This window comes from Prionailurus bengalensis, chromosome D3, assembly GCF_016509475.1.
Source record: "Prionailurus bengalensis isolate Pbe53 chromosome D3, Fcat_Pben_1.1_paternal_pri, whole genome shotgun sequence".
Classification (NCBI taxonomy): domain Eukaryota; kingdom Metazoa; phylum Chordata; class Mammalia; order Carnivora; family Felidae; genus Prionailurus; species Prionailurus bengalensis.
Window position 1 is genome coordinate 35,322,570 of NC_057356.1, and position 70,551 is coordinate 35,393,120.

The window sequence follows — 70,551 nt, forward strand, 5'->3', positions numbered from 1 at the left end:
CCAAACTTGTAAGGTAAACGTTATTAGAATCTCCATGTAATTGATGAAGGTTTCAGATCAGATTTTAATGCTTCTTTCTCAACTGGTAGTTGGTAGAGCTGGAATTTAAAGCAGCTTTTCTGGCTCTGAAGACTGAATTCATTCTTTTTTTTTTTTTTTTTAAGTTTATTTATTTATTTTGAGAGACAGCGAGAGTGCACACGCGCCAGTGGGGGAGGGGCAGAGAGAGAGGGAAAGAGAACCCCAAGCAGGCTCCGTGCTGTCACCTTGATCCTGAAAACTGTGAGAGCATGACCTGAGCCAAAATTAAGAGTCGGACACTCAACCGAGCCACCCAGGTACCCCAAGACTGAATTCTTTCAAGTGCGAAGCCTAGATTATTTTTCCTCCAAGAATCCAAAGTCAGTCTGGGTCTTTGCATTATATCCAAATTCTTCTCTGGTGGTGATGGCCGCTCTCTTGGCTTCTCCCTTTTTATAATCAGCTCTCGAGGGACATAGTAGCCCAGATGACAAGTATGAGTCCAAATCCCTGCTCTGCCGCTTACTAGCTATGCAAAGTTAAGCAAGTTACTTCCCATCTCCGTGCCTTAGTTTGTCATCTGTGAAATGGGGATAGTAATAAATCGGGCACGTACGATTGTTTTAAGGATCAAAGGAGATGTATAGAAAGCACTCAGCGCAGAGCCTAGCACCTAGAAAACCCTCATTTAATGTCAGTTGCTGTCATTGTGCTGTATAATAAAGCATTTTTCTGCTCTTTGTCTCAGGTTCTGAACTTGGAATTTTCTGAATGCTAGGAGCATCTCTGTTATTCATGGTGGGACCCAAGGACCACACCTGAGTTAATGCTAATGAGGTGACTCAGGATGGGGCCTGTTGTGATATCAGCCTGACCTTCTCACTTCTGGGGTGGAGGACTGAAGTTTGAGTTCACTCACGTGGGCAATGATTCAATCCTGCCTATGTAATAAAATCCACCCCCCCCCCCCAAACACTGGATACCCAAAGCTGTCCCAAGGTTGATGAGCATTACTGATATACTAGGAGGGTGATGAGTCTTGATTCCCCAGGGAGAGGGCGTGGAACTCCTGGTTCAGGACCCTTCCAAACCTCCCCCTGTGGGTCTCTTCATGGGGCCATTCCTGATTTGTATCTTTTACAGTAGAACTATAATCATAAATATAGCACTTTCTGAGCTCTAGAATCATTCTAGTGAATTATTAGAGGTCATGGGAACCCCAAATTCATAGCCACTTGGTCAGAAGTGCAAGTGGCCTGAGACCCCCAAACTAGCAGCTGGTGTCTGAAGTGAGGGCGACGTTGATGGAGACTGTGCCCTTTACCTTTGGGGTCTGTGCTAACTCGGGACAGTTAGTGGCAGGAGTGAATTGCAGGGCTGCACGCTGTTACCCTTGGATCAGGCATCGTCTGTCACAGAAGATGAAACGCCTCCCAGAAGGCCAGGTTCTAGGTCACGGGGGCAAGAAAAATAGGCTACGTTCATTCAGAAATCAAATTCCTCAGCACGTAGGTCTTCTTTGGACTATGAAAGAGGGTCTCTTTGTGAACATTTCCATGAATGGAGGCGGGGCTATGGGGGCAGAGAAGGGGTGAGGAACAATAGATTTAGAATCCTATACCGGGGCTCCTGGGTGTCTCAGTCAGTAGAGCATCCGACTTCGGCTCAGGTTCATCTCATGGTTCATGAGTTTGAGCCCCGGGTCAGGCTCTGTGCTGACAGCTCAGAACCTGAAAACTGCTTTCGATTCTGTGTCTCCCTTTCTCTTTGCCCCTCCACTGCTTGTGCTCTCTCTCTCTCAAAAATAGATAAATAAACTTAAGAAAAAAAAAAAAGAATCCTATCCCAATTTTTTGTAAGCAAAAAATTACTTACTTATTCCGAGGACACATTAATTCTTTCTGGAATTAAACTACTACTACCACTATTAAACATTCCAGGTAATTCCCAAAGTGGCTTATTGCAAATGGACTGTTTGAAACCATCCTTATTTTCCCTGGACATTTGGGGCCCTTCTGAGCCCTCTCATCTCAAAAGCAGATTCTTTTCCTGATAGCGATCTCCACCTCCTGGACGCCTTCCAAATACTCCTGGGTGTGTGGATTCTGTGGTCACGGCTCCTTTTAGAGGCCTGGCTCCTGACCTTCCAGTCTGCAGGACCCTGTCTGTGTCAGCACAGGGCGACACTGGATGCCTGCCTTGCTCCCCATGGTGGGTATTCTTTCCTCTCACTCTTTCTTTTCAGAGTTTCAGATGTGCCTCTGTGTAAAAGCCTTCTGCTGCTTCTTGCCAAGATTGTTTTTTTCCTTTCCTCTAAATTCTGCCTTAAGACATAGATCATGTCTGAAGTCTTTTATGGAGCTATTTTGCACCACGGTGTTCCTATGATTTGTAGCAACCGAACAGTTGTCTCCTCTTCTAGATTTGTCTTGGAGGACAGGAAACAGCAGATGAGTAGAAGAAGAAATCAAGTGCACTTACTTCTGTGTGTGTGTGTATGTGTGTGTGTGTGTGTGTGTGTGTGTGTGTGGTTTTTTTTTTTTTTAATAAAAATGAGGTTTTCCTTAAAAACGATGATACTGTTAGGGAGCCTGGGTCGTTCAGTCGATTGAGCGTCCGACTCTTGATTTCCGCTCAGGTCACGATCGAGCCCCGTGTCAGGCTCTGTGCTGACAGCTTGGAGCCTGCTTGGGATTCTCTCTCTTTCTCCTCTCTCTCTGATCCTCCCTGCTCACGTGCGCTCTGTCTCTCCTCTCAAAATAAACATTAAAGAAGAACCCACAAAAAACAATGATACTGTTAAAAACTGACAAATTGTACATTCTTTTTTTTAATTAATTAATTAATTAATTAATTATTTTTTATATATATATGAAATTTATTGACAAATTGGTTTCCATACAACACCTAGTGCTCATCCCAAAAGGTGCCCTCCTCAATACCCATCACCCACCCTCCCCTCCCTCCCACCCCCCATCAACCCTCAGTTTGTTCTCAGTTTTTAACAGTCTCTTATGCTTTGGCTCTCTCCCACTCTAACCTCTTTATTTTTTTTTTTTAATTTTTTTTTTAACATTTATTTATTTTTGAGACAGAGAGAGACAGAGCATGAATGGGGGAGGGTCAGGGAGAGAGGGAGACACAGACTCCGAAACAGGCTCCAGGCTCCGAGCTGTCAGCACAGAGCCCGACGCGGGGCTCGGACTCACGGACCGCGAGATCATGACCTGAGCCGAAGTCAGACGCTCAACCGACTGAGCCACCCAGGCGCCCCCAAATTGTGCATTCTAAACGCAGTCCAAATTCTCTGACATGTTTAGCTGGGAGCGGCTGGGAGCTGGCGGGAAGGCAGCTGATACTGAACAAAGGTGGTCAGATATGGGGATGTCTGGAGACAGACACCTCAGTTCTGTAGAGAAGGATGTCCCCAATTCTCAGGTGCCTACAAACTCACCGGCCGCGACCTGAGCCTGCTCAGTCTTAATTGCACAACCCATTTGGACCTGTTGGACAACAGCACTTTTGTTCTCAAAACCAGAGCGATGAACAGTTCCAAATGTTTCACGATTTTCTCCTCTGACAATCAAATGACACCCTTCAGAATCCCACCTCCTCAGCGCCAAAGCCTTTTCTTTTGTACCCTCATCCAGGCTTTCCCTTTTAACTTAGAGGGAGTCACTGAACACACCTTTGGGTGAGCCAAGCAGCTTTCCCCTGTCTGGCAAGCAACGAACTTAGCTTTGTTTTTCTGGCTCTGGTTACCTTTGTTCAGTTTAAAAGCTGTCTCTGCTATTTAAGAAGAGAGGCGACCTTAGGTAACCTTACTGAACCTCAGTCCTCCCAGATGAGGACCATAATAGTGCCATCCTCAGAGAATTATTTGAGGATTAAATCTGATTATCCACATAAGCACTTGATATTGTACCTGGCACATGGTAAGCATTTTGTAATTATTAGGGGAAGATAAAATGGCTGTTAAATAGGCAGAAATCCCTAGAGTACTAATTGACTCCTACACCTTGTTAACCCTGACATTGGCAAGTACCTGAGGCTCAGTGGCGATCTTAGCCACTGTGTCATTTGATTCTGGTAGCACCTTTCAGGAAATTCAGACGGGGCATTACTACTATCATCTCACAGGTGGGGAAACAAAGGCATTGAGACTCCATAGGTCTTAACCTGAGGTCGCCAACGGGTTAGCGACATGAAGCCTCCTGACTAGTGTCGCCCACGCCAGACCATGGTACTTCCCTCTCAGAACAAAATGCGTGGATGAACAGTACGAGGTTGACCCAGTAGCCTTGGGTTGTCTAAACTCTGCACGTTCCAGAGAAAGGTCTAGCCCTTGACTGGTTCCTGAGAGATAACTCTAAGCCCATGGACTATCCTGCCTGACGAGCGTCAGGGTTTATTCCCCTGGGTTGTCTGTGCTCACAGTGTGATTTATGGTGGGGGCCTTGGCCATGCTGCATCAGCTTGGAAAGGCTGGAATCTGAATAGCTAATGTCAGTCATGAGGGTACCCCATGCCTATATGACCAACCCCAACAAAATCCCTGGACCCCAAGGCTCATGTAAATGTCCCTGATTGACAGTATTTGGTATATATTATCACATCTTGTTCCTGGAAGAATAAAATCCTGTCTGTAGGGCTCTACTGGGGACAGACAGTGAGAACCTTACTCCTGGAACTCTCCTGGGCCACTGAGGCTTTTTCCTTTGCTGACTGTCACCTGTATCCTTTCACTATAATAAGACATAACCATGAGTAGACCAACTTTTCTGATTTCTTTGAATCCTTCCATTGAATCACCCTCAGGGGTGGTCTTGGGGACCCCTGACATAGTAGGGAACCAGGGACCTGCTATCTCATGATGGGGGGGGGAAGACCTGGCACCTGGGATGCTGCCTTTCTGCTTAGAACCGTGTGCATCCTTTCTGCAGCCTCCCCCTCACCCCCCACCCCGGGCCCAGGTCACCACCAGTGTCCCCAGGTCAGGCTGGAAGCAGCAAGTCTTGAGATCAGCCCTGTTAGGATGGTTTTCCTAAGAATGATCATCTTTGCGAAAGATGCTGTACTGGGTTGGAAAGACAGGAAGCCTGCTTTTTTCCCCAGGACATTGGGTTTCCCTTAAGGAAATGGACTAATCTGGAGGACACATAGTTTGAAAGTTAGTTAGTTAGTTAGATGCTGACCCAGGGTCTCCCACATGGTGTAGCCTTGCTGGGATGGGACACTGGGCTCTGACTGCATACAGAGATGATTCAGAGGCTCTTGTACACCACTGACATTTTGGTCACCCGTACCAACATGATGTGGGAAACTGTGACTCCAGTCTGCAGGATTTCTATCCCATGACTGCCCTCACTCCTGGGTAAGGTCTGCAAAGACAAGTGAAGGTATCTGTGTGATTGGGACCCCACCCTGCGATTTCCCAGGCAGTGAGGAGGACTGGGAGTAGGAAAGATGGCCAGGAGGGATGAGGAGGAAGTTGTGAATCACCCCACAGGTTGGGAAAGTCGCTTGTCCACCATTTTATTGACTTCGATTCACTATTACAGACGCTTGATAAAGTGCTACATTCTTGGTTTAGAACAAGTTCATCCTTTGGGACCACATCTTTTGCCCTTTGGTTCCCATTTCCTTTTTTTTTTTTTTTAATTTTTTTTTTTTCAAAGTTCATTTATTTTTGGGACAGAGAGAGACAGAGCATGAACGGGGGAGGGGCAGAGAGAGAGGGAGACACAGAATCGGAAACAGGCTCCAGGCTCTGAGCCATCAGCCCAGAGCCTGACGCGGGGCTCGAACTCGCAGACCACGAGATCATGACCTGGCTGAAGTCGGACGCTTAACCGACTGCGCCACCCAGGCACCCCTCCCATTTCCTTTTAAAAATGCAAGCTTTCTCAGACAGTGTCTGTTTCTTCCTGTGGTTCTGACACTTCGTGGAACTTTCTCCACACTCCGTGTGGCCACCGTGCGCCATCCCTGGGGCCTCATCGTTCAATGCCATTTCCTCCTGGAAACCTCCCCCAGCCGCCAGTCCGAGGGAGGTCGCCATCTGTCGTGGCTTTCAAATCTGTCAGCTTGACAAGAGGCACTGCGTCTCCCGGAACTCCCTTCCCTGTAAGTGTCCAGTCATGATGAGCCACAGAAGAGGCTCTTGTAGGAGGTGAGGAGGGTGGAGACGAAACCACAGCCCTTCTGGGGCCGACACACACATGGTCTCACGCCTGCCAGCGCCACCTCTTCGACCGGAGGCAGGGGCTGGCCTGAGTCCCTCTCAGCTCCTCCCACTCCTGGGCCAGATGCATATTTTTGTCCATGACAAAGGGGGTTGGCTTGTGCCTGACTCCTACACCGAGGACAGGGGCACCAACGAGCCTTCTTTACCTCCCCCGCTTCAGGTCCCTCTCCAGCTGCTCCAACCTCGGATGTGAAAACAACACCATGACAGAAGCTGCTTAGATGCTTAGCCAGCTCCCACAATTGCATGAGGACAGAGAAACGTATTCTCATGGTTCTGGAGACTGGCAAGTCCAAGACCAAGGCTCTGGCAGATTTGGTGTCTGCTGAGAGCCCTGCTCCTCAGTGATGACCATCTTCTCACGGTGGCCTCACCGGGCGGACAGGAGAGGGAGTGATCTCGGGTCTCTTGTATAAGGGCACTAGTCCCATTCATGAAGGCTCCCTCTCATGACCGCACCACCTCCCAAAGCTCCCATCTCCTGATATCATCACACTGGGGGTAGGTTTCAGTGTATGAATTTAGAGGGGACACGAATATTCAGCCCATAACACCACCCGTGTCTTTGTTTCTTAGCGGCTCTGCTTCTCTGAACCCTGATAGACCATCCTAACAGCTCCTCAGCTATCCAGACTTCTGATCGTAGCCTTTACGACGCTCGGCAGTAATTTTGTGTAATTTCCCAAGCAATCACTTAACTGTTCAAGCTTTCCTTAGTGTGACATCCCATGTATTTGTTTGAGAGCAGCACTTCACGAGGGTGGGGACTCAGCATGGCTTGTCCTCAGCTGTATTCCCTGGGATAACATAGTCTCTGGCATCAACTAGGTGCCCAGCAAATATTTGCTGCATGAAAACCAGAGTGAGTTTTATTTCCATTGAATTTTTGTTTCCCTTGTTTAGCAGGAATTTGTTTTGACGCTTTAGAGCTAGGACATGGTCTCACTTCTTGTAAACACACACAGGGATGAAAAAGGTCAATGTGTAGTAATTGTGGGAAGAAATAAACGTCTGGTTCTAGAATCTTCCAGAAAAATAAACTGGTTTAAAGCATTTAATTGTACTAGAATCTCATGTCTCAGCCATTTCCATGCTTCTACCTTCGGACCAGTGAAGGTGCACATGGGCACGCCATTGCATCTGTTTCTTTCTCTCCGTTTCTTCAGTTTGCTCTAGAGGATAGAGCCCAGTGGGACAGCTAAGGCTTTAGGTACCCTGGGCCACCCGAAGGCTGACTTCCCTTGTTGTGCGGCCTCAGGCAAGTTGTTTCAGCGTTCAGTTTCCCCTTCTGCAAAACTAGTTGGTAAGACCAGTTGATTTCCCTAATGGCTAAAACTGCCTGGTTCCACCATCAGAAACTGTATTTACTTCCCCGGACTGGCTTCTTTTACCAGCTGACATTGTGAATTCGTGACCCCATAGCAGAATGCAGGGAAAGTGCTTTGAGCTCATGAATAAAAGAGGATATTTAAGGTCCAAGTCTACGTTGCTGTCCTTGTGAGGTTTTCGAAAATTGTGGCAGAATACATATACCATAGAAGTTTCCATTTTAACCATCTTTAAGCGCAAAGCACAGTGGCATTAAGCATATTCACAATGCCATGCAACCATCACCACCTTCCATCCACGGGACTTTGTCATCATCCCAAACTGAAACTTGGTAACCATTAAATAACTCCCCATTCTCTCCTCCCCACAGCCCCTGGCGGCCACCATTTTATTTTCTGCCTCTATGCATTTAACTACTCAAAGTACCTCAAGTAAGTGGAATCATACGGTATTTGTCCTTTTTGTCCTTTTTTGACTGGGCTCTTTCACTTAGCACAACAGCCTTGAGGTTCACCCATGTGTCAAAATTTCCTTTTTTAAAGGCTGAATGATATTCCATTGTACAGATGTAACAATTTTCGTCTTTCTTTCTTTCTTTCTTTCTTTCTTTCTTTCTTTCTTTTTCTCAGAGAGAGAGAGAGAGAGAGAGAGAGAGAGAATCTCAAGCAGGCTCCGTGCTCAGTGAGGAGCTTGACACAGGACTTGATCCCACGACCCTAGGATCACAACCTGAACCAAAATCAAGAGTCGGACGCTCAACTGACCAAGCCACACAGGCGCCCTTCCGTTCATCCTTTAAAGGGCACTTGGGTTTGTTTCTACTTTTGGCCATTGTGAATAATCCTGATATGAGCATTGGTGTACTCAAACATCTGTTTGAGTCTTTGCTTTCAATTCTTTTAGGTATATATCTAGAAATAGACTTACTGGATCATAAGATATGCTATGTTTAATTTTTCGAGAAATTGCCGGACTGTTTTCCTATCTCCTAATTTTGAAGTCTACCATCTCAGAGCCTGGACCAACAAGGTTTGGTCATTGGGTTCTTAGGTTGCTATTAGAATTGATTTTGGGGGGCGCCTGGGTGACTCAGTAGGTTAAGCATATGACTTCAGCTCAGGTCATGATCTCACAGTTCGTGGGTTCGACTGCATCGGGCTCTGTGCTGGCAGCTCAGAGCCTGGAGCCTGCTTCAGAGTCTGTCTCTCTCTCTCTCTCTCTCTCTGACCCTCCCCCACTTGCACTCGGTCTCTCAAAAATAAATAAAAATTTTTTTTAAAAAGTAAGAAAAGAATTGACTTTTGTCTATCAACGAGGAAGAGGGTCCTCACCAGACACTGACTCAGCTGGCACTTTAATCCTGGATTTCTTAGCCTCTGGAACTATAAAAAACGAATGTCTATTGTTTTAAAATAATTGGTTTGGAGGCCCGGGCCAATTTAGAGAGTGGGACAGTAAGTCCTTTAGAAGGAGTCTGAGGTTCATGTCATGGCTTTGTCACAACCCAGCTGTGTGATCCTGGGGAAATCATCAACCACCTTGACTGGTGTTTTGCCCGTCTGTGAACTGAGCATATGCTTTACTGCTCAGGATCAATGAGGGAATTAAACACACAGAGAACGTTGTGTGGAGTGCCTGGCATAGAACAAAGGCTCAACAAAAATCAACCCCATTAATCCTTTGCATTTCACGGCCACACCCTCTTCAGTTGGGTTCTTCTTCTGCACCAGGCAAAGTCTGTCCTTCTACACTCTTCTTAGAACACCGTCTGCCGCGGGGCGCCTGGGTGGCGCAGTCGGTTAAGCGTCCGACTTCAGCCAGGTCACGATCTCGCGGTCCGTGAGTTGGAGCCCCGCGTCAGGCTCCGGGCTGATGGCTCGGAGCCTGGAGCCTGTTTCCCATTCTGTGTCTCCCTCTCTCTCTGCCCCTCCCCCGTTCATGCTCTGTCTCTCTCTGTCCCAAAAATAAATAAAAACGTTGAAAAAAAAATAAAAAAAAAAAGAACACCGTCTGCCTTGGCCCATCCCCATTCTCTCAGTGAGGTCACGTTCCGAAATGAACATTCCAGATTAAGGCAATTTGAGATATATCAAATTTCTGCCCCCGGGCAGAAATAAACCTCATCCTCCTACGGTTTGTTGGTGTACGAAGGTGAAGTAAGTGGATTAGTTTCAACCCCAAACTGAGGCACAGGCTCTTGAAATTAATTTTTGTATTGTGTCCTAGTCCAGGAAGTTGTCTGATGCATGTAGTTTGTATACTAAAATATTGGGATTTCTGGGGCATTTTGATGGATTGTGAAGACAAGGAGAATATTCAGAAGAGAGATGGTTTTAGAAATGCTAGAACATATGGTACCCATCCTAGAGAAATTCACTGCCAACACAGGAACCAGAAACAATAGGAATTTTTGGTGAGGTAAATTTGAAGACACTGCCAAAAAGTGTCCTGTCCCTGTCCCTACTGCCTGTCGTCTCTGGCCAAATGCTGTCCGTGGCTGAAAAACAAGGTATCCCAGGAGGTTGCTAAGTAGATGATGCCATGCGGCAGGGCTGGGTTTGCCCCACTGAGCATACCGCAGACTTGACAAGGCACATATGGTGCTCATTCTTACAAATGTCACCTCCTCATTTCAAAACCTAAAAATGAAACAAAGTGCATTTTAAACATTTATGCACAGATCAATCGAGAATATGGTTCCAAGGATGTGAGTTTGATGCGTGAAATTGTTTTCACGCTGTGTCTTGCGTATCCCCCTGGTAATGTGCCTTGTTCTGACCTGCAGTGCAGCAGGGGAACCAATTCACTGTAACTGAAGGGCATCACGCCTTTCTGCTCTCAAACCAGTGAAACTGCAGATTGAGTAGCCCTCCTCCAGTGGTGCTTAACCTTTAGGTCCTGCCTGACAAACAAGACTAATGTCATAACAGCAGCCAAACTCGGGGTAAGAAAATCTCCTTAGGAGCATTTATGAACTTGACAACATATGCAGCCTCTTTGCCTTCCTCTTTAAGTGGTCATTGGCTGTATTAGTCAGGATAGGCTAGGTTATGCTGCAGAACAAAAATCCTTCAACAAAGGTATATTTCTTGTTCGTGTAATATATCCAGCACAGGTCAGCGGGGGCAGAGGGGTGATCTGTTTCACATAGTGACCCAGGAACTCAGTCTCACAGAGCCTTTGCCATCTATAATGTGGCTGGTGGCGTAGGAGAGAGATCCTGCCCGGAGAGCACACATCCGTGGTTCAGATCAGAAGTGACATACATCCCTTGTACTTGTAGTCACACGGTCCCATTTGACGGCAGGGAGGCTTGACCTGTCATGTGCCTGAGGGAGAGGAGACTTGGAAATGAGTACTAGTAATATCTATCAGATTTTAGAATTTCCTTCACTCATTCACTCACTCATTCATTCATCTAATGAGGCTGTGCTAAATGCAATGCTAGGCCCTGGTGGGGGGTGTAGGCACATATTAAGTACGCTTGCCTTCAAAATTAGGAGACGTCTTGTCTCAGGCTGGGAAAGGTGAGGTTTGAGACTTTGGCCACCCACACTTAAATGGTGGCATCATTTGGAATATCTCTTTCCTAAAAGATGGAGAAGGATCGCCCAGAGGAAGGGCGGTTCTGGCAGCACCTGACATACAAATGCAGGAGTTACAAATGACCCCGACCATAAGGTCTTAGCAGCCAACCACCCTCTCGCTATCTTTTCCAGAGCGTACTCCTGGGCCCTGGCAACCAAAACTGGGAGCAAGACGTTGTGTTCACAAGAACGGTAGAAGATGTGAAAAGGGGGCGCCTGGGTGGCTCAGTCGGTTAAGCGTGCGACTTCAGCTCAGGTCATGACCTCGCGTTTGTGAGTTCGAGTCCCGCGTTGGGCTCTGTGCTGACAGCTCAGAGCCTGGAGCCTCCTTCGGATTCTGTGTCTCCCTCTCCCTCTGCACCCCCCCCCCACACCCCCGCTCATGCTCTGTGTCTCTCAATAATAAATGAACATTTTAAAAAAAAGGAAAAAAAAGAAGATGTGAAAAGCATGAATATCCTCACTGATAATTTATAGTAGGCTCTGAGGCAGGGCTGTATCTGCCAGTCCTGATGGCTCCTCTGAATATTGTCTCAGAACTTCTTTCGATTTTGGTATCATGCCTGATACTCAGTGGATTCGAGATTCACTTTGGTTATTGAGCAGCTGCTTTCGAAAATACACCTACTTCCCAGAGGATTGTGAAGCTGATGGCTTTTGATTGTGAACCCATTTGATCAGATAATTTTTCCTTTCTAAGATCCAGCTGAACCCGGGGAGACGGATTTTACTGAGGGTCAGGGGTAGCAGGGCTAATTGGGGTGAAGGGCTTGGGGCGCCAGCAGTAAAATGGGGGCTTGGGGGAAGAAACACACTAATCCAGGGAAAGACGTGGTGTTCAGACCTTTGGGGGTGACGGTACGTCAGACGGTGGGGAGGTTAGGGAGAATAGTTTGCTGAGTACCTGTTCAGGGCCACACATCTGGAAGCTTCTCATACATTCAGCTCATTTTATCCTCCCAGCAGCCCTGTGGGTTAGTTGTTATCACCACTTTAATGGAAAGCAACTAAGGTTCAAAGATGGGAAGGAATTTGTTCAAAGGGCCAGAGATGTCTTGCCTTCAAGACTAATTGACTAATTGAAAGCTCCGTGCTCTTTCCCTGATGCCACTTTCCTTCCGGTCACTGACCTCTCCCTCATTCCTGCAGTGGTGACCTTCTGGTGTCTGGCAGGGCTCAGGTCAGGCCTGGAAGGACCAGAGTTCTCTGATCTTGTAGTCAAATAGGCCTTGATGACCAGCTCAGAGGTCTCCCTTCTGCAGTCGATACTTCTCCTCTGGCAAAAGGCACACCGAGCTCCGAGTTGCTTGCTTACAAATGCACTAGGGAAAAAACAAAGAAACAACGGATCGTGGAGACCTGCTCGTATAATTAATCCCCTTAAAAACAGCCAAGGAGGCTTAAAGTGTTACTTTAATAGTTCTGGGATGGAGGACTGTCAAAATATGACTATCCTGAACCGACTTCTTGGGGTGAAAAATTTGGAGTCTGACTCAATGAGTGTTCCAACCCTCACCTTTCATGTGTTTATCCTTCTGTATGATTGATTTCACTAGTCCCAGTCTTCGGCCTGTTATCTGTTGAAATCAGCTGGGAGTGGGTCACGGTTTCCGGGATGAAATGTCTTCATCCTAGGTTCTGAAATGATCAGAGGATTAAAATGAATAAGGATCGCTTTTGCTTGTTAATTTGCAGGTGACCCTGGGTCACCTGGGTTCCTTCTAGAACTGGATCTGCCACTAGTTAGCGATTAATTGATGTGGGTATCATTTAACCTGTCTGAGTCTCAGGCAGTCTGAATCTCAGCCTGAAAAATGAGTGTCATGAACTGTAGGGTTTCTAAGTTGGCTCAGCCCCCTTGGGATTCTGGGATCTGTGAACACTGGGAGTGCTGAGAAGACCAGTTCAGGATTAATGTGAACTTTTGGGTCTTTTAAATTAGGAGATGCCCTGTTCTGGCTAACTTCCTGCTGCCTGGGTGGACATCTGGCGTGTTATTGTCCATTTGGCACCTGTTCCGGTATGTGATCAAATATTCTAGACAGAATAATTTTTCAGAGCAGCAGACAGGTTGCCTTTGGTTCTCCGGGGACTTGGAAAGTAACAAAAACAGGTGCAGGAAACAAACAAACCATTTAATGTTGTCATGGGACAACCCGGACGAGATGGGACCAAAGGGGGTGCTTGCCTTCTTCCAACTTCAGGCAAGAATTAACGGAGGGTGTGAGCAGACAGGAGTGCATGGTGATGAGGCACACGTGTGGCTCTGCTTCAACAGAGACTGAGACAACTGTGAATGACGCTTCTCATTACAAATGTGCCCTTCGAATGGCAAAAGGAGCTTGCTCTTTTGTCACTTTTCTTTGACTGATTCACAATGCGATGGACTATAGGCAAAGCTCTCTGTCAGCAGGTGTGGGCACAGAGTCCTAGGAGGCGGAATTCCAGTGCTCAAACAGTAGATGAGGAAGGAACCTGAATACCTATTGAATCTGTGTGTGTGTGTGTGTGTGTGTGTGTGTGTGTGAGAAGGACTATATTACCCTGTTACTGGTTATAAAGAAAGCCCACCGGAATCCAGTGGTGGGAGGGGAGGAGCTGGGACTGAAGGAGGGAAGCTATTGATGGACAGAGATAGAGCAGACTAAACATAACCACGCAGTGTTCAGAGTTGGGAAACATGAGGATCAGTCAATTCTCCCTGAACACATTTAAACAGCTTTTAAGGCATGTTTACATGACCACTCTTGGGGCACCTGGGTGGCTCAGTCAGTTAAGTATCCGACTTCGGCTCGGGTCATGATCTCAGGGTTCGTGGGTTCAAGCCCCGCGTCGGGCTCTGTGCTGACAGCTCAGAGCCTGGAGCCTGTTTCAGATTCTGTGTCTCCCTCTCTCTCTGCCCCTCTCCCTGTTTGTGCTCTATCTCTCACTCTGTCTCTCTCAATAAGTGAATAAACATTAAAATAAAAATTTTTAAAAAAGGAAGAAATGATTACTATTAAAATCATCATACAAATATTTGTGACTTTGAGCCCCAAGTCAGGCTCTGTGCTGACAGCACTGAGCCTGCTTGGAATTCTCTCTCTCTCTCTGCCCCTCCCTCACGTGTGTGCATTCGCGCACACACACTCTCTCTCTCTCTCTCTTTCAAACGACACTTAAAAAAAAGAGATTTTTTCTCTCTCTCCCTCTACTCCTCTCCTCCATTCGTGTGCATGTGCGCACTCTCTCTCTAAAATACAAAAAGTAGGGGCGCCTGGGTGGCTCAGTTGGTTAAGCGTTCAACTTCGTCTCAGGTCATGATCTCAAAGTTTGTGAGTTCGAGCCCCGCATCGGGCACTGTGCTGACAGCTTAGAGCCTGGAGCCTGCTTTGAATTCTGTGTCTCCCTCTCTGTCTGTTCCTCCCCCACTCATGCTCTGTCTCTCTCTCTCCTTCAAAAGGAAATAAATAAAATAAAATAAAATAAAATAAAATAAAATAGGTAAAAGTTAAAAAAAGATGTTAACAGAAAGAGTAAGAAAGTAGAAGGGTGAGACAAATAGACAAAGAGGTCTCAAGTGTGATGCCTTTTTATGTTAATTATCCCACCCCTTCCCTAAGATGACCTCACTTCCGGTTGCTTCCTCCTAAACATTGTCCCTTGGCTGAACTTCTGGGCTCCTGAAATGGTGAAAGAAATGAGCAAAGGCCTGAGGGCAGAAAAATGTTGGATATGCAGGGAATGGTGACTAGGTCAGTTTGCCTGAGGATTCTGGGTGGTGGAAGAGGATTGTAGCACATAAAGCTGGAAGAATTAAAAGGGATCTGATTTTAGAAAACCTGAAACTTCAGCCTGAGGACTCTGCACTTTTATCAGTAGGCAGCGAAACGTTTTGATCAGGGGAGTGATACAATCAAAATAATGCTTTAAGAGTAGGAAAACCCTGATTATATTTAGGAATTTATTTGCAGATTAACTTGGCAGAAAATCTTGGCTCAGCAGGGATGAGGCAGATATTCAAAACTAGAGGGTTAGCAATCACCTCTACGACCTTACGATGGACCTCTCATTTGGCATTGATCACCTACTGTTTGGAACTGTAATTACCATTCCTTGTGTGCTGAGCTATGACCAGGGAACTAGATCACAAATTCACGGGAAGCATCAGTGAATAGTGCACAGTTACTGCTCGGGACATGTTTCTTATTAGAAACGATGATGAGACAGGAAATTATAATGGAAACCAATGGGAAAAGAACCACATTCGTGAACTCTTGATTTCTACTCAACCTTAAGGGAGGATCTGTTGCTCAGGGAATAGAGTTTGTGCAGAACCTGTATTTGACACATAAGCAATCTGTGTGAAAAGTTACGCGTGTTTCTTTTAACACCCATTACATTATGAATACATTTTTAAACCCATAAAAATGTTAAAAATATGATCACGAATAGCAACCACAAATACATAAATCTTCTGATAGGTTTACCTCCTTTATTTGCTGGAGTAATCACAGTGGTCCTCAGATGACCAACTTGGACAATGAAGGCCCCTTTTAAGAGGCCAGAGTCTGAATCCATTAAAAGGGCCATTCCTATCAAAATGTGATCTTTCCTCTAAAGGCCCAAATAGCCTACGTGTACTAGATCCTGTTCTTCACATCTCCAGTGCACACATTATAGCCTTGGCAACTATTTCAGAACTGGGAAAGGCCAGCCAAAAGTTAACCATTCGCTAACCAAGACAAATCTTCTTCAACAGAGTACACACAGACAAAGTATGTAACTTTCTAAGTAAGATAAAGAGGGTAGGGTCATCAAGGAACTCTGACAAGAGTAAGAAAGTCATTGATAACAGTGGTTATTTTCCTCCCTCAGGTGAGGCCACAAGCGTTCTCTTGAATGCCAAATACGGAGTGTACTCATTGATATATTTCCTGATTCGCTTCTTTTTTTTTTTAATTTTTTTTCAACGTTTTTTATTTATTTTTGGGACAGAGAGAGACAGAGCATGAACGGGGGAGGGGCGGAGAGAGAGGGAGACACAGAATCGGAAACAGGCTCCAGGCTCCGAGCCGTCAGCCCAGAGCCCGACGCGGGGCTCGAACTCCCGGACCGCGAGATCGTGACCTGAGCTGAGGTCGGACGCTTAACCGACTGCGCCACCCGGGCGCCCCTCCTGATTCGCTTCTTAAATGTTCCCTACGTTTTCTCTGTTGAGAGGAGGGGTGCATTGGAACTGATGCAGGTCGACACCTCATAAGTGAATACAGTTAAAAGAAAAAGAAGAAAACAGGCCAGCGCTGAAGTGAGAAGAGTTGAATGTGTTGAATTTATTCTGTATTACTATTAGCCATGTCTATTGTGTGTATATGGTGATCTACCAGAAGCACTCGTTGATCAAGCAAAGCTGATCATGTTAGATCTATAGCAGGGTGGGAGAATATCACATTGCCAGTTTTAGAGTGCCCTGACACAGGGAAATTGGGGGAAAGCATAGAGAGGGTATTACAGTCTGGACTGAGTGACTTTAAGGTGTGTTTTGCAAGGCAAGGAACGGAATCAGATTGGGCAGTTTAAGACATCATAGCTTTGAATTGGTGAGCATGGGAAGCAGGGGTCTTGAGGTAAATCTTGACGGGCAAGTTGTTAGTTTTGATACGCAAGCTACCTGAATTGGTTCAGTTTTTCTCTTCCAGGAGGAGCATTTCATAGAACAAATATAAAGATCTTTTTGCTTGCTTCCAGTACTGTTGAACCCAGGGGCAGTTCTCGCTTTCGTTCTCCATTTCTCCATCTTCTTTTCCATCAGTTAATACACATCCTGCCCAAATCTGGGAGAAAAGGTGGGGCATCCCCTCAGGGGGGTACTTGTTGTCTTATGGGGAGAGGCCTCCATAGAATGTGTCAGCACAGCAAAAGTATTGGACCTCACTAGGAAAGGGAGGGTCCTGGGGCCACCGTCAAATCCACGTCCTCAGGCCATCATTCTAGATGTCTCTCTCCCACTTTTCAAAATCCCGGGTTTTCCCCTCCAAGGCCCTGGCCTTTGCATAATAGAGCTGCGTTGGCTGAGCATTGGGACGCTCTATGAACAATGCTCTGTGAGATCCATGATGCTCACAATAAGGTCTTCAGCCTGCATCTCGGCTGTGTCTGTCATTCCTCCACAGGAGATAAAGGCCCCTTTGTAAGTTCTCACAGAGACCCTATGTTAATGGGCCTCAGTCACTCATTCTTCTGCTGGGCATCAAAGCAGCTAGCTGAGGGGCATGCAGCCCCCGCTGCTGTTTCTGCAGACATAGGCCACCTGTGTTTTTAAATGCCTGCGTCGAGGCACCTGTTACAGCATTCTCCTCACCAGAACATTCTCCGGGTCACCACTGGTGAAATCTTGAGCAACTGACCCAATTCCTTACACCAGAGGCTCTCAGTGCCCCGTCTGCCAACGAGAAGGGCAAGCTCTTCGCCTGCTGGGAGGTGTGGAGCCTGGTTCCACGTCCCCGTCGAACTGTCTGTCTTCTCAGACCACTCCTTACCCCACTTGTGTTATTCTGGGTCCTCCAAGCAGCAGATGCCATGACAGGACTCATTGTGCAAGAAATTTGTTAGTGGGCAGGGCTGCAAGAGAAAATGGGGACGGGCCGGGGGACAACAGCAGAACAGCCAGATGGCAGCACAGTGAAGGAAGGAAGAAGGGAAGGAAGTCTAGATGGGAGCTTCCAGACTGCTTTGAAGTTCTCAAGGAGGTTCCCATCAGACTCCCCGGAAGGGCCTGCCTTATTATCCTGCTGCACCACATCATGGGCAGGCAGCAGATCTTGAAAATGAAGGCCTTCGTGCAAACTCAGTAATGCATTTCAGAGCCAAGCCCTTGGGTCCCTCATTACACTCCAGGTAGATGAGACACGCTTCCTACAGCTGCCATACACACGCAGGCTCACGATGGATAGATAGGTAAGAAAGTTTTCCTTCTGATTTCTTATGGTCATTTAAATGTCAATTTGAACGGAGTGAAAGCATAAGGTTTGTTTTTACGATAATGTACTCTGCGATTGCTAAGTTGGAAGTGAAATCTGATGAAATCTCCTAGTTTCAAATTCAATTTGGAAAAAAAATGTGCATGTGATTAATTTAAAATGTTAACATTTCCTTAGCTTAATGTTCAAAGGGCCCTATACTAAGTCCCAAACTCTTTGTCCCACATTTGCACTCAGGCCACAAGATCTTACTTGGAGTCACTGCCCGTGTTTTTCGCTTTATGACTCTTTGCTTTGCTTTGCTATCCCTTCTTCTCTAGTGTTCCTTTTCCTTTCATTCAGGACCCACGTGAAATACTACTCTCTTGCTCTCCTGATCCCTGAGTTGGAATGAGTCATTTATTTTTTTAACTTATTTTTAAGAGGGAGAGGGAGAGAGCATGTGTGCGGTGGTAGAGCAGAGGGGGAGAGAGAATTTTAAGCAGTCTTGACACTCACTGCAAAGCCCGATGCAGGGCTCGATCCCACGAGCCATGAGATCAGGACCTGAGCTGAAATCAAGAGTCAGACGATTAACTGACTGAGCCACCCAGGCACCCCAGGAATGAGTCACTTCTTAAGGGCTGTAAGATTCCCGGGAAAGACAGCAGGGGAAGTGTCAACTCATGCCTGGAATTGTGTTGGCCACTCGCATACAACTTGTGTTATCTTTACATCAACCCAGCAAAGCAAATGCTATAATCCTTAGGTCTACACATTGTATTTGTTTTTATGCTGCGTAACAAATTGCCGTAAACTTAGTGGCTTCACGCAACGCTCATTCATTGTCTCCATTTTTGTGGGTCAGGAGTCCCGGTACAGCTTAGTTGGGTCTTCAGCAAAACTGTGATCAGGGTCTTGACGCGGGCTGGGTTCCCATCTGGAGGCTCGAATGGAGAAGGGTCTGCTTCCAAGCACACGTAGGGTGTTGGAAGGATTCACTTCCTCGTGGATCGAGATCCCATGGTAGCTTGTTTCTTCAAACCTTTCACAGAGAGCCAGCCTCTAGAGCAAATCTGACAAGACAGAATCTTATGTAACGTTAACAGTCGTGGGAGTGACATCTCACCACCTTTGTCGCATTCTGTTGGTTAGGAGCAACTCACAGGGGTCATGGTAGTCACCTCAAGGTCAATCTGCACACAGATGTGGAAGCTCAAACACAGCCAGCTCAGGTAATATCCTAACTAGCAAGAGGCAGATGCCAGAATTCTAACCTTGCTCTGATTGAACCTAAAAGGCATTCTTGACCCTAGGCCACATTCGTTTATTGCATGATAGTTGGCTGATATGAAGGGATGGAGTTACGCTGATGCTAAGGGCGCTTCACCTTTGGGGTACCTCATTTGCGTGGCCTCTTCCAAGGCCTTGGGAGGGGCCCAGAGGTGGATCAAAGTTTTGTGAGCCCCGAAACTTATGCAGAATTGCAAAATAACCAATAATTGTCATGGACCCTTCTCAGACCCTTAGTCATGGCAGTCATTCAAAATGGTAGTCGTTCAAAAATATTGTACATCACCAAATCAGCAGAACCATCCTCTGGGCATGACTTCTCTGGCAGTTTGCTTGCTCACCTGCCCCACCACGAGGGCAAGGGCTGCGTGGGCTCGCCTGGCCTCCTCACGCGGTGGCCCCTCTGCTCCCCAGGCTTTGCCCCAGCTTGCTTTACTTGCCCTCTGACCAGCTGGGCTTTCACAGAACACACTCCCTAGCTCTCTTTTTACTTTTTGTTGAACCCATCTGGTAAAAACCCTAATCAGAGGTAAGACAAAAGTATGTATACACTTTTTCTCTGCTCTGGAGGGATTACCCACCAGACCCCTTGGTCCCCCGCCATACGATGGGAACACCATGTCCCGTGGCGCTGCCCCGTGCTCCTTCCTGTCTCCCTGGCCGCTCACTCTCTCACTCTCCAGATGATCGATTCAAGTATCACCTCTCCTCAGTCCTGGACGCCCACTCCTCCTCCTCCTGTTCAGCAGATGACTGAGCATCCCACTGTGCAGAGAAAATAGAAGCCGCCAGATGGAGATGCCCTGTCTTTCTGCCATCATCTCCGCAAACCTCCTTTAAACGTTGCTGTTCCAATCTTTCTCCAGAAAGAAACCAGCCTTCCTCCGAGCCACGGTGCTGGCCCTCCTGCCTTCTGGATGCTGCCTGCCACCCTCCCCGCCCCCCCGCCCCCCCAAGGCCTCCTGCCTTCTCAGAGACCTCCCACCCTGGACCACTCTTCTGTCTTCTTTGCATTATCCCTTTTATCTTTTATATTCAATCCTCCTTCCCAAAGGGCTCATTAATGGAGGTACTTCAATTTCCAAACCAAAACAATCCAAGTCAGCAAGGAAAAAAGGAACCCCTCCCTTCCTCCCAACCCCCCCGCCCCTGAAATTGCTGCCGCCCTATCTCTTCCCACCTCTTTGGGCTCAATTTCTCAAAAAAAAAATTTTTTTTTTTAAAGAGACAGAGACAGTGTGAGCAGGAAAGGGGCAGAGAGAGACAGAGAGAGAGAGAGAATCCCAAGCAGGCTCCGCACAGTCAGTGCAGAGCCCGAGGCGGGGCTCGAACTCATGAACCGTGAGATCACGGCCTGAGCCAAAACCTAGAGTTGGATGCGTAACTGACTTGAGCCACCCAGATGCCCCAGTTTCTCAAAATTCTTGATCACACTCGCTGGCTGCAATTCCTTCCTCTACGTTCCCTCTTCACTGCTCCAGTTCTGTGAATGCACTGGTTCAGTCTTGTTTAGGTAACCCATGATCACTGCGCTGAAGGAATGGGTGAACTTTTCACTGTGCTTGCTCTCCCTGTGTGGCTGGACACTGTTGACCTGCTGACTCCCTCTTGAAACACTGTCCTGCTTGCCTTCCGTGGAAGGTGCTGCAGGATGGCTCATTCAGCGTTCATTCCACTCCTCTCTTGGCATACCTTCTTGGTGGAGGGTAGAAAGCTAGCGACAACAGTTTCCATATTCCCTTGCCACAATTTCCAGGTGAGATTCAGAGTCCACCAATCAGACGCCCTCTCAGAGGACTGCCATTTGAAACTGAGACATATGTAGGGAGGCGGGGCTTGAGGTGTTTGTTGTGCAGGTGCGCCTTGGACAGGTGAGGCCAGTGGCCGGGAGGAAGCTTCCAGACCCACAGCTACTTGACGCTGCGGGCAGAAGCTCCTTTGGATGACCCGGATCGGCAGTGCAGTTGGCGGAGTTATTCCTGGAAGCTCAGCCCAGAGTCTGTTTCCTTGCCTTTCTTTTATTATGACTTTTAATAAATCTCTTTTATTTAAATTAGCTAGCACGGGGGCACCTGGGTGGCTCAGTCAGTTAAGCACTTGACTTCGGCCCAGGTCATGATTTCATGGTTCATGGGTTCAAGCCCCACGTCGGGCTCTCTGCTGTCAACTCAGAGCCTGGAGTCTGCTTCAGATTCTGTGTCTCCCTCTCTCCCTGCCCCTCCTCCGCTCACACGCTGTGTCTCTCCATCTCAAAAATAAATAAACATTTAAAAAAATGAAAAAATAAGATAAATTAGCTAGCATGGATTCTGTTGTCTGAGACTAAGAACATTGACCAAAATGGTGACTTTTTTTTTAACTGATGAGTCATTTATTCAGACAGAATAAAAATGTGTCCACACTGTTTCCTTTTATACAGAAACTGGAACATTTCAAATATATTAGTTTTTTCCTCTTTTTCAACAAAATTCATTTCCATCTGGTCCTAGGAACTGCCTCTCATTTTAGGATTCGTGTTTTAGTAACACACACACACACACACACACACACACACCAGTTACAGCCACAAGGACACCCTTGAATCTGGGATCGTCATTCTTTATTACGGTGACCATCCCAAACTATGGTAAAAAAAAAAAATCCTCTGACTCACCAGGCCCTTCTTTTTGAGCTGGTTCTGGCCTTCTTTGTACAAGCTCCTATCATCAACTGTGTTATTGTCTCCTTTAGACAGGATTTTGTTGCCTCTCTTTTTCGAGAATTTAGATTACTCCCTGAACTACTGGAACGTCCCGTCCTTCAACGTTAAAAAGGACTATTTCACAGGCAGCTAGCAGGGTCTTCTTGGAAAGGCGGTATGAATTCGAGGTCTGCCTATGAAAGGCTGGCTCTAAGCTGCAAGCCATCACCTCCATAATGGGTGCTCCCCGGCAGGGAGGACAGACAATCACTGTCCTCGTCTTCCCTGTGTCTTTCGGCCCTCCTCCTCCTCCTCCTCCTCTTCCCGCTTCCGACAGGTCACCACAGGGCTCTGTCCTAGGTACTGCAACTTCTTGTCCTTCCCCCTCCCTCGGCACTCATCCATGTTCACGGCTGCAGTCAGCCCCTATGTGAAATGATACCCCGGTGGTTTGTGCAGACAAACCCTTTTCTGTACATAACCAACGTACAAGTTTTTTCTTTTTTTTTTTTTTTAAATTGAAGTGTAGTCAGCACACAATAGTTTAGTAGTAGTTTCAGGTGTATACTATAGTGATTCAACAGTTATATACATTATGAGGTGGTCACCAAGATTAATCTGGCTGCCATCCGTTTCCACACAAAGTTGTTACATGCAGTTAGTTTTTTATTGCTACCATAACAAATTACTATCAGCCTAGTGGGTGAAAACAATATCCGTCTTATTATCTCACAGTTCCGTGGGTTAGAAGGGCTGGTGCAGTATGTCTCAGTGGGATCTTCGGCTTGGGATCCCACAAGACCAAAATCATGATGCAAGTGGGGTGGCATTCCCTTTGGAGGTTCTAGGGATATACCCACCTCCAGTCTCATTCATGGTGTTGGTGGAGTTCAGTTCTTTGTGCTGCCAGGGCTGAGCCCCCTGCTTCCTTGCTGGCTGTCAGCCGGGAGTCTCAGTTCAAGGCCACCTGCATTCATCACACTGCCCCTTCCGTCTTCAAACCAGCAAGGGCACATCGAGTCCTTCTCACGCTTTGAATCTCTCTGACTTCTCTTTCAGCCTCATTTTTTCTGATTGCCATTGGAGAAAAGTCTTGGCTTTTTAAGTTTTCTTTTTTTTTTTGTAATTGTTTTTAATTAAGATACAATTCACATAATATGAAATTCACCAGTTTAAAGTATATCAGGGGCACCCGGGTGGCTCAGTTGGTTAAGCAACTGACTCTTGATTTTTGCTCCTGTCATGATCTCAAGGTTGTGAGATTGAGCCCTGAGTTGGGCTCTGTGCTGGGCGGGAGCCCGCTTAAGATTCTTTCTCCCTATCCCTCTGCTCCTCCCTCACTGGGCATATTCTCTCTCTCTCTCTCTCTCTCTCTCTCTCTCTTTCAAAATAAATATATAAACTTGAAAAAAACTTGATATATAAATATCATATATTTATTCTCCTCCCTCACTGGGCATATGCTCTCTTTCTCTCTCTCTCTCTCTCAAAATATATAAACTTGAAAAAAAAAAAAAAAAGAAAACAGGGGCACCTGGGTGACTCAGTTGGTTAAATATGCAACTTCGGCTGAGGTCATGATCTCACGGTTTGTGAGCTCAAGACCCACATCTGGCTCTCTGCTATCCGCACAGAGCTGTCACGCTCTCTCTCTCTCAAAAATAAACAACATTAAAAAAAAAAAAAGAAAGAAAACAAGCAAACAAAAGTATATGATTTGGTGTTTTTTAGTATATTCCCAATTATCTGTAACCATCACCACTATCTCATTCCAGAATATTTCCGTCACCCTAAAAGAGAACCAGGTACCTGTTAGCAGTCCCTCCCCATTCTCCTCTCTCGCTGTTCCCTGGCACCCACTAATATCTTCTGACTCTATGGATTTGCCTCCTTTGGGCATGTCATGTTAACAAGCTCCTATAATATGTGAATTTTTTTATGCCTCGCTTCATTCATTCAGCATGTTTTCAAGATGCACCCGTGTTGTATCACATATCAATACGCGGTTCTTTTTGTATGGGAAAATAATATCCCACTGCGTGGGTGTACCACATTTTGTTTATACATTCATCAGTTGCTAGATATTTCAGGTTTTGCTGGCTGTTGGGAATAATGCTGCTGTAACCATGCCTGTACACGTTCTTTTTACAAACATATGTATTCATTTCTGTGGAGTATGTGCAGAGTTACTGGGTCAGAAGGTCACGCTGTGTTTAGCTTTTTGTGGAAACAGTCACACTGTTTTCCACAGGGGTTGCCCCCTAACTTCTTACATTCCTGGCAGAAGTGCACAGAGATTCCAGTTTCTCCACATCCTTGCCAACACTTGCAATTTTCCGTTCTCCCCACCTTACCACGGGTGTCCTAATGGTAGCTCACTATAGATTTAACTTGCATTTCCCTAGGGATGAATAATATTGAACGTGTTTTCAGGAGCTTATTGAATATTTTCATATCTTCTTTGGAGAAATGTCTATTAAAGTCCTTTGCCCCATTTTTCATGGGGATTTTGGCATTTTATCATTGAGTTGTGAGAGTTCTTTGTATATTCCGGGTACTAGATCCTTGTCGGACATATGATGTGCAAATATTTTCTCCCACTCTTTTCACTTTCTTGAGAGAGCCATGTGATACACAGAGGTTTTTAACTTTGAACCCATTTAACGTATTTTTTTCTTCGGTCGATTGTGTTTTGGGTGCCATATTTAGGAAAATGTCTTTGCTTTTAAGAGCTCATGTGATTATATTGGATTCATATAGATAATCCAGGAATATTCTTTACGGTTCTTAACCTCCATCACATCTACAAAGTCCCTTTTGCAACATAAGGTGACATATTCACAGGATCCAGGGATAAGGATGAGGACATCTTTGGGGGATCATTCTGCCGGTGACAGCCAGCTCCTTGACAACTGCTTCCAGGTATCTCAGTCCCTCCCAATTCAACGTGTCCACATTATGGCTCTTCTAGTGTTCTTTCTCCCAGTGAAGAAAATCATCCACCCATCTCAAAAGCCAAAGGCTTCAAAGTCACTCTTCAAATCTTTCCCCTTCTGACTTTCTACACCCTATGCATTGCCAAGTTCTCTGATTTTTACCTTCCAAATTTCACACATGTCTATCTGTCCACGTTCTCCCCTTCCACCAATCTTATCCACTTTTCACTAGTGTTTTTGACTTTTAATAAGTAACAGATGTGATTATAAGTGTAACATATCTCTAAAACATTGAGAAGTGTGCCTGACACTTAGTTAGCTTTCAGTAAGTGTTAGCTACTATATTGCTGTTGTCGTCAAGTTTCAGATAGCACAAAATTTCTTAACAATGCCCGTGAGACCCTATGTGGTTGGGTCCCTCGTTCTCTTTCAAACTTTATCTGGCAGTGGCCCCCCTTGCTCTCTCTGCTCCAGCCAAGCTCATCTTTCTCTAGATTCCTGTATTCCTCGGTTCTTCCTCCCACTCTGTTTTGTTTTTTTTTAATTGAGAGAGAGAGTGTGCATGCACATAAGCAGGAGAGGGGTAGAGAGAGAGGGAGAGAGAGAGAGAATCCCAAGCAGGCACCTCCACACTCATTGCAGAGCCTGATGCAGGGTTTGACTGTGAGATCATGACCTGAGATGAAATCAAGAGTCAGACGCTCAACTGACCAAGCCACCAAGGCGCCGCACCCCACCCCCACCCCCCTGATCTTTGTCTGGATTTTATTTCTCTTTCCTCTCCTTCACCTGGCCAGTTCTCATCCTCTTCAAATCTGAATGTAAGTGCCATTTTCTCCGAGACGCCCCACCCCCCAACTTCTTCTTAGCTCTCATAGTGTGGTGCACGGTCGCTAGTCTTTATATTTGTGTAATTATTTGATTTATGACATTCTCCCTCACTAGACGGGAAATTTATCAAATAGCTCTAACATCCAGCACAGTAGCCTGGCATGAACTAGATGCCCAGTAAATATGTGTTGACTAAATATAAATTTTTGTAGAATCCAAAAACATGGCTGAAGATCGATCATCTGGTCTCACATCCTTTTGTCACGCAGAAATAGGTGAAGACCACTAAAATGTCCTGGTCATTTTGGCCAATTATTAGAGGGATTATATTTTGGCTTCTTAGACTGTTTGCTAGAGTTAGTGGTCTGACTTCCTATAAGTCTGATTTATAGATACTATGTTGGTTTTGTAGGCTGGTCATTGTAGATAATGGGTTGTTTTTCCAGTTGCTACCGACATGGGTCAGAGCTCTATTATTGTGGGTGGTCTGGCCATTGTCCATTTGTGTATTCTGTCTCTGGCTCATGTATACAAGAAAGGGGATGTAGGAATATTAAGAGACTTGCCCAAGCCCACCCAGCTTGTAAAGAACATCTATCTAGTAATTTGTACCTTATCAACGGTGGGGGTTTTTTTTGTTTTGTTTTGTTTTTTTGGGACAGAGAGAGACAGAGCATGAACGGGGGAGGGGCAGAGAGAGAGGGAGACACAGAATCGGAAACAGTCTCCAGGCTCCGAGCCATCAGCCCAGAGCCCGACGCGGGGCTCGAACTCACGGACTGCGAGATCGTGACCTGGCTGAAGTCGGACGCTTAACCGACTGCGCCACCCAGGCGCCCCAATAATTTGTACCTTATCTACCACCTCATTGCACTCATGCAGAAGGCTGTCTCAGCCTGTGCCGGAAATGAAATTTCTGTCCTGTAATGTATGGATCAAGGGCTGAGAGTTATTTTCACTATTGTTAAGGAGACTGAGGAAACACGACAAGACAAGAAGTTTTGAGTGGAGGCTGATAATATGGCATTTAGTCCTACCGTTATAAAAATCTGCACATCTTGCCTTGACAAGTGAGTTAGCTTCCATTTTCCCTCGGTGTGGCAGGAGGGTGAAGACCAATTCATTGAAGCACAATTTTCCTTAGGCATTTAAGACTTGAGCTGGCTGACGCACTGGGCAGCGTTGAGCATATATGCCTCTGACGAAGGCAACGGTGTCAGGCATGGAAATGGAGAACTGCAATTTGTGGACCTAGAAAAGGATCATTTTTAGCTTCGGGGTATTTCTCAAGGAAGCTCTTGTCTGGAATTAGGCTGACTGAAAGCTGAGTGTATCAAAAATCTCAGTCCCTGTGATTATTATCAGAACACAAGTGGCTTCTCAGGAGCCTTGGGGAGCAGGGCCTCTCTGGGAGCTGCGTTGCTGGATGCTGGATGCATCTGTGGTCAGTGTTGTTGAGCCTGTGGAGGGCAAAGGCATGCTGGGAAGAATCCCACTGAGACCCATGGAGCTCTCTTTAAGAGCTTGCCAGAGACAGGTCAGGCCACTGACGGTAGCCTGGTCTGGCTTGTACTAAGGCTTAATGAAAATAAAATTCTTCCAAAACTTGAAGGATCTTCATTAAAAAAAAGAAAGAAAGAAAGAAATAGGGACACCTGGGTAGTTCAGTCGATTAAGCATCTGACTTTGGCTCAGGTCACGATCTCACGATCTGTGAGTTCAAGCCCTGCATCGGGCTCTGTGCTGACAGCTCAGAGCCTGGAGCCTGCTTCAGATTCTGTGTCTCCCTCTCCCTCTGCCCCTTCTCCCATCTGCTCTGCCTCTCTCTTTCTCAAAAATAAATAAACATTAAAAATATAAATAAATGTCCTTTTGAATCGTATTTTATTTATTTATTTATTTTTTTCAACGTTTATTTATTTTTGGGACAGAGAGAGACAGAGCATGAATGGGGGAGGGGCAGAGAGAGAGGGAGACACAGAATCGGAAACAGTCTCCAGGCTCTGAGCCATCAGCCCAGAGCCTGACGCGGGGCTCGAACTCACAGACCGCGAGATCATGACCTGGCTGAAGTCGGACGCTTAACCGACTGCGCCACCCAGGCGCCCCTTGAATCGTATTTTAAATTATAACCTAACTCATATACAAATAATAATATAAACACATAATATATAAAGTTATAATAAAATTTAAAAATAAATACTTTAAATAACATTATTATCAAATAAGCTATTCACAGATTTAAAGGAACTGCGTCTTTAAAAGGAGTTTTCCAGTGTAAAGAAAGAATTTGATAATATTGCAGTAGGGTTAATCTGCAGCAGTTTTGCAGGGTAACAAAGAGAACAAAGGATAAAAAGAACCAAATGCTACTTTGCATGATAATGTGCTCACAGACTCCTAGACAGGTGGGGGTAAATACTGTTTTTTTAAACCATTTATTATGGAAAATTTTCAAAAGAGTACATTCTTTGGAATATTTTATGGCAAATCTCAGAAATGGTGTCTTCTCCCTTGTAAATATTTCATCATGCTTCTTTACCAGGTGAAAACTTTGAAAACAAAAAATACCATGAGTACACTAAAAAAAAATCAACAATTCCTTAAAATCATCTAGACCTCAGTCTATGTTGAAACCTTAGATGGTCTCAAAATTGTCATTGTTTGGGTTGCTTTGTTCAAATCATGGACCAAACAGGATCTACATATCGCCTTTCGCTGACATGTCAGCAGGCCCTTTGGAATGAAAGAACACATTTTCTTAGAGTTGGTTGACAACAGGGATGGAAATCCAAATTCCTGTGAGTCAGGCAAGTAATTATAAATGAGTGAAATGGGTTTTAAAAAAACATATTCTTGGGGCGCCTGGGTGGCTCAGTCGGTTAAGCGTCCGACTTCAGCTCAGGTCATGATCTCACGGTTCGTGGGTTCGAGCCCCACGTCGGGCTCTGTGCTGACAGCTCGGAGCCTGGAGCCTGCTTTGGATTCTGTGTCTCCCTCTCTCTGCTCTTCCTCCATTCATGCTCTGTCTCTCTCTGTCTCAAAAATAAATAAAACATTAGAAAAAAAATTTTTAAAAACGTATTCTTTCATTACAGACACACTTTGCATACTGAACGTCTAGGACTGTACTTCACTTCCCAAGAACTACGAACTCCCCAGTCTGCCTCCCCATCCTGTTTGGTGATGGGGTTCAGGAATTCTACCCCCAAATAAGTTACCCTGGTACACGGAATGTTTTAAGCTGAAGGAATTTGAGAAAACAGCAAAAGCAAAGTCATTCTGACCTTCTCCTCGCTCTTCTCCCCCGAAATAGGTCCACTGTCATGTGAGAGGTGCCATCCCTATACCGGAGGAAAGGAGCATCTGATTTCTGAAGACGGAGGGACTCAAAAAGAATCCTAATGAAAAGGACTTGCTAAGTTTCCACCTGTTCCCTACACTCTCATACTCTAGAACCTACCCTATTTCTGCACGACTGCCCTCTCTTAATTAAACCTAGTTGAAAAGTACACAAATCTGTTTCTTCAGGTTCTCATTTCCTTGTAAAAGTTCTTGAGTCGTGTGAAACTTATATGAAATATACTTGTACGCTTTTTTTCTTGTCAATCTGTCTTTGCCAGTTTGATTTTCAGACCCAGCCAGGGACCCTAAGAGGAGTGAAGAAACTTCTCTTTTTCCTCCCCTACATTGGTCTGTTTTTGCTTTTGGTAGAGAGGTGGGTACAAGATTTATCTCATTCTCCTGGTAGCTCTATAAATAATTAAAAATCCACCATCAGCAGAAGATAACTGACAATTGATCTTTGCCTTGTCTGGGGACAGTATGGGTGTTTGGACCATCTGTGACAAAGGGGAGAGCAACTAAGTGGGCAGCTGTATTCATGGCCAGGGCCATGGCTATCAGTAATCCTGGCTCTGAGTGGCCTGGTCTTTCTGGACTTTCGGAGAAGCTAGAAACCCAGATATTTGGGGGAAGCCTCCTGAGTTAAAATTCTGGCCACTGATTGAAATGGAAAGCAATACAGACATGCCTGGTCATCATCTTTCGGCAGGGCTTCTCATCAGTTTCTCTGTGCCTGCTTCAGGAAAGTGAATTTTACCAGCGTAAATCCCCAAATGGATTACCGGGTTGTCTTTGAGTCGTTGCCATCAACCTAATCAGGCTGAATGAAATACCTTTCCAGTCTTTCTCAGCCCTTGCTAGAACAGTCAGTTGCTTCCTGACGAGAGTACACCCACTTACTTATTTCAGCTTAAAGAACGCAGCTACTTCTACTCTTCATGAACGTATGCAAACAAAAATGTCTTATTGCATATTTAAATCCATCAAGTTATTAATTAAAATCATATAAACTCGGTTTTTTGGTATCCTTATATTCACATTGTGAACAGACATATATTTAGACTTAGTATCCTTGCTGAAAACGCTCAGGTTGCAGAAGGCTGTCACCAATCTGACATGTATCGAAATGCCGTGAAAACCCTCAATTCCTATTTCTATGATTTGAGGTATCTTGTGATCTGAGGGGAATAAGGGAAAGTTTGTATCTGAGCTCCCTGTGGGGGAAAGGGATGATTGTGGAATAAGATGTCTCTGTAGGATAAGTTATGTTCATACATCATGGAAGCACTCTCTTGCCCAGGAGTGTGCTAACTATAAATCACTTCATGTATGCACTTAATGCAGCATTTGGCTAGCCAAGCCCAAGTTATTGTTTGTACTTGAAAATGATAACGCTTCATTTCCTTACAAAGAAAGGAAGAAAGAAAGAAGGGAGGAAGGAAGGAAGAAGGAAGGAAGGAAGGAAGGAAGGAAGGAAAGAAGGAAAGAAAAGAAAAGAAAAGAAAAAAAGGAAGAAAGAAAGAAAGAAGGAAGGGAGGAAAGAAAAGAAAAGAAAAAAGAAAGAAAGAAAGAAAGAAAGAAAGAAAGAGTATAGAGCAAACACAGACGGCACACTACTTCTCCAAAATAAAATTCACTGCAAGAAGCATGGATTCTCTGGTCTGTGTTGTTAAAAGATAAACAGAGGCATACTAAACATTTTTAGAATTTATTTGAACAGAAATGTGCTGGAATGGGGCAGGGCCAAACTGAAAGTGATTATCTGTCCCCGGAAGGAGCCAGGGGAAAGACTTCTACAGACAGAAAGTGCGCAAGCAAAGTAAGGAAATTGTCTAAACGCTCAAAGCTTGGCTGTCTGTCTGTGATTGGTTGCCTTTAGTGTTTTGATTTTGTAACCTGGCGGCCTTTACAGGCTTAGATTTTGGTTTGCTTACCGTAAGGCTACCATCATGGCATTGCAGCCACCTCAGTCAAACGGCCCCCTAGTTTAATTACTTTAACATTGTCTACTTTGCCCTTTGGGATTTGACTTCTGCTGTATCTGATAGAGGATGCAACCCCAGCCACCCATGCTGAGAGCATCTCAGCCGGCCTCAGGCTCACACCGGTGGCAGTAGCTGCCATCCCTGTTGGAGGTAGCCCCTCCGCTGCTCCCCAAACTTCCGGGAGGAGAAAAGTTGCAAGGAGAAGGTTGATGCAGAATCAGTCACCCGCATTTCTCTAGCTGAGTACTTATTGGCAGGTGGAATCTCTGGCATGCCTACCAGGTTGAAAATGGTGCTTCTGAGTGGCTCAGAGTGACATTCCTGCAGCATGGCCCTGCTCCCTTTCTGTGTATGATGTTCCCCCAGACAAGGGCCACACACCTGCTTCTTGAGGACATCAGATAGTTGTCCCAAAGCCGTGCCTGTGCCAGGTGGCTCCCTTCCCTTGGCCTGACCTCCCAACCCTCCTTCTTTTGCGTTGCAGAGGAGCAAGGCTTCCCAAGCTGGGTGCTTCCTCTCCTCTTACGCCTTTCCTTTGCCAGGACTCCCACCCCCTTCCGTGTGTGTGACAGTCTTCCCGCCTCAAGGAAAGCCCAGAAACCTGGACAGGTCCTGCCTGCATCTTGCAAATTCTGCTGCTTTAAGCGCTTGCAGGAATTTACAGGCGTGCTTCTCAGCTCAGGAGACTGGTGAGATCTGTAACCACACCTATGCGTGGAATTCGTGTGTTTGGTTTTCTCACCTTGTAATACAGAAGTTTCTTCTCTCTAACTCTTGCTCCTCAAAGTGTGTCCGTAAAGGAGCGGTACTGGCTAACCTTGGAGCTTGTTGGAAATGCCCAGTGTCAAACTCCACCCAGATCTACCCAATCAGAGCTGTCATTTCCCCAAGATCCCAGGTGGTTCAAATGCACACTGAAGTTCAAGGAACTTCACTCTAAGTAGCCAGAGGAGGCTGTGGTCCTGATGATGGGGCAGACAGACAGAACTCCCATGCCTGCAGCCTTTAAAGAAGCTGCCCTTCCTCCCCCATTGCTGAATTGCACTTCAACAAGTGCAATCTCAAGACGGCCATGGACTTCAGAGCTTAAGAATCCAGGCCCAGGTTGGGGTGTGGGCTTATTAGGTGGACAAGAACAGACTTCAGTGCTCTCATGCTGAAATTTTCCTTTGCATTAGTTCATAATCCCCAAATGACTCTAAAACTGACCTTGACCTAGCAAACATTTAATTCTGACAAGCACTCGTGTTTGGCCCTCACTTTGTCTATAGCACACCCTTCAAGCGATCTGGGTTCCATGAGAGCTGTTTTGCAATTCTGTGCAGTGTCAGTGACTGATAGAGATGCAAACTGCATCCTGCAAATTGAAGAGGTTCAATTTACCCCCACCCCCACTGTGGCAAATTAGCTTTGCCTCAATTTGCATATTAGTATCAATACACCTGATCTATAAATTCGTTCTTCAGATTCTCTTTTGAACAGCCTATAAGATTTGCCTCTCTCATGAGTTAAATAAAATCTTTAACCATGGGTTCTTTTTCTTTTACCTGTATAAGAGTCATGATTTTCTCCATTTTGAAAATTGTTTTTTAATGGCAAGTACCTTTCTTCTGTTGTTCTAGTTTATGGTGGGGTTTCTCAACCTCCGCACTATTGACAGTTTGAGCTGGATCACTCCTTGCCGATAGCAGCACCCTGGCCTCTACCCGCCAGATGCTCATAGTATCTCCCTCCCCCCCGAATCATGGAAGCTAAAACTGTCCCCTGACATTGTTAAACGTCCCCTAGGGGGCAAAACCACCCCCCTACTCACACCCCAAATTGTGAGCCGCTGGTTTACAGTGAATAAACAAGACGACATGTCGTTATCACTATTGAACGGACAGATATTCTCTCGATATTTTCCTAAGTGTAGGAGAAACAAGGAAATCTGCTGGGAATATCACGTTTCAGAAATTATGAAAGGTCATGGGAGCTTTGGGAAAAACAAACATCACTGAAATGCAAAACGGAAGCCAAGAGGTTTTTTTTTTTTTTTTTTTTTTTTTTTTTTTGGCAGAAGGCCTTTGGTTTAAGGGAGGTTTCAGCACCCTGAGGTCCTGAGGAACCAGCCGGGGGAGATCACCAGCTGCCAACAGAAGGTGAGTGTTTGCCTTGGGGTTCTGTGGAGTTAGAGACCCATTGTCTGAGGTTGGTGCCGGGTTACTGAGCTGTTCTTAGCCTAGGAGGCCCCCCTGAACCATAGGTCACTTTAACAGTCATGTTCACGCACTTGTTCATTCACTCGTTCCTTGACCCCTGTCATGGGCCAGGAGCAGTTCCTGGCTGACGGGAGGGACGTAGAGATGCCAAGATACTTCCTCACCCTCTCGGGAGCATTCGGTCTACAGGCAGAATAGCAATGTGGCCTCACAGCCACGAAAGTAGCTTCTATTTAGAGAAGGCTCTGTGCTCATTGTAGACACCCTCTTTCATAATGTTCATAATGACCTTGGAAGCACGAATGTGGTAGTACAATGCTGTCGTCAAAATCACTCGGCCATTAACGGAAGGGTTTATTTCTGGGCTCTCTGTTCTAGTCTACTGGTCTATATGGCTGTCCTTATGCCGGTGGCACAGTTTTGATTACTGTGGCTTTGTGGTAAGCTTTCAAATCAGGAGGCGTGAGTCCTCTAACTTTGTGCTTCTTTTTCAGTACTGGTTCGGCTCTTCTAGGTCCCTTGCAATTCCATAGGAATTTGATTTTATTTTAAAGTTTTCAAGTGTATTTATTTATTTTGAGAGCGAGACAGAGAGCATGCATGTATGTGGGGGAGAGGCAGAGAGAGAACCACTGATTTGCAGTGAATAAACAAGACGACGATCCCAAGCAGTGGGGTCTAAACTCACAAACTGAGATCATGACCTGAGCCAAAATCCAGAGTCAGACTCTTCACCCACTGAGCCACCCAGGCGCCCCGTCCATATGAAGTTGAGAATGAATGCCACTGCTGGATTCAACGGCACACTTCCTACAGCACTTTCTAGTGTTCAAAATGATAGCTTGTTTTCCACGCGTTGCTTTCTCTCTACTAAATCATCTGACCAACAGTCTATGTCATTGCTTTTGATTTTCCACCCTTGTGATTAACAGAGAACTTTCACATTCCCTGAAGATTATATCATACCCCTTCGATTGAGAATTACTGTCTTCTGTGTATTTCCAGAACCTAGAAGGTTGTTGTTGACTTATTTCTTTTATTCCTATCTTAACAATATTTTTTCTGATTTTAACTAAAACATCATATGATAATAATGAATATGCTTTTAAAGTGACATCCCCTTGGCCCTGACTCAGTGATACAGTAATTCTCTGGCCCTCCCCTGTTCAGAATGGCTGATCTATAGGGACAAGACAGACCCCATTGTGGACGGCGGTTCCTGTCAGAAGGTTCTTCCTGGTGCTCAGCCATCTAAGGGCTGTGCACTAGCATCAGAGTGTTTGGCTTCCTCAGATAAGAGCTACCTGTGAGGTACTTTCTAAGACACATGTTGGCTGCCCAGAGACCACTCCAAGTGGAAGGCTGTCCAGAGCCCCAACAAAGATTCCCTCTTGACAAATTCTAATCAGACTCCTCTGAGCTCTTTCTCAGCTAGGCCTCTGAGCTGACTTTTGGGCTTCTGTGTTTGTCTCCACATTATCTAGTTTTAGCAAGAATCCTTGTAAGTCTGATAAATCCAGATAAGTCCTGATAAGTTTAGGAAAATTCCCCCACCCTTGATATCTGATCACGTTTGACGTCTGACCCGATTCTTTATCCCTCGCCGGCCCCCGGGTGACGTCTGATCAGGCTGGCCTGTTTAGCTACAATCACCCCTTTACTCTGACGTTTCTTCTTCGTAATTTCCACCCACTGACCCTGCCCACCCCCTCACCCTACCCTGCTCCTTGGCTATACCCACCTTTTCCTTGTACTTAGAATTGAGCTCAACCTCCCCCCGACTACAAACCCCCACTGCAGTGGTCCTTACATCAGCATAGATCCCTGAACAAAGTCTGCCTGGCCATTCTTTTTTTTTTTTTTTTTAATTTTTTTTAATGTTTATTTATTTTTGACAGAGAGAGAGAGGCAGACACAGAATCTGAAGCAGGCTCCAGGCTCTGAGCCGTCAGCACAGAGCCTGACGCAGGGCTCGAACTCACAGACCGTGAGATCATGACCTGAGCCACAGTCAGACGCTTAACAGACTGAGCCACCCAGGCATGCCTGCCTGGCCATTCTTTAACAAGTGCCACGAATAATTTCTTAACAGCGTCTCTTCATGAGGAAGTGAGGGAGGCATTTCCCTCCGGTCTCAGCATCAGGAGAAGTTGTGCTTTTTGTGACTATCTGGTTTGCTTTAGCTTCTGGAAGAAATCGCTATCTTGCAATACAGAGATTTTTTTTCCTGCACCCGGTGTACAAAGCTAGATGGCACGCATTTCTCTGTGCTATTCCCGTCCTGGTTTTATTATTTATATGCTCAGTGCTTTTGTGACCTCACTTCCCTTAAATATTTACCTACCTTGAAATGCTATATTTTAAGATAGTCAAGTATTTTTTTTGTAAGCTGCCTCAAACTTTTATGGAACATAGTTCATGTAAATACATCTTTTTAAAAATAGATTGTAGTGTCATCCTTGATGAAACTTGCCCTCACTGTTGCCCCTCGAGCCACACCAAACCCACCCAAACCTGCATTGGTTTGAAGGGTGGCCCCACGTCAATTCTAAATTTTCTGGGATGAATCTTAGTAATAAAACTTTTAATATATAAATAAGGAAAGCTGAACTTTGAAAAATAATCTTATACTGGTCTGCTTGTCAGAAGTTGATAGACTTATTTTTTTAATTAAAAAAAAATGTTTTTAATGTTTATTTATTTTTGAAAGTGAGAGCATGAGCAGGGAGGGGCAGAGAGAGGGAGAGAGGGAGACACAGAATCAGAAGCAGGCTCCAGGCTCTGAGCTGTCAGCACAGAGCCCCATGTGGGGCTCGAACCTACGAACTGTGAGATCATGACCTAAACCGAAGTCGGTCACTCAACCAACTGAGCCACCCAGACACCCCTCGGTAGAGAGACTTATTAAGTATACTAAGTATTTCTAACCGTTTAAGTGCATAAGTGGCCTCCCCTCCCGACCCCAAACAAGTTTAAACACTGAATTAGTTAATACTACTGGGCCTGCCTTTCATTTCCACAGAATGCTGTTTGTTTGGAGAGAATCTTGGAGCATCTGAGCTCCTACAACACAAAGTGAAAACAAAGCATTCTTGAGCCCATCAGTGTTTTAAAAAAGAATAAAACAACCAAACACAATTGTGGTCTTTGGCTAACTTTCTAGAGAGAAGAAAACAAGCCATCTGCTGGTAACAGGCTGCTTTGGGGACGGCTGATCATAGGGCCGAATGAAACATTCATAGTAATTAGTGGCAGCCCGAGAATAGAAACTTCAGCAGTGTTTTTCCTGTTGCTGTGGTGACGTCCCCCACCCCCACCCGCCAGGCAGCCCACCCCTCCTCTTCCAAGGCGCTCAGCACTTTCTGTGGCCTTCCATCTGGTGTGCGTCCTTGTTGAGTGCAGTGAAATTAAATTGACTGCTCATTTGTCACCCCACAGTAGTGTGTGTGTGTGTGTGTGTGCGTGTTGGGGTGTGGGAAGGAGGAGGACGTGGATTGGCAGGAATGGGGGCAGGGAAGCCTGTCCCCTGTGCTTAGCAAGAGGGACAAGAGAGCAGCTGGCACATCAGCCCAGATCACTAGACAGGTGCTGTCATGGGGCCCAGACCTTACGGGCAGCCGACAGCCCCCCGGGGTGATGATGAACGAGAGCTGGCCTGGGGACAAGGAGGAGCGGGACTCAGACCCTTGAGTTACCAAGACGTCCTTCAGATTGGCCCTCTCTCTGCTTCTAGGTTGTTGTGTTATTTCCGGGGGTTCTTTAAGCAGTTGTGAAATGTCAGACATTCTTGTTGCCCTGCTAAAAATCTAAGCATTCGGCCAGGAAGTCTGGTTTGCCCCAGAGTATAAAGTAGATGGTGAAGTGGAAATTGGGCTGCTTATTATTTTCCTTAGGGTCTTGTTCATTTTGGAGCCAGGTGTTAAAGACATTGACGTGAGTACCAATATTGTGCGTTGATGCTGACGGCGTCATCCCTCCCCAGGCCCCCAGGGGCTACGAATCCAGGAAACTGCTTAGGATAGAGCTTCCCATCGTGGCACCAGAATCACAGCGACAGTGCCTGGTCGTGCTCGCGAGAAATGTGAGCTGAATTTGGGAGAGAGTATGGTTTCCTGTGTCCTAAGATCTACAGGTTCTGGATGTCTTATTCCCTTAAAAAATCTCCCCTATATTATGTTGCCCCTTGGACTACAGTGTCCTCGGAATGGATGGAGTTGATGCCACTTGCCTGGGCTGCTCAGTGAGGAGACTTCCCGGGATTGCTGGGGGGCGGCTGAGCCATCAGAGGGAGAGACTGCTAGCAGTTTCAAGGTGCGCCTGGCCTTCTCCATTGGAATCACAGCCTCAGGGTCTGTCTGTTAGACTACTGGTATCTTCCTTGCTGAGTTTTTGTGATGTTCACAGCCAGGTTTGGGGGTTACTGCACATGATGCGTCCATGTTTATTTTAATACTTCCGTGTTTGGGAGCCAGACGCTGCCATTCATCGTGCATACTTAGCTCTCAGGACACATTTCTACTGTGACATTTTATTTTTATTTATTTATTTATTTATCTTTTAACGTTTATTTCTTTTTGAGACAGAGAGAGACAGAGCATGAACGGGGGAGGGTCAGAGAGAGAGGGAGACACAGAATCTGAAACAGGCTCCAGGCTCTGAGCGGTCAGCACAGAGCCTGACGCGGGGCTCGAACTCACGGACCGCGAGATCATGACCTGAGCCGAAGTCAGACGCTCAACCCACTGAGCCACCCAGGCGCCCCTCTACTGCGACATTTTAGAACAGAACCTTGCTGGGGTTGATAATCTCTGCATAGGTTGGGTACAGTCCTGTCAAGGGAATCATTTGGGGCAGCAATTCTGGATCATAGACTGTTAGAGCCAGAGTCTCTTAAAGGTCAACTAATTGTACTTGGCAGAAAGGTACACTCGGGTCAGGGAGCTGCTCTTAGTGGCAGAGCTCGGATTGGGGTCTGGGTGGTACACCCCCTCCCTCTGTAGTCTGATTTTTTTTAAGTTTATTTATTTATTTTGAGAGAGAGAGAGAGAGAGAGAGAGAGAATCCCAATCAATTTGGGGTCCAAACCCACAAACTGGGAGATCATGATCTGGGCCAAAGTCAGATGCTTAACCAACTGAGCCACCCAGGTGACCCTGTAGTCTAATTTCATCAGAGATGAACAGAGATGAACTTTGCACAAGTACAAAGTTATAAAGAGAGGAAATGTAGCAATTTCTGGTCTAGTCAGAAAGATGAGACACAGGATTATGTCCCAACTGGGGATGTTCTAGGGCTGTGGGAGGCATGTGCGAGATCATGTGGTGCCCCCTGGACCTGTCTGGACCCTATTCTATGCCCACCTTTGCTAGCTTTGTTTCTGGAAAAATTATTGGAGCTCTCGGACTTTCATTTTCCCAGCTGTAAATTGGGATTAAGAACACCTTCTTTGGAGGGTTGTTGTCGACATTTGGAGAGATAATGCAGAGAAGGTCTGGGCACACTGCCCAGAGCAGAGTAAAGGCACATTTTTATTAGTTATTCTCATGAGTCAAGCTAATCCCCGTAGCTCCTTCCTGCCTGGCTCTTCACTCGCTCATTTCTCAGACCTTACGCTTCTCCTTCAGGCTTTTGGTAAATAGACGGTACATCTCTCCCTGCCAGGCAGCTGTTCAGGTTCCAATGGCAGATGGCCAGCGTCTCATGCCATTAACATCTGACAATCTTTGTGAATAGAAGTGGCTTAGGTCTGTCTGGACCGGCATGACCCAGAGCACCAGACTCATGGTTTCTGTTGGCAGTTCCTGGCTCCACAGGGGCGGGTCCAGCCTCACTCCCCGGGGACGGAGGCAGGCTCAAGAAGGCAGGGAGCCAACACGAGTCCCTGGAGCCTGGTTCTCTAAACTGCCTGCCAGTCTTTCTGGAGACCTTAAGCCTGCTTGTCTTTATCTTTCAGGATAAATTCATCCAACAAATGTTCTTAGGACTATGCTCAGTGCCAAAGACACAAAAGTGAGTAAGACAGAGTTTTTATCTTTCAGTTGCCCGTGGACTAATGAGCTGGATGCCCAGACAGCATGACAGGGGGGGGCGAACAATCAGCCTTGGAAATTTAGTGGTGTTATCGTAGAGAGAAAGGTAGCACCTGACACCTTTTCAGGGCTAACTCCTGTTCTAGCAACTGTTCCTAGAAGGTCTAGGTTCTTGAGTCTTCACTAACATCGCTATAATGTAGGTACATTATTCTTACTTTGCAGATGAAGAAGCTAAGCCTGGAGAGGTTAGCAACCTGGTCAAGGTCATCCAGCCCGGCCGTGTGCAGTTGGGACTGGAGTTTATACACTACAACAGACGTATGAAACCAATGCTGCTCTGTCATCTGTGCCCGAGCTTGTCTAGTACTGGATGAGCTTCCCACTGACTGTGGCACCGACTCAAATGTGTTCCTCTACCTCTTCCAGCACTTATCCATTTGAAACAGCAATTTGAAGTTCAACTCCTTATCTGGGCTCTTTTCTTCACCCTTCTCCTCCTTCCACAGATGCCTCTGTATCCAAGGAACAGCTCACCTTTCCTCCTGGCATGCTGTTCTCCACTGGCTCCCGCTGGCCAAGAAGTGAGTTGGCCTGATATTTTGGCAATGGTCTTGGGTCTCCGCTCCGGTACAGGTGGTCCTGATTCTTTGGTGGCTGTGCAGACCCTGATGTTGATGTGTCTGTAGCTGATGTGATTAAGATCTGGTTAGCACGATCAAAGCCTAAGGTCTCTACAACTCTCTCTACCCTCCATCTTGAATCCTTCATCTCGTCTCCTCCCCTCCTCCCCAGCCAACTTTTGCCCATCTCAGCTTTGGCTGGTGTTGTGGGTCTTCTTTGTCTCAGCAGTGACCCGATCCAACTCTACAAGCAGTGATTGTCCTGCTCTCCTGCTCCCTGGTCAGCCCATCTTCACCTGGCTGCCAATGGCTCTCAACCAGCATCTCCCTGTGAGGCCCCCCAGAGGCCACCTGGGACCATCTGGACCCCAAACTATCTTGTTTGAGTCAGCCAAGGCTGGCTATTGATCTGTATGCAGACTGTTTGGAATTTAGAAAACCCTTTCTCTCTCCACAAGTCTGAATTGTTCGACTATCTCCCTACAGACTCCGGAAAGTCAGCGTTGAGGCTCGATGTAGATCAAGAACTTCTTTGTTCCAGGCAGCCCCTACTCTTCACCTTAGTTGAGTGAAAACCCTCGTGGCTGAACTTGAAGGGTGGAAAGTCTACAGGGGGAACAAAGCAGCATGGTGAGGAGAGAGACAAACATTAGAAGACATGTCAGAGAGATCATTACCCCCAACACACAGCAGAGGCAGGATTTTGATCCTGTCTTCATGTGTCCTGATGCCAATCTTTATGCATGAGTGTCATGGGCACATAGAGGAGGGGCCCTAATTGCCTGACTGGGGCTGGGGCTGGCGTAGCTGGGGGCAGGCTTTAGAAAAGGTGACTTCTAGCTTAGTCTTGAAGATCAAGGGTTACGCTTCTCAGTTATGCGTGCCATGGTGTTAGGGACAAAAGAGACAGCATGGGCAGTGGAATGTGGGGACACACAATAGTCTGTGAGACTGCCTATTCATTCATTCGTTCTGTAAGTGGTTTTTGAGCAGAGGATAGCATTGGTATGACAGCTGAAAATCTAATGAGTTTTCCTCTCCCCATTCTTGGGGCTGCTGGGCAACTCTGTAGATGGTGGTACCATGCTGGCTATGAAAAGCACAGGAGGTTGGAGGTGGCAGGGGAGATGGTTACTTCTGAGTAGATAAGCTGAGTCTGCCCAACTAGGGCAAATGCCCACACGTGCCATTTCTGGTGGAATTGGTCTGAATCGGTGTTTCGGTTATCCCTCGCTGGCTGACAACCCACCCCCGACAACTCAGTGGCTTAAAACAACCGCTATTTTAATCCTTTCTTGATAAGGTATTGATACCAGCTTTCTTGACTGACTTAGCTGGGTGGTCCTTCTGCTCCTTGTGATGTCAACTGGGGCTGCAGTCAACCAAGGTCAGGATCGAGCTGTTTAGTCCACAGGCAACTCAAGGGAATTGCTGCTGTTACAACGGCAGCTGGATCTTTAAACTGCTGACCAAAGCTAAGGAATGAATATTCTCCAATGCAAATGAGCATGCCATGCGGTGACTGTGGGCACGGACCCTCCTCAAGATCTTGGAGAGAGACTGCACCTGACTTGTTACGCTTTACAGTGCTCATCACTGAATATTTACTTCTTGGAGGAGAAAGAAAAACTTTTCATGTTCAGTTACTACTCTGTCATTAAAGTTCTATCATCCACTTAGGTTTTGTGCTTTGTAGGGTTTTAGAGTCATCCATCACGATGTATTGGAACATTTAGTAGCATAGGTCAAAAGGAAGACTGGCTTCAGATTATTAAAGACATTTCATTATTAATATAATGTTTCTTTAAGGGTTTGTGATAAGAGCAGTTCCACATATTTCCCATGGTTAGAATAAAAATGAAACGAGCTATGTGAAAATACTTTGCCTGCTGTCATTATCACTAACAATCACTCAATAAATAAGCGACCACGTCCTGGGTAGATTTCGTCTTCACTTGTATGTTTCTTACATCGTGTTCTGGTCCCTGAATCACATTTTTTTGGTCGTTGGGGAGATCCACTGGCCCGTTTGAAGTAGTATTGGTTTCTGAAAATTGGCGATGTTTCTAGACACAAATACCAAACAAACGGCCTTTGAATTGCTCAAAGATTCAAGATTGATGCCGGCCGTTTCCTTGCTATACTGCCTCACATTATTCATCTATAAGATGTGAGTCAAAATCTGTGCTTCGAAGAGCAGTTGCAAGGCATAAGTGAACTGTGTACAAAAGCACTTAGCAAATATATATAGCCTTGAACGATTGCACCGTTTCACTAGTTACTATTATTATCCCTCAAAATATCCCAGGGTGTAGTATTATCAGCCTTATTGTCTATACTCTAGAACTTTTCAAATTTTCAAGAGATACCAGGAAATGTATTCCTAACCCTGAGATTTATTAAGCACAGCTTTATTTCCCCATTTTATGACAATACAGATATATTATTTCAGTTATCGCTAACTTACAAAGATGTTGTTCAATTACACGTATCTTGGCCTAAGTCGAACACGCATCAGTATGTCACATATGTGCTGTTTGTAAAATAGTTGTCAGCTACAAACACAGCTACAAACTTCGTCCTGTACGTCGAAGTTAGCAATGAGAGGATGCTGTTGTCACAGGTAACTGGACTCTGAAAATAAATACGTGTTCAGACGCTTACTTTTAAATAGGAAGCATTCATCTTGTGATGACATTGGCTCACAGTAGTTTATTTCTGTTACGTAAATGCCAGGCAGATTATTGTCCTTGAAGAATGTAAGGGCTAGTGACTTCATCAGCACAGAAACTAGTCTTCCCATTAAATGCCAGATATGGTCTCAAGTCCTGGTTGCCAATTCAACTTTTTGAATTAAATTTTTTAAAATGTCCATGTTCTTTTGATACACAGTATAAGTAATGATACAAAATTCAGAAGATTCTAAAGGGTATAAAAGGAAACATCCCCCTGCTTCCCTGTCCTCCAGCCATCCTGGCCCCTTCCTTGGAGGCAAATAATATGAATTTCCTTTCTTGTGTGCACTCCATAAACACTTTTGAGCATGTATCTATAGCTATCTCTCTTTTTGCCCCTGAATTGTGTCTCCACCTCCCACCCCCTATTTCATATGTTGAACTGCTGATCCCCAGTATCTCAGAATGTGACTATATTTGGAGATAAGGCCTTTAAAGAGGTGATTAGGGGGAAATGAGGTCACGTGGGTGGGCCCTAATCCCAACGGACTAATAAGAAGAGATTAGGACCCAGATGCACACAGAGAGAAGACCATGTGAAGACCGAGGGAGAGCTACAAACAATGGGGAGAGGTTCAGAAGAAACCAACCCTTCCAAGACTCTGATCTCGGATTTCTAGCTTGCAGAACTGTGAGAAAAGTTTCTCTTGTTTAAACCACCCAGTGTGGGGGCGCCTGGGTGGCGCAGTCGGTTAAGCGTCCGACTTCAGCCAGGTCGCGATCTCGCGGTCCGTGAGTTCGAGCCCCGTGTCGGGCTCTGGGCTGATGGCTCGGAGCCTGGAGCCTGTTTCCGATTCTGTGTCTCCCTCTCTCTCTGCCCCTCCCCCATTCATGCTCTGTCTCTCTCTGTCCCAAAAATAAATAAACGTTGAAAAAAAAAAAATTTAAACCACCCAGTGTGGTATTCCTTACAGCGATCCTGGCAAATGAACACGCCCCTTCCTTTTACAAACTGCTAACACGCAATTCCCAGTTTACTGCACCTTTTCACTTACTGTATTGTAAAGAAATACATAAAGGCTCCCTACTTCACTTTACCGTATCAATATATGGATTCTTTTAAGTGTCTGGCTCTTGATTTCAGCTCAGGTCAGGATCTCACGATTCTTGAGATCGAGCCCTGCATCGGGCTCCACTCTGACAGTGTGCAGCCTGCTTGGGAATCTGTCTCTCCCTCTTTCTCTTCCGCTGGTTTGTGCTCACGCCTGCGCGTGCTCTCTTTCTCTCTCAAAAGAAATAATAAGTAAACATTTTATAAAATTTCTAGAAGTGATATTGAGACAGGAAAACTGAAAAGATCATACGAAAGACTTTTTTTGCCCTATTTCTTGTTAGGACCTATACTCCCCCCACCCCACCCCCGCCCCGCCCACATATGCCTTAGAGAACAGATAATGTATGTCCTCCTTGTAAAGGTCAAGGAGTCAGTGATTTCTTTGGAGTCTTCCAGCACAATAGATAACATCTGAGGAGTGACTGAGCAGGTCGGTCATCATGAGCATTTTCCAAGACCACAGACTCACCAAGAGCCCTAGCTCCGGGGCATGAATGACTTATGGAGGACACTTAAACCCGTCTTTGTTCCTGGATGCCTGGGAAGACAGTGCATCAGGCTACTGTCCTCAATAGAAACCCCAGGCCCCAAGCAAAGACAGAACTCTCTCTTCTTTCCTTTCTGAGCCTCCCAGACTCTCTCTCTCTCTGTATCTGCACTCTCTGTTTTCAATAAATTCTTCTCTCACTTCCTCTCAGGTTGCATTTGATTTCTATTTTGCACGAAGTCTAGGACCCTCTCGGCTGGTCTTGCGGGACCCCTCTGGGTCCTCAGGTCCTGCCAGCCGGCATCAGTATCACTGGGCTTAAGGGCATGTACAGCAAAATTTTTTACAGTCACAGACAGATTGCCCTTCCTGGAAATTATACAGATTTATGCGTCTACCAGAAGGACCAAGAGTATTTTGCTCTCCACTCTTTCCACACGGTCTGTTTCCAACCTTTTGATCTTTACCAGTCTGGTAGCAAAAAATCCTGTTTGGGGAAGTATCATCTTGCATTTCTGTCATTATGAGTGATGTTGAACATCTTCTCGTAAATTTAAAGACCATTTGTATTTCATTTTTTGGTTAAGCTTCTTTTCTTACAAGGTTTTTTTGTGTGGTGGATATTCTTGATTTATTAGAAAAATTAGTCATTTTCAGTGACATAAGTGGCAAACATTTCCCTGGTTTGCATTGGCCTTCTACTGCTTCTGAGGAGGCCATGTGGGAAAACTGTTTTCATGTAATTAGATTTATTATTTCCTTTTTCAAAGGTACAATGACTTCTGACTCCCACTACACAGGCCAAACTTTGTAGGTAAGGGCACCACCGGCCACAAGACTGCCCTCACTTCAGACACCAGCCTCAAGTTCAGGCTCCCCAGGACCACTGGGCTGCAGTTCTGGCCAAGGGGTTGCAAGTTTGGGAGTTCTCACTACCCCTGTAGGTCCAATAATTCACCGGAACGCCTCACAGAAGGCAGGAAAGTGCTATCCAGTTTTATAATTTCAATTTTATTATAGCAACAAGGATACAAATCAGAACCAGCCCCCCGCCCCTCAAAAGACACCTAGGGTGAAGTCTGGGAGGGTCCCAAATGCAAAGCTTCTGGTGCCCTCTTTCTGTGGAGTCAGGATGTATCACCCTCCTGGCATATTAATGTGTGATAATACACAGAATATTGGCAAGTATGGATGCTCAATTGAGTGTTGATGTCCAGAATTCTTTTTCTTCTTTTTTTTCTTTTTTTTAGACTTTATTTATTTATTTTGAGAAAGAGAGAAGGTGTGAGCAGGTGAGGGGCAGAGAGAGAGAGAGAGGGAGAGAGAGAATCCAAGGAAGATGGATGTGGGCTCCATTGTACGAACCTCAAGATCATGACCTGAGCTGAAACCAAGAGTTGGGCACTTAGCTGACTGAGCCACCCAGGGCATCCTGAGGTCCTCAATTTTTAATTGGAATTTCACTATTGATTGAATCATTGGCCACTTGATTGAATCATTGGCCACTTGAAATTCAATCTCCAGCACACATGTCTCTTTCAGGGAGGTTGGGTTGATATCACGTGGCTCAAGGCCCCAGCCCTCTAATCACTGACTGATCTTCCTATGTGACCAGCCACCTTCTGAGTCATGTCCTTACCATAAATCCTCAAGGTCCACCATGAATAAGGGATATTATCACCCAGAAAACTCTGAAGATGTAGAGCTTACTTCCCAGAACCAGAGAAAAAGACCAACTAAATTCCTCATTACCCAGAATCCAGATTCTGGATTTGGTATCATAGGTAGAAAATTCTTCCCTTTGTAAAGAATATTACAAAAACAAATTGCCCCAAGATTTTCACTACAACCTGAATGATTCTATTTTTTTTCTAAAATGTATTTTTGATTCATCTTATCCTAGTTGATAGGATAAAGATTTAACTTATTTTTTTTCTTAGACAGTTGTCTCAAATTCATTGACTAAACTATTTTTCCTCCACAGATTAAAATATCAACCTTATGACATACCAAAGTCCTATATGTATCTAGACCTATTTCTTAATTTCTTAGTGTGTTCCATTGATCTGTTTTTTTATGTGTTCATATGACCCAGTTTTTAATTATTATAGTTTTATAATTTATTATTTCAAATTAATATTAATAGTACAATTTGTAAACTTCTACAGAAAATTCTTTCGAAAGTAGATTTAAAATGAAATACCAATTAGAAGTAAGACACGGATATAGCTATCAGTTAAGTAGCCGACGTCCTACTGATTGGGTTATGAGCCATTTAGCAACTTAGTGGAGGAATTGCTTCCAATGAATTCAGTTACTTTTTATGCCAGATTTGAAGTTTACTCACAAAACTGTGTGCCATACACTTTTCTTTTATGAGAAGTTATTCAGAATAATATGCACAATTTTCACTGCATTGCAAAGAGGCCAGTTAACCAAAGCTCCTGCTCTCCTCCAGTGCATCAGGAACATTCTAGGTATCTGGCTTTCTCAATGGCCAGTTGATGAATGAGTTGAGTACACACTCAATGCTTCCTCAATGCTTCTTGCCTCCTGTCCATCTTGTGCCCTGGGTGAAGTCTCCCTCTTGCTCAGCTTCTGACCGAGGTGAGTGTAAGTCAGCCAGTCCAGCTCAGGTCCAGTGTTGGCAGAATCTAGTTCTTTCGTCATCAACCTGGTATTTTCATCTTCAAACTGGACTTATCCTTCAGACTAGGCAAAGAAAAGCTGGGGAATAGACCACATATTTGTCTTTCATAGATAAAAATGCAGCTTTGTGAGCTAGTCCGTGAACGGTGCATGAATTTCAGAACCTGCTTCCGTATCGTCATCTAAAAGGATGAGCTTTAAGAGGTCCCAGTAATGGGGTCAAAATGCCTGCCTTATCCTATTTTTCATCTTATTTAGTTTTTATATCCATCAAGATTTCAAAGCATGAAACGTGTTCTTCAAGAGAAAACTATGGAAGTCTTATTCATGTGTATAACTGTATTTATCTCAGATGAGGATCAGATTCATCCACTGGTGAGCACCGCGTGCTGGAGATGGAAGGGACAGCAGATAACAGAGGACCTCAGGCTTCAAAAAGCCTGTGACTTTGACTAGGGGGGACAAATGGGGGTTAGCTCTTTAGCTTATAGTTTTTATGGGAAACACTGAGTTAGCAGAACTCAGGCTGTAACATGAACCCATAAACATTTGATGGTTTTATTTCTCACTCTGTCCAGGAAGGATTTGAGGTGGTTTAAGAGTTGTATTGACAAAAAAACCCACAAAAAACAAAAAACAAAAACAACACACACACACACACAAAAAAAACTCGGGTAAAGTAGTATATTCACAAATAAACAATAAAATGTTATTATACATTAAATTAGCAATAACGGATATTGTACATTTGAACACAGGATCCCTCTCCCCTGCAATCTGAAAATAGAGTTTTCCTAGGAAACCTTTCCTAAGCCAAAATGGTGTAAAGCAAAGAAGCAATTACCATTAATTTATAGGGAAAAAGTTGTGAGTGTTTCTAGGCCTCTCTTAGGCTTTTCTGATTCCTTAGCACGCATCTCGCTAAGGAGTGCACAAAGGGAAAATCCAGGTAAAGCGCAGAAGCTCACAGACTTCAAAGCTATGAGGGCTGGATGCTGAGATGCTCCGTGTTTCCTGGGGAAGGAGCCTGGTGGCACCAGCCTTGCTGCTGGGGGTTTGCTCTGCCTCTGTCACGGCTCCTTGCGAAACAAATGCTGAATGCTATTTTTGCTTTCTGCCTTTTTTCTTTTTCTTTTTCTTTTTCTTGTAAAAGCAGAAAATCTTTTGCGATTTCTTTCAGTTAGTGAAAACAGGTGCCAAAGTAGATCTTTTGCAAAAGCCAAGTGGCATAACATGGATTTTTGAAAGGGAGGGGACACCTGTATCTGTTTCACGGTGGCAGAATGATTCATTAGAAATGAAGCCTTTTTTTTTTTTTTTCAACGTTTATTTATTTTTGGGACAGAGAGAGACAGAGCATGAATGGGGGAGGGGCAGAGAGAGAGGGAGACACAGAATCGGAAACAGGCTCCAGGCTCTGAGCCATCAGCCCAGAGCCTGACGCGGGGCTCGAACTCACGGACCGCGAGATCGTGACCTGGCTGAAGTCGGACGCTTAACTGACTGCGCCACCCGGGCGCCCCAAAAATGAAGCCTTTTTATGAGCTCAGGCACAGCAAAGATAGATAACAGATGTGCCAAAGGATTTGGCTTAGAAACTTGAAAGGTATAATACAGAACAAATGCAAAAGAGAAAAGTTGGGTGGGGGTGGATATTATTGTAGCGTCGCCAGTGGTCCCTCTTCCGGGCTCAGGACTAGTCTTCGAGGACCTGGAAACAGCAGTTACCTCACCGATGGGTGCCTTTCTGGACATTGTCCTCCACCAGAGAGGACTACTTCCCCTGAGATTATGCCTCCCCCTACCCCCGGGAAGTGGCTTGTGGTCAGTGACTGGCTGATGCGGAGATACACGCGTCCCCCCTCCTTGTCTCCGGTTTGGGTGGACTCCGGAGGGCTGTCCTGACTCCCCTGGGGACAGGCTGAAGACTGCAGCTTCCAAGGCGCTGGTGGTCAGCTTTTCTTCCAGCCCCAAGTCCCGCCTTCCTCGCTTCTGGAAATTAGCTAGGACAGGGAGAAAGATCCTGCCCCAAGGAATTGGCCAGGGCTCAAGGCAGGACCAGGAGACTCATTATCAGAGGATGCGACGGGGACAGTTGATGAGCCAGCTGTGGTTCGTGGAGTCCTGCCATGGAGAGTGTGGTAGGCAGAGTTCCAGGATTGCCACCTCTCAACCGCAGCCCCTGGGGGACATGCCTCTTCTCCCACTTATTTAAACACCTATCTAGGAACTGCTGTGTTGGCATTCGGCAGATGTAATTAAGTTTCCAGATCGGTTGGTGTCAAGATAGAGAGATTATCTGAAGGCCAGGATGCTATCTTATCACATGAACCCTTTAAAAGCAGAGAGTTTTTTTTCCATTGGGTTACAGAAGAGCAAGGCAGAAATTTGAAGCATAGGAAGGATTTAATGTGCCCTTGCTGGCTCAAAGATGGAGAGGCATCTGTGGCAAGGACTTGGGTGACATCTAGATGCTGGGAGCCCCTCCCGGCTAACAGCCACCAAAGAAGCCAGGACCTTGGTCCCACAACCATAAGGACTTGAATTCGGCCAATAACAAGAATGAGCTTGGAAGTGAATTTGCCCTAGAGCCTCCAGACAGGAGCTTTGCCTGGCCAGTACTTTGATTCCAGCCTTACCTTGAGAGGGGACCAGCCATGCCATTCAGGACTTTTGACATGTAGATCTGTGAGCTAATAAGTGAGTGTTGCTTTAAGCCACCGAGTGTGGCAGCTTGTTATGTATGGAGCAACAGAAAACTAATACAGGGAGACAATGCAATGGGAGGGTCTCGGGATAGGCTCCTCCCCACTGACACAAAACTGCATTTAAGTGGGTGCATTTGGTGGCATTGGCTCCTGGGAGAAAGGGGGGCGGGGGCGGTTCGCTGAATATGACTAGCCCTGCACTCAGGAAAAAAGGGAACAGGAGGCCTTAATGGACTTTGGGGGGAAAAAAAACCAACCTCACTGGGTTTGATTAAATTTATCTGAGACTAGATTGAGCTTGCAAAAAGAGACAGCATAAAGACTCAAGTTAAAAATGGTGTGAGATCTAAAACCATAAAAGTCTCAAAGAAAACATAAGCACTAGTCTCTTGGACATCAGCCTTAGCAACATATTTATGGATCTGTCTTCTCAGGCAAGGGGAACAAAAGCAAAATTAGACTAGTGAGACTACACCAAAATAAAAAGATGTAGCACAGCAAAGGAAATCGTCAACAAAACAAAAAGGCAACCTATGAAGTGGGAGAAGATATTTGCAAGTGATATACCTGACACGGGGTTGATATCCAAAATATATAAAGAACTTGTACAACTCAAGACTGAAAGAACAAACACTCTGATTTAAAAATGGGCAGAGGATACGAATAGACATTTTTCCAAAGAAAACATCCAGACGGCCAGCAGACGCATGAAAAGATGCTCAATGCCGGTAATCATCAGGGAAGTGCAAATCAAAACCACAGTATCACCTTACTGCTGTCAGAATGGCTAGTATCAGAAAGACAAGGGGCGCCTGGGTGGCGCAGTCGGTTAAGCGTCCGACTTCAGCCAGGTCACGATCTCGCGGTCCGTGAGTTCGAGCCCCGCGTCGGGCTCTGGGCTGATGGCTCAGAGCCTGGAGCCTGTTTCCGATTCTGTGTCTCCCTCTCTCTCTGCCCCTCCCCCGTTCATGCTCTGTCTCTCTCTGTCCCAAAAATAAATAAACGTTGAAAAAAAAAAAAAAAAAAAAAAAAAAAAAAAAAAAGAAAGACAAGAAGTAATAAGTGTCGGCGAGGACGTGGAGAAGGGGAATCCTGGTGCCGTATTGGTGGGAATGCAAGTTGGTGCAGCCACTGTGGGAATCAGGATAGAGGTTACTCAACAAATCAGAAATACAATATGATCTAATAATTCCACGACTGGGTATTTATCCAAAGAAAAAGAAAATACTGATATGAAAAGATAGACGCAGCCCTCTGTTTATTGCAGCATCGTTTAAATAACTAAGACGAGGAAGCAACACAAGCGTCTATTGATAGATAAATGGATAAAGAAGATGTGGTATCTACACGATGGAATATTATGCATCCATAAAAAGAATAAGATCTTGCCATTTGCAACCACATGGATGGACCTGGGGGGGGCGGTATTAAGCTAAATGAAATAAGCCAGAGAGAGAAAGACAAATACCGTAGGATTTCCCTTATATGTGGAATCTAAAAAACAAAACAAATGAAGAAACAAACAAAAAACCCAAACCGACACTTAAATGCAGAGAACAAACTGGTGGTTGCCGTGGTGGGGGAGTAGGGAACGGGTGAAGGGGATCAAGGGGAGAGGCACAAACTTCCAGTTATAAAATAAGTAAGTCATGGAGATGAAAAGTACAGCCTAGGGAATATAGTCAATACAATTGTAATAACATTGTATGGTGACAGATGGTGACTGCACTTATCATGGTGAATACTAATGTATAGAATTATCAAATCACTAAGTTGTACACCTCAAACTAAGATAACATTGTATGTCAACCATACTTCAATAATAAATAAATAATGGAATAATAATAATTAGTAAAATGAAGTTACATTTTTATACTTCTGAGTCTATGATATGTGAAAATTTATACTCACTATTTGCATTTGGTTGTTCAAAGTGTTTAAGACTTTCCTTACCTTACAGTTTCCACGGGGCAATGATACACTTGTCTTGTTGTAATCTATTCACATGCTAAGAAGCATTTTCCCTGCTCCTGGATCTTCACAGAAATAGGGATTAGAAGACTTTAAAAGAAACATCTACCAATTGCAACATACGGACTTTATATGGATCCTGATTCAAACAGACTTTAAAGAAAAACTTATAGGATAATGGGGGAATTGGAACCCTGGTTGAATAGTTTATAATGTCAAGAAAAATTATTGTTAATTTTCAAAGGTGTAATAATGGATATATACATACATGGATACATCCACACATAATGAAAGATTTATGGGTGAAACGATATAATGTTTGGGATTTGCTTCTAAATAATCTGGTGTGGGGCTGGGGGATTGCTAGGTTCATAGAACACACAAGTTTCATCATGGATTGAATTTGGGGTGATGGGCACGTGGAGGTTTGTTACATTTGTTCATTATGACAAAATACTTTTTATTTTGTGTATTTGAAACTTTTCATTAAGAAGAGGGGTGCCTGGGTGGCTCAGTCGGTTAAGCGTCTGACTTCAGCTCAGGTCATGATCTCACAGTCTGTGAGTTTGAGCCCCGCGTCGGGCACTGTGCTGACGGCTCAGAGCCTGGAGCCTGCTTCGGATTCTGTGTCCCCCTCTCTCTCTGCCCTTCCCCCCGCTCATGCTCTGTCTCAAAAATAAATAAAAACATTAAAAAAATTTTTTTTAAAGAAAAGAAGCCTGGCATGCCTGTGTGGCTCAGTCACTTAAGTGCGTGACTTCCACTCAGTTCATAACTTTTTGGTTCATGAGTTCCAGCACTGGCTACTGTCTCTACTGTTAGCACGGAGTCCACTTTGGATCCTCTGTCTCCCTCGCTCGCTGCCGTTCCCCTGCTTGTGTGCTCTCTCTCTCTCTCTCTCAAAAATAAATATGAAAACATAAAAAAGAAAAAAAGGAAAAGAAAAGAAGCCAGTTTGGTTCCATTCTGGTTTTGATGACTTATGTGGCAGGGAGGCCACGCCCTGCTTGGTTACAGGGCTCCTGAGAGGGCTACCTCTTTGCCACGCAGGAGCTGTTCCAGGTACAAGAAGCCTTTCCCTCGCTCCCTTCATTCCTCTCAAGGCTTCTTGGCAGAAGTCCTACTGCTCTTCCGTTTCATGCTTCTCCTAATTATTCCCAACAAAGAGAAACTTGAAATTCACATATGCTGCCACTGAACATCTTGTTGCTGAAAGGGCATATAGAAATAGCCCAAAGAGCAGAGTCTGTGGCGGAGAAAGCATCTGGGGAAAGATTTCTGCCTTGTTTTTCTTTAAAATAAGGTTATTTAGCATAGGTCTCAGAAAAACATAGTGAGCCACATTTTATTTTTCTGTTAATTGCATTTGAGCTGAGAACAGAAGTAAAAACGCATTTTCTTCGTTGTCCTTTTTTTTAACAAGAAATTTATTCAAACAAGTTGCATACCTTGAAGGGAAATTATCTAGGAATTCTTTTAGAGTAATTTATCTCTACTTAACTTCAGTTGTCCCCACACATAACAGCTATATACAAAAAAAGTTGTAAAATTATCCTTGGTTGTATAATGATAAATGAAAAACATTAAAATTCTCCAGTTGAACAGTGAAATGAAAAGATGCTCAATACCAGTAATCATCAGGGAAATGCAAATCACAACCACAATACAACCCTACTGCTATCACCTAAAAAAGAATTTTTATTTTATTTTACTTGTTGTTGTTGTTGTTGCTAAAGAGTGAAAGCAAAATAACTTACTGGAATACAAAGATAAGAGCCGAATGGGCATTCCACGAAGGGAGAAAGGGTGTATTTTCGGAGAGGCAGTATTTTTCTCCATTCCACGTCCACTTGATGTCAATCAAAACATATCATTGTCCATTTATTTGAAAATAACGACAGCAACAAAAGCCAGTATGCTTGTGCACGTACACCAATTACTTTATGAACAACAAAAGAATGAGGAGAGGGGAAATGAAAGAATAGAGAAAACGATACCGTACGCTACGAGTCAGGATGTGGTGGAACCAAATTGCAATTTTCTAACTGAGAATGTCTTCCTTCTTAGTCTGGAGGAACAGAGTTCTGGAGTGAAGTAGCAGATTCCCTTTTTGTTAGACACCTCCTATCTGCTGCCGGAACACATCAATTGTATCTTCCTCATCCATGTCCAACTGTGCAGGTGTGTCTGTTTTAATGGATCGGCTGCCCATCAAATTGGAATCTGATCCGCCTCATTGACAAACCCTATCATTCACAATAGGCTTTCAACAGTTCACTAAGTAGTGTATGCCTCTTAATCTTACACTGTGTCACAGAACGATCCTTCCCTGCCACCTTCAAATGAAGGATCGTGGTTCTTGGTCTTGACTCATTCCTTGGGTTCTTCATTGGTCGCGGTGAGCCCCAGGGTCTCCTCAGCTGCTCCTTCACAAAGAAGGTACCAGGCTGGACTGAACAAGCACATAGCAGCCCCAGGAGCAGCAGGAGGAAGAGGGAGCAGCGGTCAAAAAACATATGCTGAAATAAAAAAATTAGTCTCTTGGAAGTGTAAATTTAATTTGTTAGAATCTACTAGACCAGGGTAGGGGAAGATCTTTATTATGGGAATTATTTCCAGTTGATTAATTGTGAAATAGCTGAGACTGAGCTGGAGAAGTCTGAAACTCACAGGTAACTGACATACTTGTGTAAGATAAAGGTCTTAGCAGAGAAGGGCTTCTCAACACAGCCAAAAGAGCAAGGAATGTTCCTTTACAGCAGCATTAAAAGAATAAAAGACTTGGGAATGAATTTAACAAAACAAAATGTCTACTTGGAAAACTACAAAACATTGTTGAAAGAAATTAAGGAAGATCTAAATAAATGAGAAGATATCTCAGGTTCAAGGGTCAGAGGACTTAATATTCTGTCAAGATGTCAGCACTCCCCAAAGTGATCCACAGAGTCATTCACTGCTATCCCCATCAAAATTTCAGCTGGGTTCTTTGCAGATATTCACAAAATGATCCTAAAAATCACATGGAAACACAAGGGACTCAGAAGAGCCAAAATATTCTTGAAAAAGAAGAACAAAATTAGAGGACTCACTTGACAGTGTGTTCCCAGCATAAAGACAGACATATAGTTCAAAGGAATAGGATTCAGGGTCCAGAAATAAACCTTCACATTGCAGTTAATTGATTTTCTTTTTTTTTCTTTCTTTCTTTCTTTTCTTTTTCTTTTTCTTTTTCTTTTTTTTTTTTTTTGCAGTTAATTGATTTTCAATAGGGTCCAAGGCCATTCAGTGGAGAAAAGAATAGTCTTTTCAATAAATGGTTCTTGGATAACCAGGTAAAAGAATGAAATTAGATGATCTACCATACACCATATACAAAAATTAACTCCAAATGGGTCAAGAACCTAATTTAAAACTGTAACAGTCTTTAGAAAACACACAGATGTAAATCCTTGTGATTTTTGATTAGGTAATGATTTTTTAAGACATGACACCTGAAGCATAAGCAACTGAAGAAAACATCGACAAATTGAGCTTTATCAAAATTTAAAAAATTTGTGATTCAAAGAACACCATCAAGAGAAGTAAAAAAAAAAAAAAAAAAGGACAACCTATAGAATGGGAGAAAATATTTGTAAATCATATATCTGACAAAGGATTGATACCTAGAATATATAAAACACTGTTACCACTCAACAATAAGAAGATATATAACCCAATTGAAACACAGGTGTAGGATCAGAGGAGACATTCTCCAAAGAGGATATGCAAGTGACCAACATGCACATGAAAAGATGTTTCAACACAATTAGCCATCAGGGAAATGCAACTCAAAACCACAATGTGATACACTTCACACTACGATAGCTGTAATCACAAAGACAGATAATAAAAAGTGGTGGCAAAGATACGGAGAATTAGAACCCACCAATATTGCTGATGGGAATGTAAAATAATGCAGTTCCTATAGAAAATAGGTTGGCAGTTCCTTAAATGCTCATAGAGTCATCACATGGCCTTGCAGTTCTACTCCTAGGTATATACCCAAGAGAAATGAAAACATATGTCTACACAAAAACTTATACATGAACGTTCGTAGTAGCCTGGAGGCTGGTGATGAGATGGCTCTCACTGCATCTCACTGACGAGATGGCTGTGTCACAGGGCAGGCTACTGGTTGACAGCTCAGCTGGGTCCGGGGTCCTGAGAACTTGAGTCCGTGTTCATGAACTCCTCCATGGGCTGTTCTCCTTCCTCACACCGTGATGACTGGACTTGAAGAAGGAGAGGGAACATCCCAAGACACAAGCAGTAAAAGCTGCCAGCTTCTCAGGGCCTGAGTCTAGAAACTGGTACCATTACCTCTGTTGCATTTTATTGGTTGAGCAGTCACAGAACCTAGATTCAAGAGGAGGGGACATTGACCTCAATTCTTGATGAAAAGTGTGCTAAAATTTTGATGACATGTTTTATAACTGCCTCACCCCATAGTAACTTCCAGAGCTGGGATGTGAATCCAGGAATGTCTGAATCAGAGAGTTCAAAGTCTTAAAAATTCTGATTTACATTTCAAATAGGAAGGGTGAGAGACCCTGGCACAGAAGAGCAGGAAAGCTATTTAAAATATTTTTAGTTGGGGGTGGCTGGCTGGCTCCGTTGGAGGAGCATGTGAATCTCGATCTTTAGGTCGTGAGTTCCAGCCCCATGTTGGGTGTAGAGATTACTTAGATGAAATAAAACTCCAAAACAATAAAATATTTTTAGTTGGTTTTAGGAGGGATGTTGTTGCTGCTGTATTACCCCGTTCATAATCATGACCATTTTGAACAAAACTATTGGCAATATTTATGGCAAATTTCAGTGACGTCATTTTAACGCTGAATTTCTGAAAGGGGGAAGGTCACTTATATTAGAGATGAGGCAATGAAAAGAACAAACAGAAGAAGGGCTTGTTTCCCTTTTAGCAACAGATCTGAAGACAGGACTTGCCATGAACAGAAAGAGCTCTGTCTATACTTTGGTTTTGAAGGAGAAGAAAAGTCCCTTTATAGTGGGCATGTCTTAACTCAACACCACGTTTCTCAGCTGGGCTTTAATCCTAGGGCTACAATCAAACCATTCAAAACCCTATCATTATACCTGACAGATGGGGCATGTGCCAGCATGATTCAGACCCGGTAGCACATCAAAATGGGAAGTCAGGGCTTTGTTCAATTGTTGGTTTTAAGATGCAAATAGAATCCAGCCCCTTTCCTATTTTATTCTGCCATTGTTCCTCAAAGTTTTTCCCCAGAGGATAGGGAAATTCCAGCCATTGCCCTCATTTGCTTTGGGGATCTTGGGTTTTAATACCACTACAGATGAAGATTTGCATAAATCACAGCTGCTAAAAGCTGACTTAAGTGAATAGACATTGTAAATAGGATCTTGATGCCTGGATAATATGAGGTGCTTGGGAGGGAAGCTAACATAACAATATGTGGTATTGGAACATCATTACTAAAACAATGCACTTGAGTAGGTCCAGGGATAGTTATTTTCTTGTGGTACTCATCAGCAAGGAGAAAATCGTCATTTTTGCTAACCACTGAGTTTATTTCCCAGAGTAAGACATCCTTACTGGGATTCCCAACAGCTGCTATCCTGGGCCACACTGGGATGAGCTTACATGCAGCTAGGCATAGATGATATCGGCCAGGACGCTGCCTCTGGGGTCCTGGTTCTCGGACCAGTCCACTGAAAGGGCTTTGTGACGATAATTTACAGGAGCAGACTACAGTCTTGGAAGAAGGACAACAGCTTAAATAGACAGTTCTACTAAAGGAACAGGCAAGAAAGCTGCTTCATGGGCTGACTTTCTGAGAGCTGCCTCCTTAGGACCAGGAAGGATGAGGAATCTGGCATTGGATGGCGTGGTCAGAGGGCCCAGAGAAAAGTTGTTTCTTTCTGCTGTGTCCTGCCCTGAGTGCTCAGGGACCTACCAACAACATTCCCAGAATCTTTGCCTGGCGGGGCTGATAAAGCCATTTGCTGCTGCTTTGCAGAGGCTGGAACCCTTCCGTCCCTAATGGACCAGAAGCCATTAGCACGATCGATCGGTGGCCAGGATGCTGCTCTGGCCCCTCCCTGGGTGATTTATGATCTCGGTGCTGAGATAGGAGCACTGATGGACTGTCTTCCCAAGATGTGATCCACTCTGCCCTAGAATTCTTTCAACACAAGCCTTTAATCAGGAGCATAGACCCCCAAGGTTTGAAGAATTATTAAAAGTTGGGCAGAATTTGAGGTTGACAATTCGACATCAGCGATGGTCTGAGGCTGCATACTTGGAAAGGCAACTGAAAGGGTTAAGAGAAAAAGGCTGGTGGGATGGGAGCCATTGGAAGAACGAAGTTTTGGTTGGGTGGCTCAGCTCTGGGTAAAGACAGCGTCACGAGTAAAGGTTTAAAGCCCCTGTGAATCTCATCTCCTCTCTGTGGCCTTTGCCTTCCCCACTTCTTCCAGCTGAGGATTTGCCTGTCACCTCCAGTCAACCCTGTGGACTTTCTGAACCAAACTGGACAGAGAGCACTGTATCAGCAACTTTACCCCGCCTGCAGGGCATTTAGGGGATCAGAGATTTCCTTGGGGTGCTGGTGGCAGGGGGCTATTGACTACATAGTACCAATTCTTTTTCAAAAAATCCTTGTGGTGGGGCGACTGGTTGGCTCAGTCGGTTGAGTGTCCGACTTCGGCTCAGGACATGATCTCTCAGTTTGAGCCTCATATTGGGTTCCCTACTGTCAGCCTGTCAGCTCAGAGCCCACTTTGGATCCTCTGTCCCCCTCCCTTTCCCCCTCTGCCATTTACCCGTGTGCTCTCTCTCTCTCCCTCTCTCTCTCAAAAAATAAATAAAACATTTTAAAAAATCCTTGTGGTGACAATACCTAACATAAAGTTTACTGTTTTTATTAACCATTTTTAAGTGTGCAGTTCAGTGATATTTCAAAAATTTTTATTTATTTATTTATTTATTTAGAGGGGCAGAAAGAGAGAGGGAGAGAGACAATTTCCAGCCCAGCCCCAAGCCCAACGTGGGGCTCGATCTCACAAACTGTGAGATCATGACCTGAGTCGAAATCAAGAGTCAGATGCTTAACTCCTTGAGCCACTCACATGCCCCTCAGTGGAATTAAGGTCACACACATTATTGTACATCCCTCTCTACAAATTTTCCATCTTCCCAAACTTTGAACTCATGGAACAATAACTCCCCACTTACCTTCTCCCTCCAGGCCTTTGCAAGGACCATTCCACTTTCTGTACCTATGACTATGACTACTCTACGTGCCTCATGTAGATGGATTCACATAATATTTGACCTTTTTATGACTTGCTTGCTTCACGTAGCATCAAGGTTCATCATGTTGTAGCATTGTCAGAATTTCCCACCTCGTGAAGGCTGAATAATATTCTATTGTGTGTTTACACCACATTTTGTTTATCCGTTCATCTACTGACGGACATTCAGGTTGTTTCCACCTTATGGAGTGGGAATAATGCTGCTATGAACATGTATGCACAAATATCTTGCGTCCCTGTTTTCAACCCCCTTGGGTATATACCCAAAAGTGGAATTCATGAATCATATGAGAATCCTATGTTTAATATTTTGAGGGTTTGTGGGGCGCCTGGGTGGCTCAGTCGGTTAAGCGTCCGACTACAGCTCAGGTCATGATCTCATGGCCCGTGAGTTCAAGCCCCGTGTCGGGCTCTGTGCTGTCGGTTCAGAGTCTGGAGCCTGCTTTGGATTCTGTCTCCCTCTCTCTCTGCCCCTTCCCCACTCACTCTCTGTCCCTATCAAAAAATTAATAAATGGTAAAAAAAAAATATTTTGAGGGTTTGTTATACTGTTTTCTACAGCAGCAATGCAACAGGTTTCTAATTTCTCCACATCCTTGTTAACACATATTATTTTCTGTTTTTCCCTCCTTAATGGTAGCCTTTCTGATGGGTGTGAAGTGGTATCTCGTTGTGGTTTTGATTTGTGTTTCCCTAATGACTCATCATGTTGAGCATCATTGCATGTGTGTATCTTCTTTGGAGATCTATGTCTATGTAAGTCTTTTGCCCATTTTTTATTTTTTATTTATTTTTAAAAAAAAATTTTTTTTTCAACATTTTTTATTTATTTTTGGGACAGAGAGAGACAGAGCATGAACGGGGGAGGGGCAGAGAGAGAGGGAGACACAGAATCGGAAACAGGCTCCAGGCTCTGAGCCATCAGCCCAGAGCCTGACGCGGGGCTCGAACTCACGGACCGCGAGATCATGACCTGGCTGAAGTCAGACGCTTAACCGACTGCGCCACCCAGGCGCCCCCTTTTTTTTTTTTATTTTTTTTTTCATGCCCATTTTTTAAATTGGGTTTTTATCGTTCTTGTTTTTGTTGTTATTGTTGTTGTTGTTGTTTTGTCTTTGAGCTGCAGGAGTTCTTTATAGATGCTGGATATTAATCCTTTAAGAGACAGATGATTCACAAATATTTTCTCCCATTCTGCAAGCCGCCTCCCATTTTGTTGAAAATGTCCTTTGTTGCACACAGTTTTAAAATTTTGGTGAGGTCTAACTTGTCTGTTATTTCTTTTGTTGCCTTTTTCATACCCAAGAAATCATTGCCAAATCCAATGTAATGAAAGTTTCCTCTATATTTTCCTCTAAAAGTTTAATATTTTTAGCTCTTTTGTTTAGGTCTTTGATCCATTTTCAATTATTTTTTTTTTTATATAGTACAAGGAAAAGGGTCCGATTTCATTCCTTTGCATGTAAATATCTAGTTTTCCCAACCCTATTTGTTGAAAAGACTGTCTTTTCCCCACTGAATGGCAGTGCCCATTCTTTTCTGACTTTGGGAGATTCTGCTCCCCCAAACCTTTCAGGTTCCATGTAGGTCTAAGTAGAGTTAAGTGTCCCTGTCACAAACCTGACTGTGCATTTAACCTTTGGGATCTGCCATCCACTCCTTGCATTCATAGGAATCAAACGTAGACTGGAATTAAACAAGATTTAGGTTATCTGGTTAGTACATATGGTAACATTAGCGTGCAGTCCAATTTAGCCTTGAAAATCTTTGTATCGCCCTAAAATTACATTGAATGACACACCTCAATAAGTCAATCACAGCTGGTTTTCCCTTCTGTGTTAGAACAGACTGCTTTTTGACAGTGGGTGGGATTTGAGCATCAGATGCAGTTGATTGGCCTGCATTTAGGGACATTTTTAATGAAAATTATGAATCTATACCAATAAAATCGCATCCACAATATCTAGATGCTTACAAGGTGCACCCAGGCATAGAGATTATCCACAGGAACAGGGACACAGAGATTTGTCCACACAAAGCCCTCACTTCCCACTCACTGCTCCTTCCAAGGAACATGTCCACTGGGTGAGGTGTGCTGCTGGGACTAATGCATTGTGCGCTCTCTTACTCTCTGCATATTGCAAAAGGTTTAACTTGCATAAGTTAAAAGGCATATTGTATGGCTCCTCTATGGGCCACAGACAGCTGGGCATCTAGCTTGTTTGTGGGTTCCAAAATCACTCCTCGTACTTTCATCTTGCTCCTCTTTGCACTTCATTGACTGGGAGTACCTTGGCTTTCTGACTTCAGTGTGGCTTTGGCCTGGGCTCCACTCCTGGATTAAAACTTCTCCTTGTGATTTGGCTTCTGGATGGCTGAAACTCCTTGGTTCTTGGGTTGTTGTTTATTGAAGGTTGGTTGGCTTTCGAATGAACTTCTCAACTTGGACTGCTAGACTGCGGGGTTCAGGTTCACAACTGAAGGGCCTGCCCTTCCTCTATCCCTATGTGTCCTAGGCCACTGTCCAATGATGGCTTTTTTACTCATCCCCTTCTCTCCAGTGGAGAGAGAGAGAGATCAGGCATTGAGGGGTCCCAGTCTTCCGGAATCTCCTTCCCAGACTGGCCCTGGCTGCAGCTTGGAATCTCTGGGCTGGGGCTGGGCTCTTCTTTCCCTGGGACATCCTAGACCTTGCTGAGGGAGGAAGGAAACTTTTCGTACCACTTCTGAAATATCATCTGGGAGCTAGGTGGTCGCTGTGGACCTTGGAGCCACAGGGTCACTCTTCTCTGGACACTTTATCACTCTGAGTTTCTGAAAAATGTCTTGTCAATTCCAATCTCCTTTTACTCTTGATTTATCTCAATGTGCTCACTAGTTAATGGTCACTGTTAGCTTCCTAGGGTAGACTCTCTGGTCTTGCACCTAGGATGTGATTGGCCTTCCCAGTGCTGGCCACTGTCTTGAGGTTCTTTGGGTTGACTGCCTCATTCTTCTGCTCACTCCGAGGGGGACATCTTCCATGGTGCTCTCACCACTGGTTTATAGTAGGAAACCAACCAGGACAAACCAAATCCTAACAGTATTTTCCACACTGAGGGGCCATGGCTACTCCTACCAATGCCAAGAAACTGGACCTTCCATCCCAGATATGTCCACTTCCAGGGCTGGTGGGGAAGCCAAAGATATAGCAGACTGAACCAGAAGCTCCCACTCACCATGGTGTGAGTAGAATTGGGACACCTATGGTCCTTGCCCATCTCCAGCATCCATAGACTCTCTGATAGAGTTTTTGAGCAGCCCAATAAGTGCCATTCCTTGAACACCTCCATGCACCTTCTCTGTGCTTTAACTATACAATGGACAGACAATGGCTCATTTTCACAACCCTTGGAGGGAAGGCATTAAAATCTCTGATTTGTGGTCGATCGAAACGGAGATCTGGATGGCTCAAGCAGCTTGCCCAGAGCCACATGACCGGTGACTGGTAAACTCTGTACTGCCTGATTCCAAACCTCTAATTTTTAACACTTCACCACACAAGTGACCATCAAAATGCTGAAGTAGCTAAATCTCATCTTTGTTTCTTTTAAGCTTTCCCTCCTCCTCCTATGCTCCATCGTGAAGCCACAATTCACTACAGTCCCTCATTTGGTCCTGGGGTCTCAGGTGGAATCCTGAACTACAGTTCATTCCCTGATTTTTCTCCTCATTCTGAAATAATTGGCCCTGGGGTCATCCCAGTAGGTATGGTGTTGGTTAATTCATCATGCAAAATGGTTGCAATATTAATAGGGGAGAGTGGCTCCATCTGTCTTCTTGTTCATCATATGTTTGCACTTTAACAGAACTCTAGCTCAGAGGACCATTGGTAGGAATTCGAGGCATTGCAACAACCCTGGAATGGAAAACATTTTTGGATAGGCCTTGTCGGTATCCTGCAAATCTCAACACAACAGAAGCCCAAGCACACAGGGGACCACAACATTGACTGTCCCTTGGCGGGGAGGGGAAAGACTTCATCTCCTTCCTGACTCCCTCTTCGTAAGTGCTGTGATGAGACGGAAGGGCTTTGTGGCCAGCACTCTAAGCACTTTGATGGGATGTATGAGGTCAGAGACTTTGAAATCACCCTCAAGGAACCAGACAGCAAGGCAGGCGATAAAGCAGTAGGGGATCAGCCTGGAGCAGAGAGAGTTTAAATCCAAGATCTGCCATTTGCCCCATTACCCACTCTGGGCCTTAGTTTCCTAAGACAGGGATAACAACACTTAGCTCAGAGGTCTGCAAGGACTAAAGGAGTGCTCCATATGATTCGTTATGTACGTCCTGGGAGAACAGCCGGCAAATGACATCTCAAGGAGTGCAAAACATGGGGCGCCTGGCAGTCTCCGTCGGTTGAGCCACTCTTGATTTCGACTCAGGTCCAGGGTTGTGGGATCAAGCCCTGTGGTGGGCTCAGCACTGAGCGTGGAGCCTGCTTGAGATTCTTTCTCTCTCTCCCCCTCTACCCTTCCTCCCCTCAGGCTCTCTCTTTCTCTTAAAAACAAAAAAAAAAAAAATTAAAAAAATTAAGAAGTGCAAAACACCACTGAATTGTACACTTAAAAGGGGTTAAGATGATATATTTTATGTTATGTATATGCTATGGACTGAACAGGTGAGGCCCCCAAATTCTTATGTTTAAAGAATTCACCGATCCCCAGCGTGAAGGTATTTGGAGGTGGGGCCTTTGGGAGGCAATTAGGTCATGAGGGTGTTGACCTCATGGTGGGATTAGTACCCTTAGAAGAAGAGACAGGAGACAGCTTGCACCCTCTCTGCTCTTTACCACATGAACACACAGCAAGAAGACAGTCATCTGCAAACCAGTCAGAGAGCCTCACTAGACAGTGGCACTTCCAGACCTTGGCCTTAGACTTCCCAGCCTCCAGAATGTGAGAAATAAATGTGGATCGCGTAAGCCACCCAGTCTGTGGCGTATTTGTTATAGCAGCCCAAGCTGACTAAGACAGTATATTCGAACCATAATTTTTAAAGAGCGCAAAATGACACGGCACTGATCCACTCGCGCCCTTTCCGCATTCTTCCCAGATTAAGATAATTCCCTGAGGGTGACACCTGACTCCTTCCCTCCTTCCTTCACATTTTAGCCAAATGTCACAGTGTTGGGGGTGCAGGCCTGGACCTCCTCTTTTGGAGAAGTGATTTGGGACTCGCTGAGTCTGGGCCTCGTTCTTTACCCTATCACATGAAGGCCCAAAGTGGGAGTTCTGATGTAGACCATAGCAGAGTTGATGCAAAGAATGAGAAGAATCCCTCTGTGGTCACTTTGACGGGGGAGCAGCCTGGGCCTGACCGAAGACCCAGACTGAGAGAATCTGTCAGCCAGTTTCCATCACTGGGCCACGTGGGTAGGCATATGGCAGCCGGCAGGCTCTCCCTCACCAGTGGCTCTGGTCTCACTTGCCTCCTGGCAAAGAATGGACATAAGCTGTAGCAGGATATGGGCCCAGAGGCTACCGGACAGGTGACCCTGACGGAGTCTCAACAGATGAGTCACCTCCCAAGCCTCAAAGAAGGAAAACGGATTTGCAAACAAAGAACGTAGACGACATCTTCTCCTGATGGAGGGAGACCCTCCCTGAGAGCACAGAACCTCGGAGCTGGACTCCTCGTTGAAGTCAGGAGCTCTCTCCTTGTTGAAGTAGCTGGAAGGCACAGAGGGGATGGGAGGAGGCAGAGAGCTAGCAAGAAAGAGCGACAGGCCTTCAAGGGCGCTCAGTGATTTTGTGAACAACCTGGCAGGGGGCAGAGAACAAGCACAGAAAGTCCAAAACAGCCCTGGCGTGGGGAGGTCCCCAGGCAGGTGTGACTGCAGTCAAGGGGGACTTCCATTCCCACCCGCAGGGGACTCTTTGAGATGCTATTTGCAACATGCAGCGACACGCAAGAATCTCAAAAACATAATGTTGAATGGAAGAAGCTGGACAAAAGGTATGATTCCATTTACCTGAAGTCCAAAGAGACAACCAAATCTCAGGTGGTGGAAAAATGAGCAGTTATATTCTGGCAAAGGACAGGGGCTGCTGATGGTGGGTGGCTGGAAGGGGAAGCAGGGAACATTCTGGGGTGATGGTTTTCTCTCTGGATTGGGTGGTGGTTACCGGGTTAAAAAAAAAAACAACTCAATGAACAGTACACTTAAAATCTATGCATTTTACTGACTTAAATTACACCCCAATAAAATGAACTAATAAACACACACAATTATGTCCAAGTGTACAAAGCCTTACGCTAGGTGGTCTATAGGCCACAGACGTAAGTCCAACGAGAACCTGCCCTAAGGAAGCATAGAGCAGAGAGTAGTATAGATCAGACAAAAGACATAGTCAAAAGTCAGAGAACAAGAAACCCAGTGATGATGTCCTTAGAGGGGCAGGTACCAAGGGACACCAGAGGCTAGAGGGAACAGGATGCCTTCTGCCAGGAAGAACTGCTTTGGGCTTCATAGAGGAGGCAGCATTTGAGCTGGACTTTGAAGGGGTTGGACAAGAACCTTCCAGGTAGAATTTGGTTGAAGCGCAGATCATGAGAAGGGAGCGGTGGAAGAAAAGGCTAGAAACAGGTGGGATCCCTCTCCACAGGGTCTTGAATGTCAGGAGGAAGAGTCTGGGTTTACTAGCAGGCAGTTGAGGGGCTTCAAGCGGGAACGTAGTACTGGTGTAATATACAGGTTAGACCCAGGGAGGGGAAAGGGGAGTCTTCAGGGTGAGACCTGGTCCATAGCCATCTGGTGTCTGCTCCCCGATGAGCGACCCACGACCCGCAGCACCGGCAGGTGCTGTCCAACCTGAGTGTGTCAGAAGGGCGGACGGCTGGGTGGATTCCACGTAGGGAATCAGAATCCGCATTTTAACAAGATCCCCGGAGGGGGGGGGGGTTCGCGTGCACATCAACGTTTAAAAAACACTGGTCTATAGATTAGATAATGGAATAGCGGTCTTGTGTGGGGGCAGGGGGTTCTGAATCGGTCCTTTGTTGCCTGAAATCCTGAGCACAAAGGGGGAATGTACGTAGAGGATGGATCTTTACCCTGTTGCCTGAGGGGACTGGAAGGATGTTGATTTCTGGAGCCTGAGGGAGAGCAAAGCGAACTCAGGGTAAGGCAGGGGGAAAAAATCCAGAGTGGAAGTGCTGTTGCTTCTCCAGTTCACGCCGGCATCTTACAGCAAAGGCCTCTGTGGGTTAGTAATGGTGGAATCAATATTCTCGACTGCAGAGAGTGGAAGCCGGGATTACTCCATTTGAATAATTTATTACCCCCTAGCATTAGGAGTTGAAGACTTGCCAACTACCAAGTTCTTTAAAAGGTCACGGTCCCTTTCTATCCTTTTCTTCCTGCCCTTTCAGGCTAGCCCTCCATACGCTTTGCCAGACTTTGTCAGGATGATTCTAGTTTTTTTTGTTTTTGGGGTTTTTTTTTAATAGCTACTTTGTCCATGGTGAATTTTTTCCATTTAAAAGAGCTGACTTTTGAGAAGCGCTCTGTTTGGGTCTGAGCACAGTGAGTATCTGGTAAATGAAGGCTACTGTTGCTGTCATCTCCTGTGTTTATCTAAACTCATCCTGTCCTGTGGCTCATGTGCTTTAGTCCCTGTCCTTGTCCCCTGGCCTATCCAAGACTTGTATCTTGCCTGGCTCATTTAACAATTTCCCCATCGGTTTATATCATGAAAGATTTGGAAACAAAGACAAGTTGAAGGGATTTTAAAGTAACCACTCATCCACCAGACCACCTAGACTTTGCTATGAATATTTGCTACCTTTGTTTTATTCCGTATTTATCTACTTACCCACCCCCTTTCCATACATGAACACATTTACCTTTTTGGATGCATTTCTGTTTGTTGTTGTTGTTGTTGTTTCTTTTGAGCTAAAGTTAAACCGTGTTCAAATCTTGAAGGTTTTCACTTCTTGAGTTTTGGTGATTGCCTAAATCTGTGTAAGCTAAGCTCCTACCTACCAAGGGACCAGAACTTTTGCCCTTTCCTGGTTGGTTTCCAGCTCCTCCCTCACCAGAGGCACCATTGATCTGATCTTTTTCTATCCTAAGGTACTTTTATTTTTGACAGATACTTTTCTTTTTTATGTTTACGGTTTTGTTTTGCTTTTTTTGTCTACTGTGGAATATCCAATAAATAGAATCATACAATATGTGCACGAGTGCATGCTCTTTTTAGGTCTGGCTTCTTTCACTTAGAACGATGTTTTTGAGCTTCATCTGCTTTGTTTTTTCTATCAGTCATTTGTTCATTTTTGTCACTGAGGAGTATCACACGACGTGACTATATTGCAATTTGCGTATATATCTCCATATTGATGGACACCTGGGAGTCCCCGGTGTTAGTTATTACAAATACGAGCATTCTTTTGGAAGTCTTTTTGTGGACGTATGTTTCATCTCACTTGGATAAATGCCTAGAATAGAATTGCTGAACCATAGGGTAGGTGTATGTTTTAGTGTCACATGAATTTGCCAGATATCACAATTACCCCCCCCCCCCCACAATATACGAGCTCTAGTTGCTTTACCGTTGGGGCTGGCATTTTTTAATTTTAGCCAGAGACTGAGTAGTGGTATCTTGTGGTTTTCATTATTCGTGTCTCCCCAATGATTAATGGTCTTGAGAGACTGTTTTCATGTGTTTACTGGCCATTTGTGACACTTTTTTTTTGTAAAATATCTAATCGCATCCTTTGACCTTTTAAAAATTGGGTTGTCTCTTTATTATTGAGTGGTAAGAGTTCTTTACGTATCCCAGATACTAGTCTTTAGGTTTATGACAATTTTATCTGAGCCTGTGACTTCCCTACTCATTTTCTGAACGGTTACTTAATAAATAAAAGTTTTTAATTTTGGTGAAGTCAAATTTCTTGACTTTTTTTCTCTTAATTTGTTTTAAAGTGTTTTCTGTTTCCTGCCTAAGGAATGTTTCCCTACTCTCAAAGTCCTAAAGATGTATGTTTTCTCTTAAAAGATTTATTACATTTGCATTAACTTTTACATTTAGGTTTATGGCCCCTTCCGAGTAACATTTTCTGTATAATGGGGGGCAGGTATTGAGGTTTATTTTTTCTATTTACTTCTACATCGTTTATTGAAATGGGTCTCCCTTCTCTATTGTATTGTTTTGGAAGCTTTGTGGAAAATCAAATAAACTTTTGCTTCTGGCCAAGATGGTGTAATGGGGATGATGTTTATCATTGGGCCATAAAACACTAGAAACCTGGACAAAATCTATGAAATAATGGCTTTGACACTGGACCACAGGCAGCCCAGGAAGGTCATCCCTGGGAGAGGGGAGACTAGTGAAGTGCGTCCTGCCATGGCTGCGGCTGACTGACCAGAGAGTTTCCAAGCCGGAGAGGGGGAGGGGGACCCCCCCCACTGGGCCTCGTGGTCTCTCTCAGTGGAAGAGTCATACAAGGGGGTTCAGGGAGATGAAGACAGCTAAAATTGTCAAGGCAGAATGCCAGAGAGGGGAAGGAGGAGATCCACTTCTGTCCAGCTGTGAGTGAGGGGTGGGGGCCGGTGGGCACAGTCAGTAGGTTGTTTCTCTGATTACCTTTGGGACACCATCGTGCATTCTCACCCTCTGCCTCAGTGGGTTGCTGTTACCTTGTGTCTCATGCGGGGCCTGTGGGGTCAGAGGGTTTCCTCCACCTACTTCATTGGTTCCCACATGTCCGCCACAGAGGGGACCTCTCTCCACGCTTGTGCCCCCTTCCAGAAGACGGCTGTGGCTTGTTCCTCTGTGTTAGACTAGATGGGGGTTCTCAGTCCTTCGGGTCCTTCCTCGGTGTTAGGCAGGGTCTCTTCCCTGGCCCCAACCTTCCTCACGATGCCTTGGCTTTCTTGTGCTGCCTGCTGTCCAACGTCAAAACCATTATTTCACAGATTTTTGTCCAGGTTTCTAGTGGTTTATGGCCCAATGGTAAATCTGGTCCCTGTTACACCATCTTGGCCAGAAGCAAAAGTTCATTTGATTTTCTACAAAGGTTCCAAAGCAATACAATAGAAAGAGCTTGCACGAGAATACAGACCACTCTCCCTTGGGTCTGGGGCTTCTGGTTACTCTAAACTGTGATGTTTGGACCGCATTTAAGAATTTGTTAACATTTGGGGCACCCGGGTGGCTCGGTTGAGTGGCTCGGTGACTCTTGATTTTAGCTCAGGTCTTGATCTCAGGGTCGTGAGTTCAAGTCCTGTGTTGGGCTCCACACTGGGCGGGAAGCCTACTTAAGAAAATTTTTTGTTGTTGTTGTTAACACGTGAGTCATTTTCTTCCTACTCGCTTCTCATGGCAGCCATGTGCCCCTTAATCTCTACCAAAGGCGAATCAGCCGTGTGTCCCATCTTTTCTCAGCTTGTCACCCTTCAAAATGATGTTCACTTCCTTGTCTGGTGGCTCCAGCTCTTCAACGGGTTTTAGAGTATTCGGCTTTTTCTTGTCGTTAGGGTGGAAGTCACCCTCCCTTGCTAAGCGAAGAGGGGCTCTGCCTCATTCATTTTAACAAACATTTGTTGGGTGCCTTGCTTGCCGGGCTCTGCACATGCAGAGGAGGTAAAACACGGTCTTGGCCATCAGCTAGCTTCACGTCTAGCCCATCAGTCTAGTGCATCAGCCGCAGCCATGGCAGGACGCGCAACAGGACGTGTTCATTGCTGGTATGCACAGAAGTCGTGGAAACGGAGAGGAGCCAGCACCCTGGCCTGTCGGGGCAGCCCTGGAAAGTTAAGCTGGTGCCAATGTCTCGTCGCACAGAAGAGCAGTGATTTTCTGGTGGACAGAGAAGATGGGGACATCTTGGGCAGAGAATCCCCACACCTATAATGGTGGGATGTCCGAACATGGCTGTCCTCATGGGTCCTGACCCCGATTTCCAAATTTGCTGCTGATAACCCAGTGATCTCGATTTTCTACCAGACAACCACCTGGTGCAATCATAAGCCTAGGCAAGTGGGCTCCCACTGTCCTGTCCCAGCACCGTTATAAACACACTCATGGGCTATGCAGTCCCCGTGCCTTCCTCATAAACCCCACCAGACCAGGAGTCCTTCAAGGGCAGTGACGGTTTTCACATCTCTTTGTTCCTGGCATCCAGTCGTGCCTGGCTTGCTTTGAGCTCAAAAATTGCTAGATGAGCTAAAATCAAGTAATGTTCCTGTATGCCCCGGCAGTGGTCAGGCCACCCTCTGGCTCCCGGGTCTGAACTGTACTCTTGCCAAAACATGTCTGGGAGATGAGCATACAGATTCTGGAGTCTGTTTATTTATTTCTAATTGAAGAGAGGGGACCATCTTGTTTCAGGCTGTCACTCCCTCCTGGAATTTGCAAGTCTGGTCTTTTCTAAATGTTAACTTTTAGGGAGCTAAATTATTCATCCATGCCTCTAAGCCACTGACATTTTGATCGCTGCATTCCTTGTTTAAATTTTGAATGATCTCAGATTCTATTTGCGCCCGTCTCGGCATAGTGAGAACGGCAAGAGGAAGGGAA

The 70,551-nt window shown here is 45.0% G+C and overlaps 1 pseudogene; it reads right to left on the minus strand.

Moving 5' to 3' along the window:
- Positions 1–53,166: 53,166 nt before the first annotated feature.
- Positions 53,167–54,115, minus strand: LOC122469991 (annotated as a pseudogene).
- Between the last annotated feature and the right edge of the window lie 16,436 nt (positions 54,116–70,551).